This window comes from Eleutherodactylus coqui, chromosome 6 (assembly GCF_035609145.1).
Source record: "Eleutherodactylus coqui strain aEleCoq1 chromosome 6, aEleCoq1.hap1, whole genome shotgun sequence".
Classification (NCBI taxonomy): domain Eukaryota; kingdom Metazoa; phylum Chordata; class Amphibia; order Anura; family Eleutherodactylidae; genus Eleutherodactylus; species Eleutherodactylus coqui.
The window spans coordinates 221,629,957-221,692,334 of NC_089842.1; the positions used below are offsets into that span (position 1 = coordinate 221,629,957).

At 50.1% G+C, this 62,378-nt stretch overlaps 1 long non-coding RNA gene across 1 annotated transcript; it reads left to right on the forward strand.

Moving 5' to 3' along the window:
• Positions 1–12,492: 12,492 nt before the first annotated feature.
• On the forward strand, positions 12,493–36,746 carry LOC136633278 (uncharacterized). Its single transcript, XR_010793252.1, has 3 exons — positions 12,493–12,613; positions 17,834–17,989; positions 36,636–36,746. It is a non-coding gene; the product is annotated as an uncharacterized lncRNA (long non-coding RNA).
• Positions 36,747–62,378: the final 25,632 nt, after the last annotated feature.

Genomic DNA, 62,378 nt, shown 5'->3' on the forward strand with positions numbered 1-62,378 from the left:
GCCACGCCCCTTTTTCGCCTGAGCACCGCGATTTTCGAGTACTTCTGTACTCGGGCGAAAAGATTCGGGGGGCGCCGTGGGTGACTGGGGGGTTGCAGCGGGGAGTGGGGGGAAGAGGGAGAGAGAGAGGGCTCCCCCCTGTTCCCGCTGCTACCCCCCGCTCCGCCACGCCTCCCCCCGCCCCCCGGCGCCCCCCGAATCTTTTCACCCGAGTACGGAAGTACTCGAAAATCGTGGTGCTCAATCGAGAGATTACTCGAAACGAGTAGGTTCGCTCATCTCTATTCATAATGTAACCATCACCCCCTGTATATATAAGGGCTCTTTCACTCGAGCGTCGTTTTGACGCTGAGTAGGTGCGTCAAAAAATAAATACATTCGCATCTAAAAGAGTCCTTGGTTTCCTATTGGTTCCTGCAGAGGAATGATTTTTTGATGCACCAAAAAAAATTGTGCATCAAAAGATTTTTTTTTGATGCAGAGATTTCTCTGTCAAAAGAGAGGACATGTCTTATTTTTTAACAGCGCAGCTCTGGCGATTACCATAGACTCCTATGGAAGCTGGCCAGCACACGGCAGGAAATCGGCATACTTACTAATAGCAGCCGTGACGTGCTCACTCGCAATGCTGCTATTCGTTCACCCGATTTAACACTCAGATAGCCACGGTATCTTAGCACGGTTTAGCGCGGCTATCTGAGCATTAAAATGAAAGAGCCCTAAGTCTGCTAGTGTTATCTTGGTAAGTTATTTCTATCTAAAACTTTTGGCCTCTTTCTCCTCAGATGGTCATGTGATCTCAGTTCTGATCGCCTCAGATCTGCTTGGTTATGATGCCTGAAACTAGTCAGTTTCTTAGTCTGTGTGATGCTGTGGCACTAGTCCTACTGCCTAGAGGGGGACACAAACACTCCTATTACAGCTACTGATAATGATCACACAGGTATAATAGAGGAGATCACAGATCACCCTACTGACTGTACACTTATGGGCTGTAGCTTATTTAGGTGAATATAGATGGTAATAATTAAACTTCCTAATATACGAAGAGTGCAGGTAGTCACACAGGTGGGGTGGAGGTGGCAGTCTGATTGGGCTCTAGCCTCTCTGGATGCCGCTAAGGCATTTGACTCAGTTGAGTGGCCCTATCTACTGGCGGTGCTTCATAGATTCGGATTCGGAGAAATGTTTATTCAATGGATCTCCATGGTATATAGTTCTCCGGTTGCTACGGTCTTGGTAAATAATATGACTTCTACCCTTTTTCAACTAACCAGGGGGACTCGCCAGGGCTGCCCTCTCTCCCCTCTCTTGTTCGCACTGGCCATAGAACCATTGGCAAAGTTGATCTTAACGAAGGCATAGTAATAGGCTCAAGGGAAAACGGCGTTGGATTATATGCCACATGCTATCTTCCTGATTACTAAGTTTGGGCATTTTTCAGGCCTATACATAAATTGGCAAAAATCCACGTTTATGCCGCTGCGAGTGAGAGACTGGACAATGGGGGATAAGATATGTAACCTCCAAGTCACCCCAAATTTTAAATACCTTAGAATCCATATATCTAAAGACTTTGCTTATAGCTTCAATCTGAATGTGGCTCCTCTTTTCCCTTTAAGATTTGGAGTTCCCTGCCCCTATCGGTAGCAGGCTGCATCAATCTTATCAAAATGATCATTCTCCCTAAATTTGTGTACTGCGTGGAACACGCAAATACAATAGTACCACAAAAGTTTTGTAATAAGACTAACTCTCTATTAACCTCCTTCATCTGGGGTAAGGCCAGAGCGAAACTCCGTTTGGAAACCTTACAGCGCCCTAAAGATATGGCAGGCACGGCACTGCCCGACTTTAAACTATATTATCTGGCGGGCCAAATCAGATACATTCACCACCGACTTTCTGATTCAGACCTCCCAAACTTGGAACATCATTTGATGCACTTCCTGTCTGAGACCTCCCTCTGGATTGTACTGGAAAAAACAGATCTACATACTAGACTGCTGCTCCCAATACATAGATTGGCCGCTAGAGTCTGGCAGATGTGTAAACAGATCACTGGGTATGAGGGCATTCCCCTGGAAACCCCCCTATGGGGTAATAGAGCACTCCCACACTTGTTGAATTCTCCAGATACGCAATGCTGGACAGAACTTGGAATCACCTCCTTGGAACACTTGTACATTAACGGTGTTTTGGCCTCCTTCGAGCAGCTGCAGCAGCTTTACCAGATTGTGTCCTGCCGGCTGATATACGGTGTCCCTTTCTGCAGGGAGAGAAGGCGGGTTGGGCCGGGAGCAGTGCACTAAGCTCCTGCCCCATCTCCACCCCTTGTCACTATTTGCAATGGGAAGGGGCAGGATAGGGCAAAACTTAGCTCTGCCTCCTCCCCTGCAGAAAGGCACATGGTATATCGGCTGGGCGTGAAAACCCGGCCGATATACGGACATGTGAATAAGCCCTAAGATTCTAAACGATGAGCGATGAGTGTAAATAGCAGCCGTTCAGAAACCCACCTGCCCTCCCTTGATTTTTTATGTTCTTAGTCTCATGTAAATGTATGTCTAATAAATAGTAAATATTACCCTAAAGATTTCTTTGGACTTTCCTGTGAAAACCTGCATGAGAGAAAAGCCTTATGCTCCAAGTTTGGGGGGGGTCTCCATGGAGGGGATGATTCACAGAAGTAAGTGATTCAACTTTTTATAATTATTCTGGTATCTGGTGATCACCAGTCCATGGTTAGAAGGGAGCGAGGTGTTTGAAAGTTGGAGGGACGTTTAATAAGGTGCAGTTGTCGACTCCTATATGTTGGGTCAGACCATGGGCACCAGGTGAGTCCCAGGGGTGCAGGTTCTCCTGTAGGTAGGATTGCCACCCGGCCGGTAATCCACTGGCCTGGCCGGTATTTTTTCTGTCAGGCCGGTTGCAGTATTTTTTTTTTATTAGCCTGATTACAGGCCTGTATTTTCAGAGCCTGCACTGCCCCCTAGAGCCGGTTAACTCTCTTCTGGCAGGGGAAACACAGACCTGCAGAGCCTACAGCTTCCAGGTCGTCATGTGATACCCTGTGTGGGAGGAGTCAGGGATCACATGACCACAGGGGCTAAGTAAATGTAGGACTCTGCAGCGGTGGTAAGACTCTGCAACTGTGTGTGTGTGTTGTGTGTGTTATGTGTGGGGGTCAGGATGGATATAGTGGAGCCGTGTGTGTGATGTGTGTGGGGGTCAGAATGGATGTAGTGGAGCTGTGTGTGTGATGTGTGGGGGTCAGGATGGATGTCCGGCCGGCGCTGCAGTGACAGTGTAGAGACCCGAGGAGGAGAGCAGAGGAGCAGTACATGCGGTACGAGGTATGCACCATGAACCGCATGTAATCTTGTATGTTTAGGTGGTATATGTTATACCAGCTGTACATATAATTACATACAGGACATATCTACCTTACATCAGCATCACTATATACAGGGGAGGTATGTCTCCTGTATATAGTGATATGGACCATGCTGGGGTAACCTGGGTATCATATGTATATAATTATATATGTGTAGATTGTATGCGATGAGAGTGTCTGCAGCGTGTGCTCGCGAGTAGATGACGTATGAATTACACTAAACGTCATCTACTCGCGAGAACATGCTGGACGGGATCCCGCTCATGCACACAGCCACTGGACGTAATCCAGGAGATAAAGGAGGAAAAAAATGCAGTGATAGGTCACACCCTGACACGCCCCTTTTTTACCATGGCCGGTATTTTTTCGTGAGAAAGGTGGCAGAAATATTTAGATGTCTGCAAATAAAACATTTTATTTCAACCCTCCCGAAAAATACTAACTGCCCATTATCTTTAACTCCCTTTGAGACTTTTTGTCTCAAATGTCCTCATGCTAGAGGTATCATCTCGAAAATGTATTCTAAATTAGTCCACTCCTCCTACCACGCTCAACTAAGTTATGTATCTCGATGGGAGACGGACTTCTTTCTGAAGATGAGTGGTCCCAGATTTGGGAGTCAACAAACAAAAGGGCTTGTAATACCCTTACGCTACAAGGTATTATTCAGATGGTATCTAGTTCCCACCCGAATAGCCCATGTGATTCCGGGCTACCTGTCACATTGATTCCGTGGCTGTCAAGTGCCGTGAGACATAATTCATATTTGGTGGTCAAGAGGCTATGGATCAGATATTACCAATTGATTTTTTCAGTGACCAGCTGTAACATTCGAAAAACTTCGTGGGAAGCCCTTCTAAATAAGTGCGTAGTGGATATCTCTACAAATGCACAGAGGCCAAGCAATTTCTTTTTCCTAGCCACCAAACAGACCATAGCTAAACCCTGGCGAGGGGCTTCTTTGGATTTTTTTGAGGTGAAAAGAAGATTAAATTGGTATGTTATAAATGTAAAGCTAATTTCAATATTGTTAGACTGCCATGAGGCTTTTCGGAGAGTTTGGAACCCATTGGTGAACTTTATTTTTCTCTCACAATACAATAAATCCTTAATTCCCTTATAGACTTTGCTAATGAATTTTTCCACATTACTCTGCACACTATGTTTTGGGTGGTGACTTTGTAAGACCTGGGAATCCCCTCCCTTCCTATTTTTTCTTTCTCTTGCCTCCCTTCCCCACTCCTGGTTCCATTCAAAGATACGAAAGAGGCCCTGGCCAGGCCGCTGCATATTCAGGAATTCCCTAGCACATGCAGAAATATCATTCTGAGCCTTCTTTCCCACAAGTGTATATCGGCCGGCGTTTTCACAGGCGGCTGATATACACTACCATCTGGGGTGTAGAAGCTTGTGAACGGGCACACAAATCTACCATTCGTGCACCCATTCACACAGCATGGGCCCTGGCGCATATACACTGAGGTCACCATGCCGTCGTCCCTTTCCCCTCCCTCCCCCTCGCTCGTTCTTTGCAATAGGAGGGAGCTGGGTGGGGGCGGAGCTAAGTGCCACCATCCCGCCTCCTCCCATTGCTGGCTGCGGACAAGGGCCAGTGAGGAGGCAGAGCCTAGCTCCATCCCGCCCCTCTCATTGCAAAGAACGAGCAGGGAGGCTAGCAGAGGTGAGCCTGTAAGCGGGGAGTGGACGACGTATTCCTGCCCAAAGGATAGTCCCAGGACTATCTTTTGGGCCCGATTTGTAGGTGCTCAAATTGCAGTCTTGCACACCATGTGCTGTACTACTGAAATACCTTTAGCTGGTATGAATCTTCCACACCAGCTGGTATGTTGTAATAGGAAGACAAATAACATGACAGGAGGCCGCTCTGATATACTGGATCATACGTTCAAAGAGCATTTTATTATTTGCTTTTCTCCATGGCTTTGTAGGTAGCATCTGCATCAGCTAATTTATATGGCCCACTCTTCCGCCTTTTTCAATGTAGCGCCACTCCACCTCCCCGGCTCCGCCCAGCAGCCACTTCCTATCTCTCAAGAGGAGCCTGTTTCAGTACCTGAGAGACGCTTAGAGTGACGTCTGCTCCAATCAGAAGCAAGCAAGCGATCATCCTGACCAATCAGCAGTGGAACCCAGGCAAGGTGAGGCAGGTGCTCCCGAACGTCATGGTCTGGGGCTTTATAAATCACTGCAGAATCCAACCAAAACCCAACAGACATGAAGAGCATGAAGAGGAGACTATTGGGGGTCCTCACTTTGTCTCTATGTGAGTACAGAGGGTCCCATGTATGCGGGGGGCATGACCCTGTTCCTGTATGAGTATAGAGGTTCTTATGTATGCGGGGGGTCCTCATGCTGTCCTAGAATGAGCATAGGTGGTACTATGTACATGGGTGGTCCTGACCCTATTCCTGGATCAGTAGAGAGGGTCCCTATGTATTCGGGAGTCCTGTCCTTGTCCTTGGATGAGTATAGAGTGTACTATGTGTGCTGGGGGTCTTCATGCTGTTCTTGAAAGAGCATAGGGGGTTTTACGTATGCGGGGGTCCTGACCTTGTTCCTGGATCAGTGTAGAGAGTCATATGTATGCGGGAGTCCTGTCCCAATCCCTGAATGAGTATAGAAGGTCCTACGTATGTGCGGGTCCTGTCCCTGGATGAGTATAGAGGGTCCTGTGTAAACTGGGGGTCCTAACCCTGTCCCTATAGGGGTATGGAGGGTCCTATGTAAGCTGGTGGTCTTCATCCTGACTTTGTATCTGTATGGAGGGGTCCTATTTATGCCAGGTGTCCTCACACTGTCCCTGTCTTAGAATTTAGGAGTCCTATTTATGGGAAGGGGGGTCTTTACCCAGTCTCTAGATAAGTATAGAGGGTACTATGTATGGGGGATAATCACCCTGTCCTTAAATGAGTATAGGGGGTCCTATGTATGCGGGGGTGCTGACTCTGTCTGTGGATCAGTATACAGAGTCCTACATATGCTGGAGGTCCTGTCCCTGTATGAGTATAGAGGGTCCTATGCATTCTGAGGGTCCTCACCCTGTCCTTGGATAAGTATAGAGGGTCCAATGTTTACTTGAGATTCTCACCCTGTCCCTATGCGAATATAGGGGTTCCCATGTAAGCTGGGGTTCCTCACCCTGTCCCTGATCGTATGAGTATACAGAGGTCCTGTGTATGCTGGGGGTCCTCACCCTGTCCCTGGTCATATGAGTATAGAGAGGTCCTGTGTATGCTGGGGGTCCTCACCCTGTCCTTGTATGAGTATAGTGGGTCTTCTGTATGCTGTGTGTCCTCACCGTGTCCTTGAATGAGTATAGGGGGTCCTATGTATGCGGGGGTCCTAACTCTGTCTGTGGATCAGTATACAGAGTCCTACATATGCTGGAGGTCCTGTCCCTGTATGAGTATAGAGGATCTTATGTATGCTTGGGTCTTGACCCTGTTCCTGCATGAGTATAGAGGGTCCTATGTATTCTGACAGTCCTCACCATGTCCCTGGATAAGTATAGAGGGTCCAATGTTTACTGGAGATTCTCACCCTGTCCCTATGTAAATATAGAGGTTCCCATGTATTATGTGGGTACTCAACCTATCCCTGTATGAGTATAGTTGGCCTATGTAAGCTGGGGGTTCTCACCCTGTCCTGGTGTGCATATAGAGGGTCCTATTAAGCTGGGGGTCTTCACCCTGTCCCTGGATAAGTATAGAGGGTCCAATGTTTACTGGGGGTTCTCACCCAGTCCCTATGTGAATTTAGGGGGTCCTCACCCTGTCCCTGATCGTATGACTATAGAGAGGTCCTGTTTATGCTGTGTGTCCTCACCCTGTCCTTGTATGAGTATAGTGGGTCTTATGTATGCTGTGTGTCCTCACCCTGTCCTTGATCAGTATACAGAGTCCTACATATGCTGGAGGTCCTGTCCCTGTATGAGTATAGAGGGATCCATGTATGCTTGGGTCTTGACCCAGTGCCTGCATGAGTATAGAGGGTCCCATGTATGCTGAGGGTCCTCACCCTGTCCCTGGATAAGTATAGAGGGTCCAATGTTTACTGGATGTTCTTACCCTGTCCCTTTGAGAATATTGGGGGTCCCATGTAAGCTGGGGGGCCTCACTCTGTCCCTGGTCGTATGAGTATAGAGAGGTCCTGTGTATGCTGGGGGTCCTCACCCTGTTCTTGAATGAGTATAGTAGGACTTATGTATGCGGGGGTCTTAACCCTGTCTTTGTATAAGTATAGTGGGCCCTATGTATGCAAGGGTCCTCATCCTGTCCCTGTTTGAGTATAGGGGAGTTCTATGTATGCTGTGTCATCACGTTGTCCCTTGATGAGTATAGAGGGTCCTATGTATGGGGGTCCTCACCCTGTCCCTGTATAAGTATAGAGGAGTTTTATGTATGGGGGGGTCCTCACCTCGTACTTGTATGAGTATAGAGAAGTCCTGTGTATGCTGGGGGTCCTTACCCTGTCCCTGTATGAGTATAGAGGAGTTCTATGTATGCTGTGTGTCATCATGCTGTCTCTTGATGAGTATAGAGGGTCCTATGTATGGGGGTCCTCACCCTGTCCCTGTATAAGTATAGAGGAGTTTTATGTATGGGGGGGGTCCTCACCTCGTACTTGTATGAGTATAGTCAAGTCCTGTGTGTGCTGGGGGTCCTCACCCTGTCCCTGTATGAGTATAGAGTTCTAGGTATGGGGGTTCCTCACGCTGTCCCTTGTCGTATGAGTATAGAGAGGTCCTGTTTATGCTGGGGGTCCTCTCCCTGTCCTTGTATGAGTATAGTGGTTCTTATGTATGTGGGGGTCCTCACCCTGTCGTTGCATGAGTATAGAGGAGTTCTATGTATGCTGGGGTTTCTCACCCTGTCTGTGGATGAATATAGAAGGTCCTAGGTTTATGGGGGTTCTCACCCAGTCCCAGGATGAGTATAGTTGGCCTATGTAAGCTGGGGTTCTAACTCTGCCCAGGTATAAGTATAGAAGAATTCTATGTATGGATGGGGGAGGGGGTCCTCACCCTATCCCTGTATGAGTATAGAGGATCCTATTTTTTTCATGGGTTTCATCACACTGTCTCTGGATGAGTATAGAGGGTACTGACCCTGTCCCTAACTGAATATCAAGGGTCCTATGTATGCTGGGGGGTCCTCACTCTCTATTTCATTATAGAGGGGTCCTACCTGAGATGGGGTCCTAACCCTATTCCTGGATGAGTATAGAGGGTGCTATGTATGCTAGATGTCATCATGCTGTCTTCTGGATGAGTATAGAGCATCCTATGTATGCTGAAATGTCCCCACCTTGTACCTGTATGAATATAGAGAGGTTTTATGAGTATAGAGAGGTCCTGTGTATGCTGGGGGTCCTTACGCGTACTCGGTAAGTACAGATACTCGAGCGAGTATCGTCCTTTTCGAGTACCTGCCTGCTCGCCTGCAAAGATTCGGGTGCTGACGGGGGGTGGGGGGGGGATCTCTCTCCCCCCCCCCTCCCCCACTGGCACCCTCATCTTTGGGGGCGAGCAGGCAGGTACTCGGTAAGGACGATGCTCGCTCGAGTATCTGTCCTTACCGAGTACGTTCGCTCATCTCTAGGCCCTACGTATTCTGTGGGTACTGAATCTGTCCCTGCATGAGTATAGAAGGTCCTACATATGCTGTGGGTACTGACCCTGTCCCTGAATTAATATAAACGGTCCCATGTATGCTTGAGGGGCCCAATGTGGCGCAGTATGTTAAGATGGCGCAGTCCTAATCTCTCCCCAATGGCCTTAAGCTCCAAGGTTGACTCAGAGGTCCCGAGGTCGGAAAAACAGTCTGGTAATGATATTACGTTACCCTAGGAGTCAGTCATGTCGTTGTCAGAGAGGTTGTATGAGTATAGAGGGTCCTATGTATGCTGAAGGTCCTCACTCTGTCGCTATCTCATTATAGACGGGTCCTATCTGAGATGGGGTCCTCACCCTGTTCCTGCATGGAGTTTAGGGGGTCCTATGTATGCGAGTGTCCTAAACCTGTTCCTGTATGAGTATAGAGAGGTCCTGTGTATACTGGGGGTCTTCACCCTGTCCCTGATTAAGTATAAAGGGTCCTACGTATGCTGTGGGTACTAAACCTGTCCCTGTTTGAGTATAGAGGGTCCTATGTATGATGGGTGGCATCATGCTATCTCTGGATAAATATAGAGAGTCCTATGTATGCTCTGATTCCTCACGCTGTCCTTAAATGAGTATAGGGGGTCTTGTGTATGTGGTGGTCCTGTCCCTGGATGAGTATAGAGGATCTTATGTATGCGGGGGTCTTGTCCCTGTCCCTAGATGAATAAAGAGGGTCCTATGTATGTGAGAGTCCTATGTATGCTGGGGGTCCTCATCTTGCACCTGTATAGAGAGTACTATATATGCTGGGGATCATTACCTTGTGCCCTTATGATTGAGAGTGTCCCTGAATGTGTATAGAGGGTCCTATGTATGCTATTGGTCCTGACCCTGTCCCTGTATGAGTATAGAGAGTCCTCTGTATGCTGGGTGTCCTCACCCTGTCCCTATCTGATTATAGAGGGGTCCTATGTGAACGGGGGTCCTGACCCTTTTCCTGAATGGGTATACAGCAGTGATGGCGAACCTTTTAGAGACCAAGTGCCCAAACTGCAACCAAAAAAACCCACTTATTTTTTGCAAATTGCCAACACGGCAGGCAGCTGGGTTATCACGACAGGGAGGAACCCCCTAGCTGGATGTGATTGTTCCCAGCAAGAGAAACCACATCATCTTGTAGATATGATACCTTTTAACCCCTTCCCGCTCCACGGAGTAAGTTTACGTCCTGGCAGTGGGATACTTCCCGCAATAAGGCGTAAACTTATGTCCTGGGGATAACGCGAGATCAGAAGAGATCTCGCGCTATCCGGCAGCAGGAGCCGACTGTCACTGACAGCCGGGCTCCTGCCGCAGCAGCTGGGGTGCATTGCTACTGAACGGCCACTGTTTAAACTGAACGATGAGCTCATCGCTGATCTTTTATGCAGCATAAACGATGAGCTCATCGCTCAGCTTAAACAGCGGCCGTTCAGTAGTGAACAGCCGCTGTGTTATCTTATTGGAGAGGGGCAGAAGAGTAAGAGGAGAGAAATCTCCTGCACTGCCCCACCCCCTGCTGGCCGCTCCATGAGCGAGCCAGCGCCAGTAGCTCCCGTGTGACAGCACGGGAACGTGGAAACAAAGGGACCAGTATCTGGCATCGTTTTCCTGACATTCGTCCCGTGTAAATGGACCCTAGCACGGTACCAAACCTTTGTTTTCATTTCCTAGCTGGAGCACTGGAGTACCATTGTTGCGTATCAGCAACTGATTTCATATTACATGGCGCTCCCCCTCACTTCCTCCGAAGGCATCCCGCTGCCAGTACTCCCTGGCTTCCGGATCTCAGTGGCCTGTAGTGGACTCACCTGACTAGCATTACCTGACCAGCGGCGTCGCACCTGACCAGGCCACTGGGGAGTGCTAACAGCGGGAAGCCTTCAGAGGAGATGAAGGGGAGCGCCGCATAGTATGAAATCAGCTGTGGATATGTGGCTGATCTCCAGTCAAAATCTGCACCAATGGTACCGATTTTGACAGTTTTTTGGATGCGTTAATGCTGCGGAATTTGCCACAAAAATGTCCACTACAGACATTCCGCAGTATTTCCACCATGTGTAAGCATACCCTAAGTCAGCCGGAGGTATGCTGCCACGTGCAGAGTGGCCACAGTAGTAATAGTGTGCCCTATATCAGCCCCAGTATTAAGTGTCCCCCACAGTGGCCTCAGTAGCAATAGTGTCCCTCACAGTAGCCCCAGTAGTAATACTGTCCTCAGTAGTAATAGTGACCCCCACAGTGTCCTCAGTAGTAATAGTGACCCCCCACATTGGCTTCCGTAGTAATCGTCACCCCCAAAGGGGCCTCTGATTGGCTGAGCAACGACGCTCGTGAGGCGGGGTATTCAAAGCCCCGTCACCAGAAACCTTTAGAAGTATAAAGGGGTTCTATGTAAGCTTGTGGTTATCACCCTGTTGCTTTATGAATATAGATAGGTCATATAGAGGGTCCTATGTATGCTGGGCATCCTCACCTTGTACCTGTATGAATATAGAGAAGGTCCTATGTATGATGGGGCCATAACCCTGTTCCTGTATGAGTATAAAGGGTCCTATGAAAGCTGGGGGTCCTCACCCTGTCCCCGTATGAATATAGAGGGTCCTAAGTATGCTGGGTGTCCTCAACTTCTCGCTGTTTGAATATAAAGGGTCCTATGAATGCTGGGGGTCCTGACCCTGTCTCTGAATTAGTATAGAGGGCCTTATGTTTGCAGGGGTTCTGACCCTGTATGCATATAGAAGGTCCTATATATGTGGGAGTACTGACCCTGTACCTGTATATGTATAGAGGGTCCTATGTATGCTGTAGGTTCTCAACCTGTCCGTGAATGAGTATGGAGGGTCTTTTGTATGCGGGGATTCTGATCCCATCTCTGGATGAGTATAGAGGGTTCTCTGTAAGCCGGTTCCTCACTCTGTACCTGTATTAGTATACAGGTGTCCTATGCATGCTGGTGGTCCTCAACCTGTGTCAGTGACTACAGGGGGCAGGTTCTGTTTATACTGGGGTCCCTGTCATCTAGCATTGCGCTGGGACATTAAAGGGCAAGTTCTGTATATCGGTGGCCTTACTACTGCCCACTACCAGCACGCCAGTGGGGTTCATTATGCTACGTTGTGTAGATAGTTGATGCCGTGGCTTTGACAAATGCGACAAGACTGTTCTGAGCTACTCCATCACTTCGTACAGCCACGTGTGATCACAACTATCTGTATCTGTGCCCTTGTAGTGTCCTGGTGCCTTATGGAGGTCCCTGACCCCAGGAGCTCACAATCTAATCTCTCGATCTCTTCCTTTTATGTTCTCATGTCGTCCTGCAGGTTCACTTGTACTAGGTGACATTAAGAGTGTCAAGGAGGGAGATGGTAAGTAGTGGTGCTGTATACTACCTGTGGCCTGGTGACTCGGCTCCTGTATTAATCATGTGATGATTTCTCTAGATGTGGAATTTCCCTGCAATTACCCGTCATCTTATCAGAATCCGCGTATTGAGTGGACATTCAACTCTGGACAAGAAACAACACTAGTCTACTACAATGGAGACCTGACCGGTGCGTGGTCTGACTACATGGTGACACTGTGGAGGGCTGATAGTACTGCGTGGTTTTGACTACATGGGGGGACTGTGTAGGGAGTGATAGTACTGCATGGTCTGACTACATGGGGGCACTGTGGAGGGTTAATAGTACTGTGTGGTCTGAGTACAGGGGGCACTGTGTGTGGCTGATAGTACTGTATGGTCTGATTACATTGGACTACTGTTTGGGGCTGATAGTACTGTGCGGTATTGACTACATGGGGGGACTGTGTAGGAAGTGATAGTACTGCGTGGTCTGACTACATGGGGGCACTGTGGAGGGTTAATAGTACTGTGTGGTCTGAGTACATGGGGCACTGTGTGTGGCTGATAGTACTGCATGGTCTGAGCACATGTGGGCACTTCTGTGGGGTAGCTAGTACTGCGTGGTCTGATTACATGAGCCCACTGTTTGGGGCTGAGAGTACTGTGTGGTTTTGACTACATGGGGGCACTGTGAGGCGAGTGATAGTTCTGCGTGGTCTGAGTACATGGGGACACAGTGGAGGGCTGATAGTACTGCGTGGTCTGACTACATGGGGACACTATGGAGGGCTGATAGTACGGCGTGGTCTGACTACATGGGGACACTGTGGAGGGCTGATAGTACTGCGTGGTCTTACTGCATGGGCCCACTGTGTAGGGCTGATAGTACTGCAAGGTTTTGACTACATGAGGGCACTGTGTGGGGAGTGATATACTGCATGGTTTTGGCTACATGGGTTTACTGTGAGGGGGGTGATAGTATGGCGTGATCTGACAACATGGGGGGCACTGTGTGAGGAGTTATAGTGCTGAGTGGTCTGAGAACATGGGGCCACTGTGTGGGGCTGATAGTTCTGCGTGGTCTGACTACATGGGGGCACTGAGTGGGAGTTATAGTACTAGGTAGTCTGATTATATAGAATCATAGAATGGTAGAGTTGGAAGGGAGCTCCAGGGTTCTCTGGTCCAACCCCCCTGCTCAGTGCAGGATTCACATGGTGCCACTATGTGGGGATGATAGTACTATGTGGTCTGACTACATGTAACCCAGTCAATTTATACATCCGACCTTGCAAAAGATCATGTAGTTTAAATTTTTTTTATATGCTAGAACCTAAGCCAATAGTAAGAAACCAAGTTTGCAGCTTTGAAAGGCCTCTGCGAGCTACATAATACCCCAAAAAAAGGGAAATGTTTGCACTTTTTTCACTTTTTGCTCAATATCTCCTAAAGTATGCGTCTGACAGAAAAAATTATAAATATCTTTTAAAGTAGATTAAATTTGCTAAAATCTGAGCCCTCCCCTAGCTCCGTACGTCTAGTACTTTCTTCAAAAATTGTGCATATGTTCCAATTTTATGTTATCAAATATAGTGAAAAAATACTTATCCAACAAGGACAGTCATAGTTAAAGAATTTGAAATACATTTATCTAGCTTTAATTTAAGCTCCGACGGGCACCCATATGGCCAATGGTTCTCTCAAAAATGGCACATAACCAAAACCCTGGAAAAATTTATTTCGGTAAAAATCAATAAAAAAACTTCACATAGTAATGTAATTTCAAGAAAGGTGTAAAATAGATAATAAATATTTACAGCTAAAAAAACAGTATATATTTTTATAATTTCATCTGTTTTGATGGCGCTGGCTTCAAGAAATCTTGCTCTTGAGCAGGTGAAGGCTCCTCACGTCATTTGGTAAACATAGGGTAGTCTTCTTTGTTGTCGGAATCCTCACGTTGAAGAGATGGCACGTTTTGGCCTGATTTGCCACCACAAAATTTACAAAGGCCTGAGCATTTCAGTCCAGCTTTGCGGCAGCTGCAACCTTTTTTGCCTTTACAGGAAATCATGCGCAGTAGAAGCTCAGGAGCGGGATCCATGGTGGCAGTAACAGGGGTAAACCCCTGATCATCGAGCTTCCACTACCATTCTGTAGGACTTTTGTTAGCCCCCAACCACTTCTGAACTTGGTGGTAAGGCATGGTGGCTTGCTGCATCTTCTGTTGGGGGCAAACGAACAAGATTAATCTTGGTGTTGGCTGCAGATGTAACAAACTGGTAGCGGAAACCTTTTAAAGGTATATTTCTTAAAATCACCCCCGTATAGAGCCACAAAGCACTTCTCCCCAGCTTTTGCTATGGCTTTATAACTTGAATCTGGCTGCAGGAAAACTTCAGCCAGTTCTAAAAGATGGGCATTTTTGTCCAAGATGGTGGCCAAAAGGTGCAGATGTGGTGTCGCACCCACTGAACGCATGTATAGAAAAAAGCACTGCCTATGCTGAGTGTTGAGCGGGTTCATGGGCATAGGAGAAGCCTGAATAATGACAACAGCCGGCTTCACCTCTGCTACTCTTCTGTAGGTAGATGTTTGTTGCACCTGAGCCTAAACCATTGAGGAGCACGAGGAGGTCCACATCTTCTCCTACTAAGATCCCATCACAGTGCCATGTCAATGAAGTCCCAATCAGCGTCTTCTTCGCTATTTTTCACTTCTACGCCCCGCTGCTTGAATGCATCACAAAGAAGTGTGATGAGGCTCTTCTTGTTGTTTTCATTGGCTAATAGTTTTTCCTGAGGTAGTTGGATGATTGTGGATTCTTCAAAATGTATGTCAATGCAGAAGTTAGCAGCACAGCGTCACAGTTGTTCAGCATTTTTGGTGTTTTTCCTGGTGGCCTCCTCAGGGTAACCATAGAAAACAATCGAGACATTGCTGCTAAAGTGTTTTTTACATAGCTGACATAATCTGAGATAATGGCTGTTACAGAATTTTTCCTGTGCCAGACAACCTTGTGTAAAAGTGTATCCACCATCCACAACTACATGCGTATTGGTATTAATTGGTGTGTGACTGGCGAGTGTAGTGAAAGCAGAGTAGAGACTGGACTTGGTTTCCTTTCGCATCCCCTGTTCCTTGAACAAAGACATTAGGAATAGGGCTGATTCGTACATGGAAAATTGTAAGTGGATCGACGACTACTCTCTTGTTTGCCACTTTAACGGAGTTGGTGATGGATGCCACTGCGGCTACTTTGTCCTTACGTTTGAAGGTTGCTTTACCAAATATGTTACACACACTTTTCATCACCCTTTCGGTTTCCAGTTCTTGGGCCATGTGGCAATTTATGTCTTGGCCTGCTACAATTCCATTACTGATAGAAAGCAACTTATCAGTAATGGGAAATGGATGGTGGATAATAAACCAGTTTTTTCGTTTTTCCACATCAGCACTATCTCTAATGATTCGAGAAGGCCTCATGTCAACATGTTTTTGAGCAGTAGGACAGGAGATGTCCAATTCCTCACATATGTTCACCATGAACACCATTCCTACAGTCCACCGTGCAAGCACACTGCTGGAGATTCCCCGCCCCTGTGTCAATCCGCTGTAACTTTTCATTGACCTCATCAGCTTTTGCTCGATAGTCAAATCTGTCCACAGCCAAGACCAAAACTTATCAGATGGGTGAAATGTGAAACCTCCTTTTGTGAACATGTCAAACTCAGTTGGATCCATTCGCTGTTCCAGAGCCATCATATCTTGCAAGTATAGATGTGCATTCTTTGCGTAGAACAAGTGACCGGCTGAATGAAAGAATGGTAGCATTTTATGGACAGTGTCCAGGTGAGGCTTCCCATCACCCATCTGCTCTGCCTGGATGAATAACCTCAGGAGAGTGGACATGCGAAAATATTGAACCTACAGCTTTGATGTGGGACCATTGCCTTCCAGTTGATCCATTGCAGTTTTGAGTTTGGCTCTTGAGATCTGGCAAACCTCATTGTCACAATGAAGCCCAAAAGATTTTTTCAATATTTTATATTTCACACAAGGTAGGCACTAGAGATGAGCGAGTATACTCGCTAAGGCACATTACTCGAGCGAGTAGTGCCTTAGCCGAGTATCTCCCCGCTCATCTCTAAAGATTCGTGGGCCGGCGGGGGGCGGGGAGCGGCAGGGGAGAGCGGGGAGGAACGGAGGGGAGATCTCTCTCTCCCTCTCTCCCCCCCGCTCCCCGCTGCAACTCACCTGTCACCCGCGCCGGTCCCCGAATCTTTAGAGACGAGCGGGGAGATACTCGGCTAAGGCACTACTCGCTCGAGTAATGTGCCTTAGCGAGTATACTCGCTCATCTCTAGTAGGCACCTCATTCAAAGCTAAATAAATGTATTTCAAATTCACTAACTATGACTGTCCTCGTTGCGTGAATATTTTTTTACTATATTTGACAAGAGACTAAAACAAAAATGTTTCACTGTTTTGAACAAATGCCCAATTTTTGAAGAGCTGTGTCTTGGAAAGTACTGAACGTACAGAGCTAGGAGAGGGCTCAAATTTTAGCAAATTTAATCTACTTTAAAAATAACTTTTTTCTGTCAGACACATACTTTTGGAGATATTGAGCAACAAGTGAAAAAATTGTGAAAATTTCGCAGTTTTTTGGGTATAACGTAGATCGCACAGGTCTTTCAAAGCTGGTTTCCTACTATTGGCTTAGGTCCTAACAACATATTAAAAAAAATTTGAATTACTTGACCTTTATGTAAGGTTAAGCCCTTTTTTGTGTCTAATTTGACTGGACTAATGGGGACACTGTGTGTGGCTGATAGTACTGCATGTTCTGATTACATGGGGGCACTGTGTGGGTGTGATAGTACTGCATGGGGGCACTATGGGTGGCTGATAGTACTGTATAGTCTAGCCACATACACATGGGGGCGCTATGTGTGGGATGGTGCTAGTACTACGTGGTCTGACCACTTACATATGGGGGTGCTGTGTGTGGATGATAATAATGTGTGATCTGACTACATACGCATGGGCATGCTATGTGTGGGATGGTGATAGTACTGCATCGTCTGACTACTTGGGAGTTTTATGTGGGGGTGATAGTACTGAGTGCTTTGATTACATGGGGGCACTGTGTGAGGGTGATAGTACTGTGTGGTCTGACCACATACACATAGGTGCGCTATGTGTGGGATGGTGATAGTACTGCATAGTCTTACCATGTACACATGGGGGCGCTGTGTGGGTTGGTGATAGTACTGTGTGGTCTGACCACATACGCATGGGGGCGCTGTGTGTGGGGTGATAGTACTGTGTGGTCTGACCACGTACACATGGGGGCGCTGTGTGTGGTAGTACTGTGTGGTGTCGCCTCCCATGCACCTCTGAGTAATCTTATCACTTCTCTTAGCCTCCTATAAAAACCGCGCTCAATACTACCCACAAGGCTTGCGGCTGAAGGGCGTGACTCGGAAAGATGCAGGCGAGTACGTGTGTGAGGTGAGCGACAACTCCTCAGGAGAAGTGAGCTACATGGAGGTCAAGACGCAGCTAATGGTTGCAATAGGTAATGTAAATTGTATACATTCTATAAGTGCATATGGTAGAATGCTGAGACCAAGATGTACACATGTATAATGGGAGTGTATGTGTATATGAAGATGTATGTGTATAATGGGAGTGTATGTGTGTATATGAAAATGTCCAAGTGTATAATGGCAGTATATGTGTGTATATGAAAATGTCCAAGTGTGTAATGGGAGTGTATGTGTATATAAAGATGTACAAGTGTATAATGGGAGTGTATGTGTGTATACGAAGATGTACAAGTGTATAATGGGAGTGTATGTGTGTATATAAAGATGTACAAGTGTATAATGGGAGTGTATGTGTATATAAAGATGTACAAGTGTATAATGGGAGTGTATGTGTATATAAAGATGTACACGTGTATAATGGGAGTGTATGTGTATATGAAGATGTACAAGTGTATAATGGGAGTGTATGTGTGTATATAAAGATGTACAAGTGTATAATGGGAGTGTATGTGTGTATATGAAGATGTACAAGTGTATAATGGGAGTGTATGTGTGTATATGAAGATGTACAAGTGTATAATGGGAGTGTATGTGTGTATATAAAGATGTACAAGTGTATAATGGGAGTGTATGTGTATATATGAAGATGTACAAGTGTATAATGGGAGTGTATGTATACGAAGATGTACAAGTGTATAATGGGAGTGTATGTGTATATAAAGATGTACAAGTGTATAATGGGAGTGTATGTGTGTATATGAAGATGTACAAGTGTATAATGGGAGTGTATGTGTATATGAAGATGTACAAGTGTATAATGGGAGTGTATGTGTGTATATAAAGATGTACAAGTGTATAATGGGAGTGTATGTGTGTATATGAAGATGTACAAGTGTATAATGGGAGTGTATGTGTGTATATGAAGATGTACAAGTGTATAATGGGAGTGTATGTGTGTATATAAAGATGTACAAGTGTATAATGGGAGTGTATGTGTGTATATAAAGATGTACAAGTGTATAATGGGAGTGTATGTGTATATGAAGATGTACAAGTGTATAATAGGAGTGTATGTGTATATAAAGATGTACAAGTGTATAATGGGAGTGTATGTGTATATATGAAGATGTACAAGTGTATAATGGGAGTGTATGTGTATATAAAGATGTACACCTGTATAATGGGAGTGTATGTGCATATATGAAGATGTACAAGTGTATAATGGGAGTGTATGTATACGAAGATGTACAAGTGTATAATGGGAGTGTATGTGTATATAAAGATGTACACGTGTATAATGGGAGTGTATGTGTATATATAAAGATGTACAAGTGTATAATGGGAGTGTATGTGTGTATACGAAGATGTACAAGTGTATAATGGGAGTGTATGTGTGTATACGAAGATGTACAAATGTATAATAGGAGTGTATGTATGTATACGAAGATGTACAAGTGTATAATGGGAGTGTATGTGTATATAAAGATGTCCAAATGTATAATAGGAGTGTATGTGTATATGAAGATGTACAAGTGTATAATGGGAGTGAATGTATACGAAGATGTACAAGTGTATAATGGGAGTGTATGTGTATATAAAGATGTACACGTGTTTAATGGGAGTGTATGTGTATATATAAAGATGTACAAGTGTATAATGGGAGTGTATGTGTGTATATGAAGATGTACAAGTGTATAATGGGAGTATATGTGTGTATATGAAGATGTACAAGTGTATAATGGGAGTGTATGTGTGTATATAAAGATATATGTGTATAATAGGAGTGTATGTGTGTACATGAAGATGTACAAGTGTATAATGGGAGTGTATGTGTGTATACGAAGATGTACAAGTGTATAATGGGAGTGTATGTGTGTATATAAAGATATATGTGTATAATAGGAGTGTATGTGTGTATGAAGATGTACAAGTGTATAATGGGAGTGTATGTGTATATGAAGATATATGTGTATAATGGGAGTGTATGTGTATATAAAGATATATGTGTATAATAGGAGTGTATGTGTGTATACGAAGATGTACAAGTGTATAATGGGAATGTATGTGTGTATACGAAGATGTACAAGTGTATAATGGGAGTGTATGTGTGTATATGAAGATGTATGTGTATAATGGGAGTGCATGTGTGTATATGAAGATGTACAAGTGTATAATGGGAGTGTATGTGTGTATCTGAAGATCTACACGTGTATTATGGGAGTGTATGTGTATATGAAGATATTTAGGTGTATAATAAGTGTTTTGTGTATATGCAACTCACTGCTGATCGTTCTCCCCTGCACCAGACTCTCCCCCATACAATGCATCCTGAATGCAGCAGCCAGGCTCATCTTCCTGTCCAGCCGCTACTCGGACGTCTCTGCCCTGTGCCGGTCACTGCACTGGCTGCCCGTCATATACAGAATTCAATTTAAACTTATTACCTTCATCCACGAGGCTCTCCATAGCACTGCAGCACTGCACTACCCTACATTGCCTTCCTCATCTCAATTCATCACCCAGTCCGCGCTCTCCGCTCTGCTAATGAAATCAGACTAAGTTCCCCTTTAATTTGAACCCCTCATTCCGCCTCCAGTACTTCTCCAGAGCAGCACCAGTCCTCTGGAACGCGCTACCCAAAACTATCCAGGCAATCCCTGACTCACACAACTTCAGGAATGCCCTAAAAACGCACTTTTTCAGGGAGGCATGCCATATCCCCTAAACCAAACCTCTCTGTACTCCGCCTGATAACATGCTCCCTGTACTACTGACTACAACCCTTGCTAGCTGAAAAAACCAATGAGGCAGAAGTCAATTTTCCCCATTTAAGGGAAACAACTCCTTCCTGACTACAATCTGGCAATCAAAATAATCACCGAATCACCGACCTTTCTGTGTAAACAGTGATATACCATTAATATTGTAACACTCAAGAAAGGTGTCCAGACCCCTCTAATACTTTTATATCGCATCACCATCACCGTGTCCTCAGTAGAGAGTTCCATATTCTCACTGCTCTTACGGAGGACAATGTGCGGCTACAAATGGACCTAGATAAGCTGGGGGCTTGGGCAGAAAAATGGCAAATGAAGTTCAATGTTTATAAATGTAAGGTTATGCACATGGGCAGGAGAAACGGATGTCACCAATATACACTAAATGGGGTACTGCTAGGGAAAAGTGATATGGAAAAGGTTCTGGGGGTATTAGTGGATAGTAGACTAAACTGGAGTAACCAATGCCAGTCAGCTGCTGCAAAGGCAAATAAAGTCTTGGGGTGCATTAAAAGAGGTATAGGGGCGAAGGATGAGAACATTATCCTCCCACTATATAAGGCACTTGTCAGGCCTCACATGGAATACTGCGTACAATTCTGGACACCGGTGCTCAGGAAAGATGTTACAGTGCTTGAGGGAGTTCAAAAAAGGGCAACTAAACTAATACATGGAATGAAGGGACTGGAATACCCAGAGAGGCTATCAAAATTGGGATTATTCACCCTGGAAAAAGGACGGCTAAGAGGTGATCAAATAACCATGTATAAATACATGAGGGGACAATACAAGGATCTCTCCCAAGATCTGTTTACACCCAGGACCGCGACGGTAACAAGAGGACATCCGCTACGATTAGAGGAAAGCAGGTTTCATCACAAACATAGAAGGAAATTCTTTACTGTAAGAGCAGTTAGACTGTGGAACTGCCTGCCGGAGGAAGTGGTGATAGCAAAATCCATAGAGGAGTTTAAAAGGGGACTTGATGTCTATCTGGAGAGGAAAGACATTATAGGATACAAGTCTTAGGTTAATTGTCAATCCGGGTATACAGGCAGGTAGGAACTATTAGGGGTTGATCCAGGGAACAGTCTGATTGCCATTAGGGAGTCGGGAACAAATTTTTTCCCCAGAAGGGCTAAATTGGCTTCTGCCCTTGGGGTTTTTTGCCTTCCTCTGGATCAACACAGGAGGATAGAAAGGCTGGACTAGATGGACATTGTCTTCATTCAGCCTTACATACTATGTTACTATGTAAAGAACCCCCTTTTATATTTTGTAGAAACGTTATTTCCTCTAGAAGTAGAGAGTGCCCCCTTGTTACAGTCCTGGGTATAATAGATGATGGGAGAGATCTCTGTACTGACCCTGATATGTCTATACATAGTTATTAGAGCGCCCTCTTGTTACAGTCCTCGGTATAATAGATGATGGGAGAGATCTCTGTACTGACCCCTGATATATCTATACAAAGTTATTAGAGCACCCCCTTGTTACAGTCCTGGGTATAAATAGATGATGGGAGAGATCTCTGTACTGACGCCTCATATATCTATACATAGTTATTAGAGCACCCCCTTGTTACAGTCCTGGGTATAAATAGATGATGGGAGAGATCTCTGTACTGACCCTTGATATATCTATACATAGTTATTAGAGCACCCTTTTGTCACAGTCCTGGGTATAAATAGATGATGGGAGAGATCTCTGTACTGACCCCTAATACGTCTTTACATAGAAAAAGCTCTACTACATGTCACACACAGTTCTACTGCATCCATCTTGATTCCCACACATTACACACACAGCACATGAAACAAATAGCTCTGCTACATCCTGATTCACACACACACAGCTCTGCTACATGGTACATCCATTATGATTCCCACACATTACACACACAGCTCTACTACATCCATCTTGATTCCCACACATTACACACACAGCCCTTCTACATGGTACATCCATTATGATCCCCACACATCACACACACAGCTCTACTACATTCATCCTGACCCCACACATTACACACACAGCACATGACATGCACAGCTCTGCTACATCCATCCTGATTCACACACAGAACATGACACACACTGTTCTGCTACATCCTGATTCACACATATCACACACAGCTTTGCTACATCCAAATCCATCCTAATTTCCACACATCACCAGACTCCTGGATACAGCGATGAGCCCCCAGTCATGTGATTCCTGACTCCACCCACACAGGTGATCACATGACGGTGATATCACAGGGTCTGGTAGTTGCTCCCGGCTTATCCAGTATACAGTACTTTCTACCAAACTGCACAATGGCTCCTCCCGTAACAGTGACATCACCGCAGGTCCTTCAGCCGACTGGATCTCTATGGTGGCGGTAGGTCGGTGTCTTCTGTCAGGACCACTGAGTTGTGTCTGAGATAATAATGGCTTAGTTGTATTCTCATTTTGTTATTTTTGTCCACCCTTTTTCAAGAGCCCTAACTGTGTTGTTCTTCTGTTGGTCAAGCTCTGTGTTTTATATATGTTGTAGGGCCTTCGATGACATTAGGGGGCGATCTAATAACTATGTATAAATACATTAGGGGACAATACAAGGATCTCTCCCATGATCTGTTTATACCCAGGACTGCGACGGTAACGATAGGGCATCCGCTACGTCTAGAAGAAAGCAGGTTTCACCATCAACACAGAAGGGGGTTCTTTACTGTATGAGCAGTGAGACTGGAACTTTCTGCCGGAGGACGTGGTGATGGCAAAGTGGAGTTTAAAAGGGTACTAGATGTATTTTTAGAGTGCTATGATATTACAGGACATAGACATTAAGTGACCAGCAGGGTTGTTGATCTCAAATGTTGATCCAGGGATTACTCTGACTGCCAATATGGAGTCAGGGAGGAATGTTTTTCCTCCAAATGAGCTAAATTGGCTGTTTTTTGGGTTTTTTTGCCTTCCTTTGGACCAACAAGGGCGGTGGTGGGGGTGTTGAAACATGCTGAACTAAATGGACATTGTTTTTATTCGGCCTAGGCTACTATGTTATAATGTTACCAGAGGGCGGTGCATCAGAAGCACTCACATACTCACTAACAAGTGGTCGTCAGCAGTTTGATGATAGTAGAGATCTCTGTACTGACCGCGGAGATATATATATATATATATAGTTATTAGAGCGCCCCCTTGTTGCAGTTCTAGGTATAAATAGATGATGGTGAGATCATCTGATTTGTATAATTTCCTGATATATTGTCCTGTACTGTCTCCTGATATATCTATACACAGTTATTAAAGCGCCCTCTTGTTACAGTCCTGGGTATAAATAGATGATGGGAGAGATCTCTGCAGTGACCTCTGATATATCTATACATAGTAACATAGTTTGTAAGGCCGAATGAAGACAATGCCCATCTAGTCCAGCCTGTCTATCCTCCTGTGTTTATCCAGAAGAAGGCAAAAAAAAAACCAAGGGCAGAAGCCAATTTAGCCCTTCTGGGGAAAAAATTCGTTCCCGACTCCCTAATGGCAATCAGACTGTTCCCTGGATCAACCCCTAATAGTTCCTACCTGCCTGTATACCCGGATTGACAATTAACCTAAGACTTGTATCCTATAATGTCCTTCCTCTCCAGATAGACATCAAGTCCCCTTTTAAACTCCTCTATGGATTTTGCCATCACTACTTCCTCAGGCAGAGAGTTCCACAGTCTAACTGCTCTTACCGTAAAAAACCCTTTTCTATGTTGGTGATGAAACCTGCTTTCCTCTAAACGTAGCGGATGACCTCTTGTTACAGTCGTAGTCCTGGGTCTAAACAGATCCTGGGAGAGATCCTTGTATTGTCCCCTCATGTATTTATACATAGTTATTTGGTCGCCCCTTAACCTTCTTTTTTCTAGAGTAAATAGTCCCAATTTGGATAGCCTCTCTGGGTATTCCAGTCCCGTCCTTCCATGTATTAGTTTAGTCGCTCTTCTTTGAACCCCCTCCAATACTGTAACATCTTTCCTGAGCACCGGTGACCAGAACTGTACGCAGTATTCTATGTGAGGCCTGACAAGTGCCTTATATAGTGGGAGGATAATGTTCTCGGCCCTCGCCCCTATACCTCTTTTAATGCATCCCAATACTTTATTTGCCTTTGCAGCAGCTGACTGGCATTGGTTACTCCAGTTTAGTCTACAATCCCCTAGTACCCCCAGGTCTTTTTCCATATCACATTTCCCTAGCAGTACCCCATTAATTGAATATTGGTGACATCCGTTTTTGCTGCCCATATGCATAACCTTACATTTGTCCACATTGAACTTCATTTGCCATTTTTCTGTCCAAGCCCCCAGCTTATCCAGGTCCGTTTGTAGCCGTACATTGTCCTCCGTTGCGTTAATTATATTGTATAATTTTATGTCATCTGCAAATATTGATATTTTACTGTGCAGCCCCTCTATCAGGTCGTTGATAAATGTACTGAACAGAATAGGGCCTAATACTGAACCCTGTGGCACCCCACTAGCGACTGTGGCCCAATCAGAGTACAAACCATTTATTACCACCCTCTGCTTTCTATCTTTGAGCCAATTCTTTACCCAGATACACACGTTTTCACCCAATCTGAGCTGTCGCATTTTGAATATTAGCCTATTATGTGGCACGGTGTCAAATGCTTTAGAGAAGTCCAGATATACGAGATCGATAGATTCTCCCAGGTCCAGCCTAGAGCTTACTTCATCATAGAAACTGATCAGATTTGTCTGACAGGAGCGACCCTTCATGAATCCATGCTGGTGAGGAGTTATTCCCTTGTTCTCCTTGAGGTACTCATCGATGGTGTCTCTCAGAATCCCCTCGAAAAATGTTCCCGTTACTGAAGTGAGACTTACTGGCCTGTAGTTACCAGACTCACATTTGGTCCTCTTTTTGTAAATTGGAACCACGTTGGCAATGTGCCAATCCAATGGTACAACACCGGTCTTGATAGTGTCTAAAAATATTAGGTATAGCGGCTTAGCTAACTCATCACTTCGTTCCCTTAGTATCCTTGGGTGTATTCCATCTGGGCCTGGCGATTTATCTATTTTAATCTTTTTTAATCGGTTCCGCACTTTCTCTTGCGTTAGGTATGACATATTTTGTGAGGGGTTCATTTTATTCCCCTGCATCTCGTGTGGCATTTCCTTTTCATTTGTGAATACGCTTGAAAAGAAACTATTTAATAGGTTTGCCTTCCCTCCATCATCTTCAATGATTTCTCCTGCATTATTTGTTAAAGGGCCAGTGCAAATCCTTTTGCTGTTAATATAGTTGAAAAATAGTTTCGGGTTGTTTTTGCTCTCTTTGGCGATCAGTCTTTCTGCCTCCTCCTTGGCAATTTTGATCTTTTCTTTGCATATTTTGTTTTTTTCCCTGTACGATTTTAGTGCTTCTTCGCTGCCTTCTTGCTTTAGTAGTTTGAACGCTTTCTTTTTTTCGTTTATTGTCCCTCTTACCGTCTTGTCGAGCCACAATGGTTTCCTTTTACTTGAAGTTCTTTTATTTTTAAAGGGAATGAACTGCTCACATGAGGTGATTAGGATCCTTTTAAACTTTTACCATTTGTAGAGATGAGCGAACCTACTCGGCCACGCCCCTTTTTCACCCGAGCGCCGCGATTTTCGAGTACTTCCGTACTCGGGTGAAAAGATTCGGGGGGCACCGTGGGTGAGTGGGGGGTTGCAGCGGGGAGTGGGGGGGGAGAGGGGGAGAGAGAGAGGGCTCCCCCCTGTTCCCCGCTGCTAACCCCCGCTCTGCCACGCCTCCCCCGCCCCCCGGCGCCCCCCGAATCTTTTCACTCGAGTACGGAAGTACTCGAAAATCGCGGTGCTCGATCGAGTAATTACTCGAAACGAGTATATTCGCTCATCTCTAGTCATTTGTCCTCTGTACTGATATTTTTGAGGATATTGTCCCAATTAATGTTACCGATAGTAGTTCTAAGCTGATCAAATTTTGCTTTACTATAGTTTAGTTTGTGTGTAGCTCCCTGATAAGGTTTATTATTAAATGACAGCTGGAAGTTGTATTATATTGTGGTCACTGTTCCCCAAGTGCCCCTCAACCTGTACCCCCTTTATTCGGTCCGGTTTGTTAGTTAGTACTAGGTCCAGAATGGTCCTCCCTCTCGTTGGTTCCTGCACAAGTTGGTTCAGGTAATTATTAGAGATGAGCGAGCACCAAAATGCTCGGGTGCTCGTTACTTGGGACGAACTTTTCGCAATGCTCGAGGGTTCGTTTCGAGTAACGAACCCCATTGAAGTCAATGGGCGACCCGAGCATTTTTGTATATCGCCGATGCTCGCTAAGGTTTTCGTTTGTGAAAATCTGGGCAATTCAAGAAAGTGATGGGAACGACACAGCAACGGATAGGGCAGGCAAGGGGCTACATATTGGGCTGCATCTCAAGTTCACAGGTCCCACTATTAAGCCACAATAGCGGCAAGAGTGGGCCCCCCCCCCCCACACTGTCAGCATAAAGATCGTTCTTCTCTGCCATAGCTGTAACAGCTGTGGCAGAGAAGAACGATGTTTGCCCATTGAATTCAATGGAGCCAGCAATACAGCAGGTTCCACTGAAAGCAATGGGCTGCCGGCGATCGCAGGATGAATTGTCGGGAAGGGCTTAAATATATAAGGCCTTCCCTGCAATTCATCCAGAAATGTGTTACAATAAAAAATATATACCGGCGTATAAGGCGACGGGGCGTATAAGACGACCCCCCAACTGTCACCTTATACGCCGGTAATACAGCGGAGCAAAGAATAAAAATCATTACTCACTTCTCCTGGCGTTCTGCGGTGCTGCTGCAGGCTGTCGCTCCCTCCTGGTCCACGGCAGAGCATTGCTTTCTCTACGAAGGGCTTTAAATCCCCGCCTCCAGAAACACACGTGCCTTCAGCCAATCACAGCCATTCAATGACTTCCTTTCCTTGCTTATACCCGGGTCGCTAGCTACACTGACTACCCCCCTATTTCTCTTTTTGCCCTCCCCTCCAGTTCCTAGTTTAAACACTCCTCCAGCCTTCTAGCCATCTTCTCCCCCAGCACAGCTGCACCCTCCCCATTAAGATGCAGCCCGTCCCTACGGTAGAGCCTGTAGCCGACAGCAAAGTCAACCCAGTTCTCCAGGAACCCAAATCCCTCCTTCTTACACCAACTTTGAAGCCACTTGTTTACCTCCCTAAGATCCTGCTGCCTTTCTAGTGTGGCTTTAGGTGCAGGTAGTATTTCCGAGAAAACTACCCTAGAGGTCCTCGCCCCGGGGCTTGGACCCTAGGTCCCTGAAATCATTTTTGAGGGCCCTCTATCGACCTCTAATTTGTTCATTAGTGCCAACGTGCACCATGACCGCTGGATCCTCACCAGCCACTCCCAGTAATCTGTCAATCCGATCCGCGATGTGTCGAACTCGAGCGCCAGGAAGACAACACACCATTCTACGATCCCGGTCTTTATGGCAGATTGCCCTATCTATCCCCCTAATAATTGAGTCCCCCACCACTAGGACCTGTCTAGCCTGTCCTGCGCTTCCCGTCCACATCTTACTGGGGCAGTCACGCCCCTGGCGTTCAGAGGGCATGTCCTGCTGCAGCGGTGCTGGCTCTGTAATGGCATCCCCCTCATCTGCCAGCTTTGCAAACTTGTTGGGTTGTGCCAATTCAGGACTAGCCTCCCTGGTTCTCTTCCCATTACCCCTCCTTCTTTCTGTCACCCAGCTTACTGCCTGGTCCCCCTGCACTTCCATACTACCATCCGCCCCCACCTCTACATAGTTATTAGAGGGCCCACTTGTTACAGTCCTGAGTATAAACATCATGGGAGAGATCTCTGTATTGACTCCTGATATATGTCTTATATTAATGTCCTCCCTCAAAAAAGGCACAGGGTCTTATTTTCGGGGAATGTCTTATTTTACTTACCTAGCAGCTGCAGTCCAGGTCCCTGAAGTTTCATAGCTCGGCCGCACGTCCTGCATTTGTCGGCCACCGACAGAACATCACTTCCTGGTTGCGAGGTTCATAAATCCCACCTCCAGGAAGCGATGGCTCTGGTTGTTTCAGCAAGCGCTGCATTGATTGGCTGAGCTGCAGTGCTCGAGAACCAATCAATGCAGCGCTTTCTGGAGGTGGGATTTATAAACCCTTGACCAAGAAGTCAGATGAAGACTACAAACAAGTGTGCCGAAGCTTCAGGAGAAGAAGTGTGGGGGAGCGGACAGCGCCTGTTAGGTAATGTATTGTTGTTTTTTTTTAAATACAGCTACATTTTCTGTGTAGGGCTTAGTTTCCAGGTAGGGCATGTATTTCAATACCCCCCTCCGCATCCCCCGAAAAATGCTGGCAAAAAAGCGCTACAAAGTCGCGGGAACACTCCATATCCAATGGATAACGGCGATTGTTTAACTTTTTTTTTAACTTTTAAGCAAAGTTAAAGATTCAACAGATCAGATCCGTGAGGAGAGCTGAAACTACTCACCTCTGGTGTCCGCGACGTCCCGCAGCAATCTGTGCACCAGATGTCAAAATGTTGAAGGGCCCAGGAAATTTAACATCTCCCTGCTCCTGGCTGTCATACATAGCCGAGAGCCTGGCGATGTCATGGGGGGCTACAGTATACAGTCCCTGGTCATGTGATCGCCGTTATCCCTTGGATGTTAAAGAAGAATGATGTAAAAAGCAGTGATAGGAATACTGACAATTAAAATTTCAATTGAAAGAGGTAGCAATAATGATTGTCGCCGCTTACTTTGAAGGAAGGGGGTGTGATGTACAGAAACCCCCTCCTAGTTGTAGCAACCGTAAGTCTCAAACACTTATCAATTATTCTCTAGAACTTACAGTATTTCACTACTTACTGTGAAGGAGGGGGATGTGATAAACAGAAGCCCCCAACCACAGGAATTAAAGGGGTTGTCTCGCAGCAGCAAGTGGGGTTATACACTTCTGTATGGCCATATTAATGCACTTTGTAATATACATCGTCCATTAAATATGAGCCATATAGAAGTTATTCACTTACCTGCTCCGTTGCTAGCGTCCCCGTCGCCATGGATCCGTCTAAATTCGCAGTCTTCTGGCGTTTTTAGACGCGCTTGCGCTGTGCGGTCTTCTGCCTGGTGAATGGGGCCGCTCGTGCCGGAGAGCTGGTCCCGCGTCGTCATCGTAGCTCCTCCCCGTCACGTGTGCCGATTTCAGCCAATCAGGAGGCTGGAATCGGCAATGGACCGCACAGAGCCCACGGTGCACCATGGGAGAAGACCCGCGGTGCATCGTGGGTGAAGATCCCGGCGGCCATCTTGGAGAAGGAAGAAAGAAGTCGTCGCAGAGCGGGGATTCGGGTAAGTAATATATATATATTTTTTTTTTTAACCCATCCCCCATTAACCTTTAAATGGTTTGCATCAGGTCCACAGGTTTATTTCCATAAACAGGCAAACATGTAGTACAAGGGAACCACTGCGTCACTGTTGAGGCTCAGTGTGTACAATCCATTAGGGAGCTGTGTGTGGGGATTCCCGCAGTCGGCGGGTGATGTAAACACGTTCTGTTGCGTCACTGATGAGATGCAGGGAACAGTTAGTGGGGATTCCCGTGGCCGGTGGGTGACGTCATCACGTACCGGCGTGACATGTCATCAGGGCCGGTGCGTCGCTCCCCGTGGGGTGCGTGTGCCTCTCAATAACTTCATAGATATTGACAAAAATGGTATAGTGACACTCAATAGGGAAATACATAGAATTGGGGTTTGTTATTACGATTGTTGAAAATATACTATATCTACTTGAATAAGGGATTAGGGAGGATATTTTAAGAGCAAATATAGATATATGAAATAAATATAGATAACACACTTAACCCTTTCCAATCCAATTTTGGATTCAGGCTTTCCTAAAAGGCTTTCTCTTTTTGTTGTTATACGATGGTGCCATCTGCTGGCTAAAGCCAGTGTGTGTGCGCCAGAGAGGCCCTGACAGCGGAGTGCCTCGCAATAGACGGTAAGAACACCCGGCCGGACGTCTTCTGACATTTGAGCTGTACAAGCTTCAGTCAGAATGTACGAAGACGTCAGACAGTGGATTGGAAAGGGTTTAATATAGGATAGGGAGGGAAACTGGAATTAAATATGGATATAAATGTATAAATAATTCTTAAAAGAGGAGAAGGGGGAGGGGAGAGTGGATATCATATATATATATACACAACTACTGAATAAAAAATTCTATATATATAAAAGAGGGGGGAAAAGGAAGATTAGGGGTTATTATCACAAATAACTATCGAAGTAGATTATAGAAAAGTTATAGAGGGAGGGGAAGGGGAATGAAGTTTTAATATAAGCAATAATTTTTCTTAAAAACAACAATTAATAAAATAACATAAAGGCATGTGTAAATAAATAATTAGTTAATATGTATACGCATTCTGAAAGAGTGGTAATTATATATAAAAGTAATTGCAATAATAAAAGTAAAACCCATCAGATTTTCTCAAGAACTTCATTGAGGCCGGTACCAGCGTATTCATTTCAAAAATCCAGAACATTTCTCTACTTTTCAAATGGGAGAAATGGCCCGCTTTTATACTTTCAAGGGGTAATACTCTCAATTTTGATGGGTCTTTATTTTGACAGGTTGAAAAGTGTCTTGAGACACTGTTTTAAAAAAACTTTCAGAATATTGGAGCCATGTTTATTTTGACCCCACAGTTTTTTTTTCAGGAGTTAAAGGGGTTGTCTCGCGGCAGCAAGTGGGGTTATACACTTCTGTATGGCCATATTAATGCACTTTGTAACATACATCGTGCATTAAATATTGGCCATACAGAAGTTATATACTTACCCCCCCGGTGTTGGCGTCCCCGTCTCCATGGCGCCGATCGATGCCTTCTTCTGCCTGGATTAGACGCGCTTGCGCAGTCTGCTTCTTCTGTCCCGCTGAAGGGGCCGCTCCGGCGTGCTCGCGCCGCACAGGTCTTCTGCGCATGCGCAGAAGACCTGTGCGGCGCGAGCACGCCGGAGCCGGACAGAAGAGGGCAGACTGCGCAAGCGCGTCTAATCATGGCGCCGACCGATGCTTTCTTCTGCCTGGATTAGACGCGCTTGCGCAGTCTGCCCTCTTCTGTCCGGCTCCGGCGTGCTCGTGCCGCACAGGTCTTCTGCGCATGTGCAGAAGACGTGTGTGGCGCGAGCACGCCGGAGTGGCCCCTTCAGCGGGACAGAAGAAGCAGACTGCGCAAGCGCGTCTAATCCAGGCAGCAGAAGGCTTCGGTCGGCGCCATGGAGACGGGGACGCCAACACCGGAGGGGGTAAGTGTATAACTTCTGTATGGCCAATATTTAATGCACGATGTATTACAAAGTGCATTAATATGGCCATACAGAAGTGTATACCCCCACTTGCTTCCGTGAGACAACCCCTTTAATGCAATCTAGATGAGAAAAAAAAAATTTCATAGTTTTGCAAATGTCATTTTAAAGACAGCTTTATTTTTCTATAGTACACATGAAAATGAGGATTTGCACCCCAAAAGGGATCCCCCTGTTCGTCCTGTGTTCAGAGACATACCCGTTGTGGCCCTAATCTTATGTCCGTATGCACAACGGCGCCAAAACCGAAAGGAGCAGACGGTGGCTTTCAGAACAGACATTTTGCTAGAAGGTGTTTCAGGCCCCATTGCTCACTTGTAGAGCCCTTGAGCGGCCAAAACGATGGAGAATCCCCACAAATGACCGCATTTTGAAATCTAGACCACTTAGTCCATTTATCTAGGTGTGTACTGAATATTCTGACCCCACAGTTTTTTGCAAACCTTATTATAAAGCAGGTGAAAAATAAATAAAATGTAATTTTTTTCATAAATATCATTCACTTTCATGACAGTTTCCTTTGTTTCAAGCAGGAAAAACTGGGCAGACGCACCCCAAATTTTATAGCACTAGTTCTTCTGTGTTCAGTAATACCCCCACTGTAGCCCCAATCTGCTTACTGGACACATGGCTCGGCCTATAATGGAGGGAACACCGATTGGATTTCAGGGCACAACTGAATAAATTCCAGGCCCCATTGGTCACTTGTGCAGAAAAAGAACTGACTCCCTAAAAATTACCCCCCCACCCCACCCACCCTTTTTGGCATTCCCTAAATCTTAGATAAAAGTAATAATGTAAACTGTGTGGTATGTCCGAAGACAGGGGTAATTACGGTGGCTGGTTGAGATGAGCACATGGGGCAATAAAACCAGGTACCCCTCCTCCTCCCATGCTTTTTTGGGGAGTATTTCTTGACCCCAGCGGCAGGGATGGGGTGTAAAAAGTGGCGCTCTGTGAGTCTCCGTAAGCTTGCTTAGGTGCGGCGGTCTCACACAGAAGGCGCTCAACAAGCTGCTCCTGGAACTGCAGGAAGGCGAGCGTTCCCGGGGCTTCTTGTAAATTACGTATTACAGGTAGCGATCTGCATAATGCCGGGCTCACATGGCCGGATGTGGAATCCACTTGTGGAGGCCCGCAGCGGATCTCATCTGTGAGCCCGGCTGTGACCCTGCGTACGGCCGCGTAACGTACTGCGCATAACTGCCTACTCACACAGGCGGTCATGCACAGTACACAGCGTTTGTCTATATTTCCTGCGCCGTTGCTTAGCGATGATGCGGGTACCAGCAGCCCGTACACAATGCAGTTGCGTATGGACTGCGGGTATATCTGCGACCATGGAGCACAATGGTCTCTACATGGCCGATATCCGCAGTAAAATAAAACATGCTGCGTTAAGTTTTCTGTGAGTGGATTACATAATGCAAACCCACTAATTTGAGCAGAACTGTGTAATCCAATGCATTTGATTGTTCCGCGGATGAATGTAATGCAGTCTGTAGAAACTGTAGGGCAAGTGTCAGAAAAGCTAAAGCTAATAATGAATTGAGGCTTGCAACAGAGGCCAAAAGCAATAAAAAAGGATTTTGGGGGTATATCAAATGCAAAAGAAAAGTCAAAGATGCTATTGGATGCTTACAAGATGAAAATGGTGAATTGGTTAAGAATGATGTTCAGAAGGCCGAAATTCCAGTTTTGTATTTGTTTTCTCTCAGAAATTAGATGGAACATCAACTGATCTTCCCCGTGCTAGTGGGGGAATAAAAGAATGCAGGCTGTCTATAAGCAGAGAGATGGTGAGGGAACACTTAGCTAACTTACATGAATTCAAGTCTCAAGGTCCAGATGAATTACAACCTAGGATACTAAAGGAAGCAGCGGAGGTAATTGCTGAACCACTCGCCATAATCTTTGAAAATTCCTAGAGAAGAGGAGAAGTCCCAGAAGATTGGAAAAGAGTAAATGTTGACCCTATCTTTAAAAAAGGGAAGAAGGTGGATTCAGGAAACTACAGGCCTGTGAGCCTGACTTCTATACTGGGAAACATCTTTGAAAAAAATAATTATACAGGATGTATGCAAGTATTTGGATTAGAATGGAGTAATTAACCAGAGGCAACATGGATTTGTGACAAACAAGTAATGCCAGACGAATCTAATTTCCTTCTATGACAGAACCACCAACTGGGTTGATCAGGGAAATCCGATGGACATGGTATATCTTGACTTTAGTAAAGCATTTGACAAAGTATAAGGCAACTGTTAGGTTGATTCATAACTGGCTGAGTGATCATACTCAAAAAGCGGTCATAAATAGCTGCACATACAAGTGGAAGAATGTATCAAGTGGGGTACCACAAGGCTCGGTCCTAGGCCCAATATTGTTCAACATTTTTATAGATGATCTGGAGGAAGGAATCGATGGGAAACTGATCAAATTTGCCAACGACACAAAGCTAGGAGGGATAGCTAACACTAGGAAGGAGAGATCTAGAAAAGCTTGAACAGTGGGCGGTGACTAACAGAATGGTATTTAACAAGGAGAAATGCAAAGTCCTACATCTGGGCAAGAAAAATGAAAAAAGCACATACAGAATGGGAGGAATTGGGCTAAGCAGCACATGTGAAAAAGACTTGGGTATACAAATAGATCATAGACTGAACATGAGTCAACAATGTGATGCAGCAGCCAAAAAGGCAAACACAATTCTGGAATGTATTAAGAGAAGCATAGAGTCTAGATCACATGAGGTAATTAATTGCTTGGTTGTACTTTTTAATCACAACTTGGCAGCGTTGAACCTTCATCAAGTAGTTACTGGAGGGGAAAACAACAATTTTCTGTACAGATTCTTTCTTCACTTCCACACATTCACTGTTACTAAGAGACACTCTTTCCTCCGAACTCAGAACGTCCCAGTTATCTGATAGACAGTCCGTGAGGTATGCGCTCCTGACTTATTCACTTAAGTTTCTTACTCTTGTTCTCAGACTTCTTAAATGACTTTCCTTCTCTTTCCCTAGCAGGAGGACCGTTACCCCACGCTCAGTTTAGTGCACTTCCTCCAACTACATTTTCTCAGCCTTTTTCTTCTAAATTCCGCTTGACAACTACTTACGTCTCTCAACCACATCACTCATGCAGTTAAAGGGATACACACACAAAATTCACTCATAGCAACCATCCATATACATACACACTACAGCTTCGGGCCATTACATCACCGCTCTCACGCAGTCTGTTTATACAGGCAGATACATCACTAAGAATCGTTCCGTCTTTCACATTCGCTGTAGAAGTTATGAGGACAACTGAACAGTCGTTGTTTGAACCAAACGATAAGTGAACGAGCCAACGAGGACTTTTATGCCTGCGGAAAATAAACAACAAACGAAAAGTGAACGATTATCTTTCGTTGTTGCTTCACATTTAGTCTGAATGATTATTGCTCCATCTGCAGTGATGTGCATTGTGACTGCGAGTGAATACACATATGTAAATAGTCCAGTATATGAGTGACGTGGGTGACTGGAAATGTGTGTATTATATACATTACTGTACAAGAGTTTTAGGCAGGTGTGGAAAATGCTGCACAGTAAGAAGGTTTTCAGAAATAGAAGGACATGCAAAGTGACTGAAGAGAGAAGTGTAACCCGCTAGTATCCAGGTTGATGCGCTTCACCTTCATCAGTTCTTCTAGGCACACAGTCAGGGATTTTGTAGGATTGTGGTTGGGTGTTTGATTATCACCTGTTTGGTATAATTGCTTATTGATCAGCATTTTCATATGGGGGGGTGAAATAGTCATTAACTGAAACAGGAACTGCTGTGTAGGAGACTTGAAAACAGCTGAAGAACCACCAAACTGCTACAAAGGTGAGGTTGTGGAAGACAGTTTCCTGTCACAGGTCACACACCGTGGTAAGAATCGAGGCGTGAGGTAGTTATACTGCATCAGCAAGGTCTCTCGCAGGCAAAGATTTCACAGCACACTTTAGTTCCTGCATGTGTAGAAACCATAGGACCGTAGATGCAGCGGTCGGCCAAGGAAATATCGCAGCAGATGACACATCACGCTTACTTCCCTTCTAAATCGTTAGATGTCCTGCAGTGCCATCAGCCGAGAACTGACAGAACCCAGTGGGACCCCGGTACCCCCATCTACTGTTGGGAGAAGTCTGGCCAGAAGTAGTCTTCATGGAAGAAGTGTGGCAGATGTAGAAACAAGGCCAGGCGACCCAACTATGTATGAAAACATAGGAACCGGTCACTTTGCATTTTGTTAATTGATAAAAATAAACTATTAACTCTTCTATTTCTGAAAGTATTCTTACTGTGCAGCATTTTTTTCAATAACTGCCTAAAACGTTTGCACAGTACTGTATATGAAGGGAAGACTCTTCCTGTTAGTTGGTCTCTGCCAATATTGTGTGCCACTGAATAACATGTTCTGTGAAGCTGTAATCAACTTTTCTGATCCCTGTCATCCTCCAGAGTCCACCACAGACTGCGAGCAGCATCACAATCCATAGACGGACGCTCCAAAGCCAGATGTCATACATCACGTATTCACCTACAGAACGTGTCCTGATGTCATGAAATAAAACCTACAAAATCCCTGAGACGTGTGCAGCCTGATGATATACTAGATCACTGATGGTGAACCTTTTAGTGACCGAGTGCCCAAACTGCAACCCAAAACCCACATATTTATCGCAAAGTGCCAACACATCAGGGAGCGGGCTTATCATGACGTATGATTTTACCCCCGTCGTCCTAAAAAGGACAGGGCTGTTTCAAAATAGACAGGGTGCAGATTTTGACTGCTTTCTGGATCCGAAAATGCTGCAGAATTTGCCGAGGACATTCTGCAGCATTTCCGCCATGTGTAAACATACCCCAGCAGTAATAGTGGCCCCCCCCACGGCGGCCCCCGCGGTAAGTGACCCTCCACAGAGGTAATAGTGACCCCCCACAGCGGCTCCAGAGGTAATAGTGACATCCCACAGCGACCCCCAGTAGTAATAGTGACATCCCACAGCGGCCCCAGTAGTAATAGTGACATCCCACAGCGACCCCCAGTAGTAATAGTGACATCCCACAGCAGCCCCAGTAGTAATAGTGACATCCCACAGCGGCCCCAGTAGTAATAGTGACATTCCACAGCGGCCCTAGTAGTAATAGTGACATCCCTCAGCGGCCCCCAGTAGTAATAGTGACATCCCACAGCAGCCCCAGTAGTAATAGTGACATCCCACAGTGGTCCCCAGTAGTAATATTGACATCCAACAGCGGCCCCCAATAGTAGTAGTGACATCCAACAGTGGCCCCCAGCAGTAATAGTGTCATCCCACAGTGGCTCCAGTAGTAATAGTGGCCCCCTGAGACCCATATACTTACCCCCTCCTGCTCCTCTGCTCGGCACTGCTGCTGGCGCTGATCCCAGATGCACGCTGTGACGTCAATGTGCTGCCGGATGCCTCTTTCCCCTGCTCTCGCGGAACCTAAGAGGAGACGCTTGGGGAGGGGGAGGAGGATTCTGGCTGCACACTGAAGTCACAGTGTGAGCCTGAGATCAGTGCCGCTGAGTGAATACCGGCAGGGGAGCAGCAGCCCCTGCCAGTATTCACTAACGTGGTGAGCGGCTGACGGTGACGCGTGCCAGCAGGGAGGGCTCTGCTGCCGCCTCTGACATGCGTGCCATAGGTTCGCCACCACTGTACTAGATGTTCTACACACATCCCTTGTACCATAAGAAAATAATATGGTAGGCTGAACTGGATGTACATTGTCTTCTTTCAGCCTGTTTCCACCCCCAACCCCCTTGTTGATCCACGGGAAGGCAAAAAAACGCAATGAAGCAGAAGCCAAATTAGCCGATTTGGAAGGGGGGGGGGGAATTCCTTCCTGACTCCCTAATGGCAGTCAAAATAATCCCTGGATCAACATTTAAAAGTTCCTACCTGACTCCAAGACCTGGATCAACAACCCCAATGGTTATTTAATGTTTATATCCTGTAATATCACAGCATTCTATAAAGGCATCTAGTCCCCTCTTAAACTCCTCTATGGATTTTGCCATCACCACGTCCTCAGGCAGAGAGTTCCACAGTCTTACTGCTCTTACAGTAAAGAACCGCCTTCTGTGTTGGTTTTGAAACCTTCATTCCTCTAGACGTAGCGGATGTCCTCTCGTTACCGTGGCAATCTTGGATATAAACAGATCATGGGAGAGATCCTTGTATCGTCCCCTCATGTATTTATACATAGTTATTTGATCGCCCCTTAGACTTTTTTCCAGGGTGAATAATCCCAATTTTGATGCCTCTCTGGGTATTCCAGTCCCTTCATTCCATGTATTAGTTTAGTTGCCCTTCTTTGAATCCCCTCCAGTACTGTAACATCTTTCCTGAGCACCGGTGACCAGAACTGTACGCAGTATTCCATGTGAGGCCTGACAAGTGCCTTATATAGTGGGGAGATAATGTTCTCGTCCTTCGCCCCTATACCTCTTTTAATGCACCCCAAGACTTTATTAGCTTTTGCAGCAGCTGACTGGCATTGGTTACTCCAGTTTAGTCTACAGTCCACTAGTACCCCCAGGTCTTTTTCCATATCACTTTTCCCTAGCAGTACCCCATTTAGTGTGTATTGGTGACATCCGTTTCTCCTGCCCATGTGCATAACCTTACATTTATCAACATTGAACTTCATTTTCCATTTATCTACCTAAGCCTCCAGCTTATCTAGGGCCATTTGTAGCTGCACATTGTCCTCTGTTGTATTTCATATCCTGTATAATTTTGTATCATCTGCAAATATTGATATTTTACTGTGCAGCCCCTCTATCAGGTCATGGATAAATACAGTTAGTCCCCGACTTGCGAACAGGTTCCGTTCCGGGAGCCCGTTCGCAAGTCCGTTTTGTTCGCAAGTCGAACAAATGGTTGTATGGAGGGGATCGCGGGTGGACCCCGCTCCATAGAACGTCGGGTGCCGGCTGTTTCTTACAGCGGGCACCCGGCGGCAGCAGTTCCGACGAGCCGTGGCGCTTGTCGGAACTGTTAACACTTTAAATACCGCTCTGACAGCGGTATTTAAAGTGTTAACAGTTCTGACGAGCGGCGCGGCTCGTCGGAACTGCTGCCGCCGGGTGCCCGCTGTAAGAAACAGCCAGCACCCGACGTTCAGGGGGCCCGTACAGCGTCCCATGATGAGATCGCGGGACGCTGTGTGGTTGCTAGGCAGCTGGGGACCTCCTGAAAGGCCCCAGGGCTGCCTATGCAGAGTGCCCATCAAGCGCACGGCTTGCTAGGCGCTCTGCATAGACAGCCCTAGGGCCTTTCAGAAGGCCCCCAGCTGCCTAGCAACCGCGATGTGACCGGACAGGCTTCTATCAGGCTTGATAGAAGCTTGTCCGGTCCCTGCACAGTATGATGTAATGCCATAGCATTACATCATACTGTGCAGGACAGATAGTTCGTATCTAGCGAAATTCGTAAGTCGAATGTTCGCAAGTCGGGGACTATCTGTATATTGAACAGAAAGGGGCCTAATACTGAACCCTGTGGCCCCCCACTAGCAACGGCGGCCCAATCAGAGTATGAACCATTTATTACCACCCTCTGCTTTCTGTCTCCGAGCCAGTTCTTTACCCAATGATGTTTGTCCCTTACATCATTAAATGGGGCTGAGATCATTATACAGGGGGATGCAGCGCTACAGCTCAATACTGGGGTCCTACAGTGAAATAACGGTAGCATACTTGAATAGGAAGGCGTGGTTGTGCTACACGATATATAGCACAGCGGTCCCTGGAGCCTCGGAACATGGATTTCTATTATATTTTGTGGCCCCTGTAAGAGAGTAAAACCCAACTGCAGAGTTGACGAGTAGCATGTGAGAAGCAGAAGTCCGCTCTCTGCATCTCTTTATGTCCTGTGGGACCGCTGCTATGACTGAAGTAAGGAAAGTGGACTGGAAGTGGCCTCCTTCTGCTACGATAGGGACAGATCATCCAGGGACTCATCCACCATCATCTTTAGCAGATTCAGGGACCAAAACGCATTGACAGTCTCTAGAATGACCACAGTTCCAATGACGGCTCCATGCATATATCAGTGCAGAAGACCACTTCCAGTGACACAACTTGCTGTTCCTTAGCATGGACCGGCTATAACAACAATCAGTTCCAGCGCCATTGTGTCTAAGAGAAACAGAAAGGTGAGACTCCAGCGGGCAAAAGAGCGTAAAACGTGTATTACTGAGCAGCGGAAAAACATCTCGTGGTCAGATGGATGCTGATCTCTGTTGCACCGTGTTGATGGGAGGTCAGAATATGGTGCAAGCATGACCCCTTCAGTACCTCCATCTAACCTGCGGCAACTACTCTACAAGAATCTTCCTGTCCACAGGGGCCGATATTCCTGCAGAATGATGTCATCATCTAGTGCAATCTATGCCATTATGAATTGCTGCAGTTTTGAATGTCAAAGGAGGTCCAACGCACTACTAAATGGGGGGAAGGGGGCTTTTAATAAAGAGGCCATTCAATGTACATACACATTTTTTACTGAATATGGCCCCCTGCACACGGGCGGAAATTCCACGGTGGGATTTCCCACAGAATTTCCGCTCGTGCCCGCCTGCATAGGATTGCATTGCAAAACGCAATCCTATGCAGACGGCCGCGATTTGTCCGCGTGAAAACACACGTGGAAAACAAATCGCGTCATGTTCTATTTCTGTGAGGGTCTCGCAGAGGCCTACACAGAAATGTCACTCCTGGCGCCCCGGCCCTGCTCTGAGAATGGGCAGCAGCCGGCACATCACAGAGAGGAGAAGACGCGGAAGAAGGTGAGCCGCACTGCTCACTGCAGAGACGCGGGTCGGATCCTCGCAGCGGGATCCGACCCGGCTGTCTGCAGGCGACCTATATTAGTTATTTGCAAAGTTATTACAACAAGTATTCAAAATACAAATATAAAATTACGTCATAGTAGTAAAAAGAGTTAAAGAAATTCTGTCATCATGCTGTCTGAACGCCTGTCAGAATGAACCCAGGACAGATGTGCACAGCGCCCCAAGGCTGTTTCATGCTGAAATGCTGTGGCTTTTCAGAATAAACACACTTTGAAATTCGATGTCAAGTCGGCAGACCGCCCCAACCTCTTCCTGTAAAGACTGACAGCTCTCTCCCCTTTTTGTATAGGGAGAGACCTGTCAGTCTATCCTGGTGGAGAGCTGCCCCAATGACTGCTCTTCATTCCCAGAATCCGACAGGTTCGCTATAATCCTCTTTTCACTCTAGAGCCGCGTTGCTTATTAGGGGTTCCTGCAGAGCGTGGGGCACTCACACCTACCTGCCAGCAGCAGTAATATAGCCATACCAGAGTATTACCATGGATCCTCTGGAATTCTAGTATCCGTCATTACCTGACATATGAGGGATAGTAATTCCTTCTAGGAGACCAAAGGCCGACCGGGTTACCTTGGATCTAACAGAGGAAATTATTCTGAGGGCCAACCTTCCTTCTACAAACTCCGGACAGTTGCCTGTCAGATGCTGCATTTGTTGTCCTCCAGGACTGGGACATATATAGAAATATATATACTATATGACAACGTTTACAACCCAACTGCTTAGGTCAGCGATTCCTAACTGGTGTGCCACGAGAACCCGTGAGGGATGAAACTGCTCCCAGGCTGGCTATAAAAAATGTTTTGCTTTTGATTTAACCGGCTCCCCACTACACTGACGGTGCTCCACTCCCGGCCGCACTGACGGCGCTCCACTCCCGGACGCACTGACGGCGCCCCTCTCCCGGCCGCACTGACGGCTCCCCACTCCCGGACGCACTGACGGCGCTCCACTCCCGGCTGCACTGACGGCGCTCCACTCCCGGCTGCACTGACGGCGCCCCACTCCCGGACGCACTGATGGCACCCTTGGAGTTCTAAGCACCACTTATTTGATCAGCACGGCGCTGCTAACGGCATTGTGCGCACCCAGATTTCACCTCCCCTCTTTGGTTCCACGGGAGTAGAGAAGAAGGGAGGAGGAGTCCTGGTGCACACGTGGCTGTCCTCTAAATATTGCAGTCACTATGTAATGGATATCAGCTCTACATTGATAGTGGTTACAGTGTTGTTACCACCTTCTCAGATTGTTGTCACAGGTTTTTTTCTTTATTTAATCACAGATTGACATGACAACTTTTTCCAGCCACAGCTTGTCTATGTATGCTCTTCACATCTTACTGCTACCCCATCCCCTCAGTGCCCCTCGACAGTAAAGGCCCACTTAAACACAAAGATAATCTTTCAAATGCCTGAAAGATTTTGCAATCTATTTGCATAAAGTGTTAATGGCTATAAACACTTTACCATCTTTATTTGCATGTAAAAGGGCCTCCAGGAGCTGTTTGTAGAGCACAGAGTGGGATTACTCACACGCCCGGCTGGGCACACAGCTACATTGTCCTGCTCGCGGTTGCCGGCAAATTACAATGTTTTCTACCACGTCCTGTGGAGATAACATCATGCGGTCTATTGAGAGCCACTTTATCTCTCACTAGCTAAACCATGGATTTTAAGTTCACCTTAAAATCATTGTTCCAACGAAAAGTGCACGATGCCCACATTTACATGTAACGATTATCGCTCACTTTCGGTTGTGTACATGGGCCTTCATATTGCCCCCACTTGGCGATAGTGACCCCAATTAGCATTCCCTTGTGGCAGTACAACTATCATTACTCAGGACGGCCTGACGCCGCACCCACATACTGTGATAGCGGAGATAGGGAAGGAATCATGTAGTGCAGATTATGCGGCGTCAGGCCATTCTGAGTAATGATAGCTGTACTTCTATCCAGCATTTCGGGAGCGGGAATCACGGCACATTACTGTAGACATTCGGCCTGGACAATTCCAGAACCCATGAAACAAAGAGGTTGCTTTCTGCATGTTATCTTATGTAACCTATTTCTCCAAAAGTAAATTATAGCGTGTCGTATGACCCCAAGTCACAGGCGCCATGATCACCCTTGTGTATGCTGCCATCAGTCTAGAACAGACCTGGGCAAAGCACGGCCCGCGGGCCACATCCGGCCCGCTGAATAGCTCGGACCGGCCCGCAAAGAGTGTCCTGGTGACTCACCAATGAGTCCGGTGTCAGCAACGGGAAGCAGCGAAACTTAGGCCTCATGTCCACGGGGAAAATCGGGCCCGCTACGGATTCTACATGTAGAATCTGCAGCGGGTCCCTCCTGCCCCGCGGACATGAGCGCTGAAAATACAAATAAATGACAATAAACTCACCTCCCATCCGCTCCGTTTCTTCTCTTCGCGGCGGCGTCATCTTCTCTCGTCGCGGCCGGATCTTCATTCTTCGGCTCGGCGGATGTGCACGATGACGTCGGTGACGTGCCCCGCGCATGCGCCGGGCCGAAGCAAAATGATCCGGCCGCGGCTGAGAGAGGATGGCGCGGCGCCGAAGAGAAGAACCGGAGCGGGTAAGTAAAATGTGATTTTTGTGTCCCGCGGATCCGGACGGCTTCCATAGGCTTCAATAGAAGCCCGCGGGAGCCGTCCCCGCGGGAGACCCGCATGAAAATGGAGCATGGTCCAGATTTTTTCATGCTCCGTTTTTTTTTAAATCACTTTTATTGACGATCCGCGGGTATTTATCTACCCGTGGGTGGTCAATGCATCCCTATGGGGTGCGGATCCGCGCGCGGGAGAAGAGTTAAAATCCGCTGCGGATTTTAATTCTTCTTTTCCCCGTGGACATGAGCCCTAAGTGATGCCACTGTAACTTCTGAGTGGAGATGGGAGTGCTCCTTACCGCTCCCCTCTCCATTGGCAGACACGGGGGCCGCGCCGTAAAACGGGGTGAAACACCGGGTGTTCACCGCGCCGTATTACAGCGCCATTCATTTTCAATGGCGGCCGTATTCTGGCCGCAAATCGGGCGGCTGGAATACGGCCCCATTAAGGCAATGTGCATGGAGCCTTCGTATGTTGGTCTGGCCCTCTAAAACCATTCCAATTTCTCATGTGGCCCCATGGGAAAATTAATTGCCCACCCCTGGTCTAGAAGATAGCCCCCCACAAACTGATCCAAAATAAATACTTCCCTCCATTTACTGGCCAATGCAAGATACTTGAGGTACTTAATATGACTACAAGAATCAACTCTGTCCTGAGCTTGACTGCAGATGGCTGATAGTGTATCACAAGCTGATTTATTGGATAGTGTGAATCAAGCCATAGAGTGGTAATGAAAAAGACAGACGTAAGATAAGACGTACTGTCTTAGGCTGCATTCCCACGAACGTATATCGGCTCGGTTTTCACGCCGAGCCGATATACGTTGTCCTCGTGTGCAGGGGGGGGAGGATGGAAGAGCCAGGAGCAGGAACTGAGCTCCCGCCCCTCTCTGCCTCCTCTCCGCCCCTCTGCACTATTTGCAATGAAAGGAGGCGGGACTAAGTTGTGAGAATTAGCCCCGTCCCACCTCTCCCCATTGCAAATAGTGCAGAGGGGCGGAGAGGGGGTGGGAGCTCAGTTCCTGCTCCTGTCTCTTCCATCCTCCTCCCCTGCACACGAGGACAACGTATATCGGCTCGGCGTGAAAACCGACTGTCATGTCACGTGGTGTGCATGAATCTATAGGTAGAAGTGATTGGGTTCCAGAGGGAAGTTCAGAGATCCATCTTCCCGGCTGAGGCGCATGAGGGCACCATCAGGCCTTGTGTCGCTGAAGGTGGAGGAGACGGAGAGACCGCCGGACTGTATGTGAAGCGCATGCGAGTGAGTGAGCCTAAATGTTTTCCCCAAAAAGTCCCACCACAAAAGAGAGCCATAGTGAGTAACTACCGCTTCAAGTGCTTATGCGTTTATACAGCTAATAGCAGTACAGAAGTCTACTGAACCTCTGAAGGTAATATTGAGATTTATTAATGATTCCTATGCGGCCGTGTGAAGTCTGGATCACCGTATAGAGGTACACCAGTAACTGACACCCACGCATGCTGAAGTCTATGAGAGCGGGGTGATCATTATTGCCATTCTGTGGCCATTGACTTTCACGTCAAGTATTGCTGAATATGTACTAAGTTTTCCTGCACTGTCAACTCTGCATTCTGAAGTCTGCTGTATTGTATGGAAAAGTCTCTAGTAAAGTTTTAACGGGCCTTTACCGTTCCAGAGGACCCAAGGTACTATGCACTTGTCCAGTGTCATTAATGCGCAGTGTGTGAATGCCGGTGTATGGAACGGTGGTGTCATCAACTGACAACTACTGTATTTCCCAGAAAATAAGACAGTGTCTTATATTAATTTTTGTTTACATGTATAGCTGCCTGGACACTATTTAAATTGACTTTTGTAATTAACTGTTAGCAGGGCTTAATTTTGGAGTAGGTCTTATATTTCAAGCATCCTCAAAAAGCCTGAAAAATCCTTTTGCATCCTCAAAAATTCTGGAAAATCATGCTTTGTCTTATTTTCAGGGTATGTCTTATTTTCAGGGAAACAGGGTATTACCCCCATCATTTCCTGCCATTACAGGTAACAAGAAAATTTGTATATAGTTTATCCCTCGGCCCCGTGTACAATTTTTGGCGTTCCCCCACAGGATATATTTATTTGTAACTTGCCCGTTACAAATGTCAATCGTTATATCCCCCAACCATGCATCTCCCATCCTGAGTCCAGTAGACAACCCAAACCTTGTGGCATTGAGAACGAATACTACTATTAACCCCTTCACGACCAAGGACGTACCGGTACGTCCTGTGGCCGCGGGGTATGTATGAAAAGAGGTTGCGATGCAACCTCTCTTCATACAGTGCGGGCGTCAGCTGTTTATAACCGCTGACACCCGCGGGCAATAGCCGCGAGCGGCCGCGCGGTCGATTGCGGCTATTAACCATTTAAATACCGCTGTCAACTCTGACAGCGGCATTTAAATCCCCCGAACGATGTTCGGGGGTCCCGCACGGTCCCCCCGCGGTGAGATTGGGGGAGCCGTGCAGGTGTTATGGCAGCCGGGGGCCTAATGAAAGGCCCCAGGGCTGCCTTAACAGACTGCCTATCAAGCCATCCACACAGGGTGGCTTGATAGATTGCCTGTCAAAAAGCAGTATGACGTAATGCTATAGCATTACGTCATACTGCAGGAGTGATCAAAGCATCGCATCTTAAAATCCCCCCAGGGGGACTTCAAAGTACTGTAAAAAAAAAAAGATCAATAAAGTTTTTTTTAATTGAAAAAAAAAAGTTGTAAAAGTTTAAATCACCCCCCTTTTGCCATATCTATTATTAAAAAAACTAAATAATAAATTAAAAATATGTATTTGGTATCGCCGCGTCCGTAAAAGTCCGAACTATCAAAGTAGCGCATTATTTTTCCCGCACGGTGAACATCGTCCGGAAAAAAAAATGAAGAACGCCAGAAATGCACTTTTTTAGTTACCCTGTCTCCCAGAAAAAACGCAATAAAAAGCGATCAAAAAGTCGTATGTATTCCACATTGGTACTATCAGAAACTACAGGACATCCCGCAAAATATGAGACCTTCCTCAACTACGTCGACGGAAAAATAAAAAAGGTATTGCGCGCACAAAATGACGGCACAAAATAATTGAAAAACATTTAATGTCTTTGAAAAAAAAAAGAGGAGTATAGTAAAAAAAAAAACTATACAAGTTTGGTATCGTAGTAATCGTACCGACCCCTAGAATAAAGTTATCATGTCGTTTTTGTTGCCGTTTGTGCGCCGTAGAAGCAAGACGCACTGAAAGATGGAGGAATGTCGTTTTTTTTTTCATTTTACTCCACTTAGAATTTTTTAAAAGTTTTTCAGTACATTATATGGTACATTAAATAGCACCAATGAAAAATACAACTCGTCCCGCAAAAAACAAGCCCTCATACAGCGACGGCGATGGATAAATAAAGGAGTTACGATTTTTTTAAAGGGGGGAGGAAAAAATGAAAATGGAAAAAGAAAACTAGCCGCGTCATTAAGGGGTTAATGACCGGAGGAATTAGTAACAGGGATTATGGGTCATCTGAAGGCCCCAACCCAACAGCGGTTATATTTTTGGAACAGCGAATGTACCACGGACCCGATGCATTCAGTGCCACTGCCGTGCAACCCCCGGGACCGACAGAATCGCATATCCGTGAAGCTAATCATCTGTGGCATCTCATGTTTGGTATCAACGAGTAGGTAAATTCCTGATATGACGCGTGGCGGCCATAGCTTCCCTATTGGAGGACCTCCTGGGGAAATACGGACAAAATGGTATATTGGGTTTCCAGCCAGAAAATCTTTGTATATAAAAAGAAGCCCGATGGAGGTGTGACTTAAAACTAAGCGGGTTCCGACCCCAAATGGTCAGGCCCAGCACTCCTCGCTCCAGGAGTCAACTCCGGTGGCGAATAGTTGTCAGCACCCCAACCCCCGGCGGCGACTAGTTGTCAGCACCACAACCCCCGGCAGCGACTAGTTGTCAGCACCCCGACCCCCGGCAGCGACTAGTTGTCAGCACCCCGACCCCTAGCGGGGACTAGTTGTCAGCACCCCCGCGACGACTAGTTGTCAGCACCCCCGTCCTCGACGGCAACTAGATGTCAGCACCCCGACTACCAGTGGCGACTAGCCGTCAGCACCCCGACCACTGGTGGCGACTAGTTGTCAGCACCCTAACTATTCAAAATAGTCACAGCTCACCTCCTTCCCTCCCTCCACAGGCAGTATTAGGCCGCCTGCACACGAGCGGAAATCCCGCCGCAGGATTTCCCGCGGGATTTCCGCCGCTGAAAGTTTGCATAGGAGTGCATTAAAATACGCACTCCTATGCAGACGGCCGTGGTTTGGCCACGCGAAATCTCGCGCGGCAAACAAAACGCGGCATGTCCTAATTTTCTGCGGGGCACGCACTCACCTGGCCACCGGCTCCGGTCTGCGCATGCGCCGGCTGCACGGCAGCCGGCACATGAAAGAGCCGGGGCCGCCAGGCGCGGGTGAGTACGCGCTCGTCCCTGCAGGCGCTCGGGTCGGATCGCGCGGCGAGAATTCTCGCTGCCGGATCCGACCCGCTCGTCTGCAGGCGGCCTTACAGTGAGAAGAGACATCTATTTACAGATAACACAGCAACCACCATTCAGAATGGTTACAGCTCACCTCCTCCCCTCCCTGTACAGACAGGATTACACTGAGAGAATACACCTACCGTATATGTAGAGAACAGAGGAAACTATAGGGGGGGGTCACTATTACTACTAGGAATACTACGACGGCACCATTATTACTGGGGTCACTATGGCAGCACTATTACTGCTGGAGACACTATGGCAGCACTATTACTACTGGGGTCACTATGGCGGCACTATTACTACTGGGGTCACTATGGCGAGGTTGGGGGGGGGGGTGTCACTATTACAGGTCAGGCCGGCTGTACATGGCTGGGTCGTCCATACGTGGGATTCTGATCTGAATCTGACCCTGTGCCCAATCAGTGACCCCGCGTACCAGTCATTTCTCTTCTTCTGTACTGCGGATGGTCCAGCCAGCGAGCCGCCGCACATGTGCAGTACAGATTTTCCTGCGCCGTCGCAAGGTGAAAACGTGGGTCCCGCTGCCTTTTCACAATGTTAATTGTGAATGAGCCGCGGGTCGGACGGCTGCCATTGACTTCAATGGAAGCAGTCCATGGGGACACTGCAGTAAAATAGAACATGCCGCGATCTTTCCTCCGCGAGCGCAAAATCGCAATTAATTTCCACTTGCGTGCAGGTAAAAGGGATTGCATGCTATGGCAGAAGGCGGGCGGATGCCACTCCGGATTACACAATTCAAATCGGGGCATGTGCATTGGGCTTCATGGTTTGCACACCGGCACACATTTGTCAGGCTTTTAATATTTTAGAAACTAATTCTCCGCGGCTCTTGCAGCGGACGCCACACGGATGTCATCTAGCTGACGTCATACAGCCACGCCGTGACGTCACCCGCTACACGCGTCCATTCCTTATCACTTGCGGAGCCGCCCTCTTACATACTTTCTGCTAGTCCCGCCTCACTCCAGCAGAGGTCACGCCCACGGCCGATACCTAAAGTGACGCTCCGCCCAGCATCTACTTCCGGTCCTTTCCAGACGAGCCTGTTTCTGTACCTGGGGGACGCTCAGAGTGACGTCTGCTCCAACCAATCAAAGGCAAGGAGGCGATCGTCCGGCCCAATCAGCACCGGGAACCAGGCAAGGTGAGGCAGGTGCACCCGCACGTCACGGGGCTGGGGCCGTAGACTTGTTTGTCCGCGGAGTTAACCGAAACCGAACAGACATGCCGAGCGCGAAGTGGAGGCCGCTTGGAGTCCTCGTCCTATCCCTGTGTAAGTATAGGGGGCGCCATGTACTCGGACGGAACCTCACACTGTATGACTATAGGGGTGCTATACATATCAGGGGGATCCTCCATACAGCTCTGACATACCCCACAGGTAATGTATACAAATCATGTCCCCTCCATACATGTCTGCCCCCATACCCCACATGTAATCTGTACACAACATGTCCCCCCTGTATACAACTCTGTCCTCATACCCCACATGTAATCTGTACACAACGTGTCCCCCCTGTATACAACTCTGTCCGCATACCCCACATGTAATCTGTACACAACGTGTCCCCCCTGTATACAACTCTGTCCTCATACCCCACATGTAATCTGTACACAACATGTCCCCCCCCTGTATACAACTCTGTCCTCATACCCCACATGTAATCTGTACACAACGTGTCCCCCCTGTATACAACTCTGTCCGCATACCCCACATGTAATCTGTACACAACGTGTCCCCCCGTATACAACTCTGTCCGCATACCCCACATGTAATCTGTACACAACATGTCCCCCCTGTATACAACTCTGTCCGCATACCCTACATGTAACCTGTATACAACTCTGTCCTCACACCCCACATGTAATCTGTACACAACGTGTCCCCCCGTATACAACTCTGTCCGCACACCCCACATGTAATCTGTACACAACGTGTCCCCCCTGTATACAACTGTCTGCATACCCCACACATAATCTGTACACATGTCCCCCCTTTATACAACTCTGCCCCCATACCCCACATGTAATCTGTACACAACATGTCCCCCCTTTATACAACTCTGCCCCCATACCCCACATGTAATCTGTACACAACATGTCCCCCCCGTATACAACTCTGTCCCCATACCCCACACATAATCTGTACACATGTCCCCCCTGTATACAACTCTGTCCCCATACCCCACATATAATCTGTACACAACATGTCCCCCCCTGTATACAACTCTGTCCGCATACCCCACACATAATCTGTACACATGTCCCCCCTTTATACAACTCTGTCCCCATACCCCACATATAATCTGTACACAACATGTCCCCCCCTGTATACAACTCTGTCCGCTACCCCACATGTAATCTGTACACGACATGTCCCCCCCTGTATACAACTCTGTCCGCTACCCCACATGTAATCTGTACACGACATGTCCCCCCTGTATACAACTCTGTCCGCTACCCCACATGTAATCTGTACACGACATGTCCCCCCCTGTATACAACTCTGTCCGCTACCCCACATGTAATCTGTACACGACATGTCCCCCCTGTATACAACTCTGTCCGCTACCCCACATGTAATCTGTACACGACATGTCCCCCTGTATACAACTCTGTCCGCTACCCCACATGTAATCTGTACACGACATGTCCCCCTGTATACAACTCTGTCCGCTACCCCACATGTAATCTGTACACGACATGTCCCCCCTGTATACAACTCTGTCCGCTACCCCACATGTAATCTGTACACGACATGTCCCCCCTGTATACAACTCTGTCCCCATACCCCACATGTAATCTGTACACGACATGTCCCCCCTGTATACAACTCTGTCCCCATACCCCACATGTAATCTGTACACATGTCCCCCCTGTATACAACTCTGTCCCCATACCCCACATGTAATCTGTACACATGTCCCCCCTGTATACAACTCTGTCCTCATACCCCACATGTAATCTGTACACAACGTGTCCCCCCGTATACAACTCTGTCCGCATACCCCACATGTAATCTGTACACAACGTGTCCCCCCGTATACAACTCTGTCCGCATACCCCACATGTAATCTGTACACAACGTGTCCCCCCTGTATACAACTGTCCGCATACCCCACATGTAATCTGTACACAACGTGTCCCCCCGTATACAACTCTGTCCGCATACCCCACATGTAATCTGTACACAACGTGTCCCCCCTGTATACAACTGTCCGCATACCCCACATGTAATCTGTACACAACATGTCCCCCCTGTATACAACTCTGTCCTCATACACCACATGTCCCCCCCCCCCCCTCCCGTATACATCTGTCCTCATACCCCACATGTCCCCCCTCCCTATACATCTGTCCTCATAACCCCTCATGTGCCCCCCTCCCCCATACATCTGCCCTTATACGCAACGTGTCCCCCCCTGTATACATCTGCCCTTATACGCAACGTGTCCCCCCCTGTATACATCTGCCCTTATACGCAACGTGTCCCCCCCCTGTATACATCTGCCCTTATACGCAACGTGTCCCCCCCCTGTATACATCTGCCCTTATACGCAACGTGTCCCCCCCCTGTATACATCTGCCCTTATACGCAACGTGTCCCCCCCTGTATACATCTGCCCTTATACGCAACGTGTCCCCCCCTGTATACATCTGCCCTTATACGCAACGTGTCCCCCCCTGTATACATCTGCCCTTATACGCAACGTGTCCCCCCCTGTATACATCTGCCCTTATACGCAGCGTGTGTCCCCCCCTGTATACATCTGCCCTTATACGCAGCGTGTGTCCCCCCCTGTATACATCTGCCCTTATACGCAACGTGTCCCCCCCGTATACATCTGCCCTTATACGCAACGCGTGTCCCCCCCGTGTACATCTGCCCTTATACGCAACGCGTGTCCCCCCCCGTGTACATCTGCCCTTAGGCGCAACGCGTGTCCCCCCCGTGTACATCTGCCCTTAGGCGCAACGCGTGTCCCCCCCGTGTACATCTGCCCTTAGGCGCAACGCGTGTCCCCCCCGTGTACATCTGCCCTTAGGCGCAACGCGTGTCCCCCCCGTGTACATCTGCCCTTAGGCGCAACGCGTGTCCCCCCCGTGTACATCTGCCCTTAGGCGCAACGCGTGTCCCCCCCGTGTACATCTGCCCTTAGGCGCAACGCGTGTCCCCCCCGTGTACATCTGCCCTTAGGCGCAACGCGTGTCCCCCCCGTGTACATCTGCCCTTAGGCGCAACGCGTGTCCCCCCCGTGTACATCTGCCCTTAGGCGCAACGCGTGTCCCCCCCGTGTACATCTGCCCTTAGGCGCAACGCGTGTCCCCCCCGTGTACATCTGCCCTTAGGCGCAACGCGTGTCCCCCCCGTGTACATCTGCCCTTAGGCGCAACGCGTGTCCCCCCCGTGTACATCTGCCCTTAGGCGCAACGCGTGTCCCCCCCGTGTACATCTGCCCTTAGGCGCAACGCGTGTCCCCCCCGTGTACATCTGCCCTTAGGCGCAACGCGTGTCCCCCCCGTGTACATCTGCCCTTAGGCGCAACGCGTGTCCCCCCCGTGTACATCTGCCCTTAGGCGCAACGCGTGTCCCCCCCGTGTACATCTGCCCTTAGGCGCAACGCGTGTCCCCCCCGTGTACATCTGCCCTTAGGCGCAACGCGTGTCCCCCCCGTGTACATCTGCCCTTAGGCGCAACGCGTGTCCCCCCCGTGTACATCTGCCCTTAGGCGCAACGCGTGTCCCCCCCGTGTACATCTGCCCTTAGGCGCAACGCGTGTCCCCCCCGTGTACATCTGCCCTTAGGCGCAACGCGTGTCCCCCCCGTGTACATCTGCCCTTAGGCGCAACGCGTGTCCCCCCCGTGTACATCTGCCCTTAGGCGCAACGCGTGTCCCCCCCGTGTACATCTGCCCTTAGGCGCAACGCGTGTCCCCCCCGTGTACATCTGCCCTTAGGCGCAACGCGTGTCCCCCCCGTGTACATCTGCCCTTAGGCGCAACGCGTGTCCCCCCCCGTGTACATCTGCCCTTAGGCGCAACGCGTGTCCCCCCCGTGTACATCTGCCCTTAGGCGCAACGCGTGTCCCCCCCGTGTACATCTGCCCTTAGGCGCAACGCGTGTCCCCCCCGTGTACATCTGCCCTTAGGCGCAACGCGTGTCCCCCCCCGTGTACATCTGCCCTTAGGCGCAACGCGTGTCCCCCCCGTGTACATCTGCCCTTAGGCGCAACGCGTGTCCCCCCCGTGTACATCTGCCCTTAGGCGCAACGCGTGTCCCCCCCGTGTACATCTGCCCTTAGGCGCAACGCGTGTCCCCCCCGTGTACATCTGCCCTTAGGCGCAACGCGTGTCCCCCCCGTGTACATCTGCCCTTAGGCGCAACGCGTGTCCCCCCCGTGTACATCTGCCCTTAGGCGCAACGCGTGTCCCCCCCGTGTACATCTGCCCTTAGGCGCAACGCGTGTCCCCCCCGTGTACATCTGCCCTTAGGCGCAACGCGTGTCCCCCCCGTGTACATCTGCCCTTAGGCGCAACGCGTGTCCCCCCCGTGTACATCTGCCCTTAGGCGCAACGCGTGTCCCCCCCGTGTACATCTGCCCTTAGGCGCAACGCGTGTCCCCCCCGTGTACATCTGCCCTTAGGCGCAACGCGTGTCCCCCCCGTGTACATCTGCCCTTAGGCGCAACGCGTGTCCCCCCCGTGTACATCTGCCCTTAGGCGCAACGCGTGTCCCCCCCGTGTACATCTGCCCTTAGGCGCAACGCGTGTCCCCCCCGTGTACATCTGCCCTTAGGCGCAACGCGTGTCCCCCCCGTGTACATCTGCCCTTAGGCGCAACGCGTGTCCCCCCCGTGTACATCTGCCCTTAGGCGCAACGCGTGTCCCCCCCGTGTACATCTGCCCTTAGGCGCAACGCGTGTCCCCCCCGTGTACATCTGCCCTTAGGCGCAACGCGTGTCCCCCCCGTGTACATCTGCCCTTAGGCGCAACGCGTGTCCCCCCCGTGTACATCTGCCCTTAGGCGCAACGCGTGTCCCCCCCGTGTACATCTGCCCTTAGGCGCAACGCGTGTCCCCCCCGTGTACATCTGCCCTTAGGCGCAACGCGTGTCCCCCCCGTGTACATCTGCCCTTAGGCGCAACGCGTGTCCCCCCCGTGTACATCTGCCCTTAGGCGCAACGCGTGTCCCCCCCGTGTACATCTGCCCTTAGGCGCAACGCGTGTCCCCCCCGTGTACATCTGCCCTTAGGCGCAACGCGTGTCCCCCCCCGTGTACATCTGCCCTTAGGCGCAACGCGTGTCCCCCCCGTGTACATCTGCCCTTAGGCGCAACGCGTGTCCCCCCCGTGTACATCTGCCCTTAGGCGCAACGCGTGTCCCCCCCGTGTACATCTGCCCTTAGGCGCAACGCGTGTCCCCCCCGTGTACATCTGCCCTTAGGCGCAACGCGTGTCCCCCCCGTGTACATCTGCCCTTAGGCGCAACGCGTGTCCCCCCCGTGTACATCTGCCCTTAGGCGCAACGCGTGTCCCCCCCGTGTACATCTGCCCTTAGGCGCAACGCGTGTCCCCCCCGTGTACATCTGCCCTTAGGCGCAACGCGTGTCCCCCCCGTGTACATCTGCCCTTAGGCGCAACGCGTGTCCCCCCCGTGTACATCTGCCCTTAGGCGCAACGCGTGTCCCCCCCGTGTACATCTGCCCTTAGGCGCAACGCGTGTCCCCCCCGTGTACATCTGCCCTTAGGCGCAACGCGTGTCCCCCCCGTGTACATCTGCCCTTAGGCGCAACGCGTGTCCCCCCCGTGTACATCTGCCCTTAGGCGCAACGCGTGTCCCCCCCGTGTACATCTGCCCTTAGGCGCAACGCGTGTCCCCCCCGTGTACATCTGCCCTTAGGCGCAACGCGTGTCCCCCCCGTGTACATCTGCCCTTAGGCGCAACGCGTGTCCCCCCCCCGTGTACATCTGCCCTTAGGCGCAACGCGTGTCCCCCCCCCCGTGTACATCTGCCCTTAGGCGCAACGCGTGTCCCCCCCCCCGTGTACATCTGCCCTTAGGCGCAACGCGTGTCCCCCCCCCCGTGTACATCTGCCCTTAGGCGCAACGCGTGTCCCCCCCCCCGTGTACATCTGCCCTTAGGCGCAACGCGTGTCCCCCCCCCGTGTACATCTGCCCTTAGGCGCAACGCGTGTCCCCCCCCCGTGTACATCTGCCCTTAGGCGCAACGCGTGTCCCCCCCCCGTGTACATCTGCCCTTAGGCGCAACGCGTGTCCCCCCCCCGTGTACATCTGCCCTTAGGCGCAACGCGTGTCCCCCCCCCGTGTACATCTGCCCTTAGGCGCAACGCGTGTCCCCCCCCCGTGTACATCTGCCCTTAGGCGCAACGCGTGTCCCCCCCCCCCGTGTACATCTGCCCTTAGGCGCAACGCGTGTCCCCCCCCCGTGTACATCTGCCCTTAGGCGCAACGCGTGTCCCCCCCCCGTGTACATCTGCCCTTAGGCGCAACGCGTGTCCCCCCCCCCGTGTACATCTGCCCTTAGGCGCAACGCGTGTCCCCCCCCCCGTGTACATCTGCCCTTAGGCGCAACGCGTGTCCCCCCCCCCCGTGTACATCTGCCCTTAGGCGCAACGCGTGTCCCCCCCCCCGTGTACATCTGCCCTTAGGCGCAACGCGTGTCCCCCCCCCCGTGTACATCTGCCCTTAGGCGCAACGCGTGTCCCCCCCCCGTGTACATCTGCCCTTAGGCGCAACGCGTGTCCCCCCCCCCCGTGTACATCTGCCCTTAGGCGCAACGCGTGTCCCCCCCCCCCCGTGTACATCTGCCCTTAGGCGCAACGCGTGTCCCCCCCCCGTGTACATCTGCCCTTAGGCGCAACGCGTGTCCCCCCCCCCCGTGTACATCTGCCCTTAGGCGCAACGCGTGTCCCCCCCCCCGTGTACATCTGCCCTTAGGCGCAACGCGTGTCCCCCCCCCCCCGTGTACATCTGCCCTTAGGCGCAACGCGTGTCCCCCCCCCCCGTGTACATCTGCCCTTAGGCGCAACGCGTGTCCCCCCCCCCGTGTACATCTGCCCTTAGGCGCAACGCGTGTCCCCCCCCCCGTGTACATCTGCCCTTAGGCGCAACGCGTGTCCCCCCCCCCGTGTACATCTGCCCTTAGGCGCAACGCGTGTCCCCCCCCCCGTGTACATCTGCCCTTAGGCGCAACGCGTGTCCCCCCCCCCGTGTACATCTGCCCTTAGGCGCAACGCGTGTCCCCCCCCCCGTGTACATCTGCCCTTAGGCGCAACGCGTGTCCCCCCCCCCGTGTACATCTGCCCTTAGGCGCAACGCGTGTCCCCCCCCCCGTGTACATCTGCCCTTAGGCGCAACGCGTGTCCCCCCCCCCGTGTACATCTGCCCTTAGGCGCAACGCGTGTCCCCCCCCCCGTGTACATCTGCCCTTAGGCGCAACGCGTGTCCCCCCCCCCGTGTACATCTGCCCTTAGGCGCAACGCGTGTCCCCCCCCCCGTGTACATCTGCCCTTAGGCGCAACGCGTGTCCCCCCCCCCCCGTGTACATCTGCCCTTAGGCGCAACGCGTGTCCCCCCCCCCCCGTGTACATCTGCCCTTAGGCGCAACGCGTGTCCCCCCCCCCGTGTACATCTGCCCTTAGGCGCAACGCGTGTCCCCCCCCCCCCGTGTACATCTGCCCTTAGGCGCAACGCGTGTCCCCCCCCCCCCCGTGTACATCTGCCCTTAGGCGCAACGCGTGTCCCCCCCCCCCCGTGTACATCTGCCCTTAGGCGCAACGCGTGTCCCCCCCCCCCCGTGTACATCTGCCCTTAGGCGCAACGCGTGTCCCCCCCCCCCCCCCCCCCCGTGTACATCTGCCCTTAGGCGCAACGCGTGTCCCCCCCCCCCCCCCCCCGTGTACATCTGCCCTTAGGCGCAACGCGTGTCTCCCCCCCCCCCCCCCCCGTGTACATCTGCCCTTAGGCGCAACGCGTGTCCCCCCCCCCCCCGTGTACATCTGCCCTTAGGCGCAACGCGTGTCCCCCCCCCCCCCCCCGTGTACATCTGCCCTTAGGCGCAACGCGTGTCCCCCCCCCCCCCCCCGTGTACATCTGCCCTTAGGCGCAACGCGTGTCCCCCCCCCCCCCCCCCCGTGTACATCTGCCCTTAGGCGCAACGCGTGTCCCCCCCCGTGTACATCTGCCCTTAGGCGCAACGCGTGCCCCCCCCCCGTGTACATCTGCCCTTAGACGCAACGCGTGCCCCCCCCTCCCCCCCCCCGTGTACATCTGCCCTTAGACGCAACGCGTGCCCCCCCCCCCCCCCCGTGTACATCTGCCCTTAGACGCAACGCGTGCCCCCCCCTCCCCGTGTACATCTGCCCTTAGACGCAACGCGTGCCCCCCCCCCTCCCCGTGTACATCTGCCCTTAGACGCAACGCGTGCCCCCCCCCCCCCTCCCCGTGTATATCTGCCCTTAGACGCAACGCGTGCCCCCCCCGTGTACATCTGCCCTTAGACGCAACGCGTGCCCCCCCCCGTATACATCTGCCCTTAGACGCAACGCGTGCCCCCCCCCCCCCCGTGTACATCTGCCTTTAGACGCAACGCGTGCCCCCCCCCCCCCCGTGTACATCTGCCCTTAGACGCAACGCGTGCCCCCCTGTATACATCTGCCCTTAGACGCAACGCGTGCCCCCCCCCCCCGTGTACATCTGCCCTTAGACGCAACGCGTGCCCCCCCCCCCCGTGTACATCTGCCCTTAGACGCAACGCGTGCCCCCCCCCTCCCCGTGTACATCTGCCCTTAGACGCAACGCGTGCCCCCCCCCCCCCCGTGTACATCTGCCCTTAGACGCAACGCGTGCCCCCCCGTGTACATCTGCCCTTAGACGCAACGCGTGCCCCCCCGTGTACATCTGCCCTTAGACGCAACGCGTGCCCCCCCCCCGTGTACATCTGCCTTTAGACGCAACGCGTGCCCCCCCCCCCCCCCCCGTGTACATCTGCCCTTAGGCGCAACGCGTGTCCCCCCCCCGTGTACATCTGCCCTTAGGCGCAACGCGTGTCCCACCCCCGTGTACATCTGCCCTTAGGCGCAACGCGTGTCCCCCCCCCGTGTACATCTGCCCTTAGGCGCAACGCGTGTCCCCCCCGTGTACATCTGCCCTTAGGCGCAACGCGTGTCCCCCCCGTGTACATCTGCCCTTAGGCGCAACGCGTGTCCCCCCCCCCGTGTACATCTGCCCTTAGGCGCAACGCGTGTCCCCCCCGTGTACATCTGCCCTTAGGCGCAACGCGTGTCCCCCCCCCGTGTACATCTGCCCTTAGGCGCAACGCGTGTCCCCCCCCCGTGTACATCTGCCCTTAGGCGCAACGCGTGTCCCCCCCCCCGTGTACATCTGCCCTTAGGCGCAACGCGTGTCCCCCCCCCCCGTGTACATCTGCCCTTAGGCGCAACGCGTGTCCCCCCCCTCGTGTACATCTGCCCTTAGGCGCAACGCGTGTCCCCCCCCCCCCCGTGTACATCTGCCCTTAGGCGCAACGCGTGTCCCCCCCCCCCCCCCCCCCCCGTGTACATCTGCCCTTAGGCGCAACGCGTGTCCCCCCCCCCCCCCCCCCCCCGTGTACATCTGCCCTTAGGCGCAACGCGTGTCCCCCCCCCCCCCCCCCCCCCCCGTGTACATCTGCCCTTAGGCGCAACGCGTGTCTCCCCCCCCCCCCCCCCCGTGTACATCTGCCCTTAGGCGCAACGCGTGTCCCCCCCCCCCGTGTACATCTGCCCTTAGGCGCAACGCGTGTCCCCCCCCCCGTGTACATCTGCCCTTAGGCGCAACGCGTGTGCCCCCCCCCCCCCCCCCCCCCCCCGTGTACATCTGCCCTTAGGCGCAACGCGTGTCCCCCCCCCCCCCCCCCCCCCGTGTACATCTGCCCTTAGGCGCAACGCGTGTCCCCCCCGTGTACATCTGCCCTTAGGCGCAACGCGTGCCCCCCCCCCCCCCGTGTACATCTGCCCTTAGACGAAACGCGTGCCCCCCCCCTCCCCCCCCCGTGTACATCTGCCCTTAGACGCAACGCGTGCCCCCCCCCTCCCCCCCCCCGTGTACATCTGCCCTTAGACGCAACGCGTGCCCCCCCCTCCCCGTGTACATCTGCCCTTAGACGCAACGCGTGCCCCCCCCCTCCCCGTGTACATCTGCCCTTAGACGCAACGCGTGCCCCCCCCCTCCCCGTGTACATCTGCCCTTAGACGCAACGCGTGCCCCCCCCCCCCTCCCCGTGTATATCTGCCCTTAGACGCAACGCGTGCCCCCCCCCGTGTACATCTGCCCTTAGACGCAACGCGTGCCCCCCCCGTGTACATCTGCCCTTAGACGCAACGCGTGCCCCCCCCGTATACATCTGCCCTTAGACGCAACGCGTGCCCCCCCCCCCGTGTACATCTGCCTTTAGACGCAACGCGTGCCCCCCCCCCCCCCCCCGTGTACATCTGCCCTTAGACGCAACGCGTGCCCCCCTGTATACATCTGCCCTTAGACGCAACGCGTGCCCCCCCCCCCCCGTATACATCTGCCCTTAGACGCAACGCGTGCCCCCCCCCCCCCGTGTACATCTGCCCTTAGACGCAACGCGTGCCCCCCCCCCCCGTGTACATCTGCCCTTAGACGCAACGCGTGCCCCCCCCCCTCCCCGTGTACATCTGCCCTTAGACGCAACGCGTGCCCCCCCCCCCCCGTGTACATCTGCCCTTAGACGCAACGCGTGCCCCCCCGTGTACATCTGCCCTTAGACGCAACGCGTGCCCCCCCGTGTACATCTGCCCTTAGACGCAACGCGTGCCCCCCCCCCGTGTACATCTGCCTTTAGACGCAACGCGTGTCCCCCCCGTGTACATCTGCCCTTAGGCGCAACGCGTGTCCCCCCCGTGTACATCTGCCCTTAGGCGCAACGCGTGTCCCCCCCCCCGTGTACATCTGCCCTTAGGCGCAACGCGTGTCCCCCCCCCGTGTACATCTGCCCTTAGGCGCAACGCGTGTCCCCCCCCCCCCGTGTACATCTGCCCTTAGGCGCAACGCGTGTCCCCCCCCCCCCCCCGTGTACATCTGCCCTTAGGCGCAACGCGTGTCCCCCCCCCCCCCGTGTACATCTGCCCTTAGGCGCAACGCGTGTCCCCCCCCCCCGTGTACATCTGCCCTTAGGCGCAACGCGTGTCCCCCCCCCCCCCCCCGTGTACATCTGCCCTTAGGCGCAACGCGTGTCTCCCCCCCCCCCCCGTGTACATCTGCCCTTAGGCGCAACGCGTGTCCCCCCCCCCCCCCGTGTACATCTGCCCTTAGGCGCAACGCGTGTCCCCCCCGTGTACATCTGCCCTTAGGCGCAACGCGTGTCCCCCCCGTGTACATCTGCCCTTAGACGCAACGCGTGCCCCCCCCCCTCCCCCCCCGTGTACATCTGCCCTTAGACGCAACGCGTGCCCCCCCCCCCCCCCCGTGTACATCTGCCCTTAGACGCAACGCGTGCCCCCCCCCTCCCCGTGTACATCTGCCCTTAGACGCAACGCGTGCCCCCCCCCTCCCCGTGTACATCTGCCCTTAGACGCAACGCGTGCCCCCCCCCTCCCCGTGTACATCTGCCCTTAGACGCAACGCGTGCCCCCCCCTCCCCGTGTACATCTGCCCTTAGACGCAACGCGTGCCCCCCCCCCCCTCCCCGTGTACATCTGCCCTTAGACGCAACGCGTGCCCCCCCCCCCCTCCCCGTGTATATCTGCCCTTAGACGCAACGCGTGCCCCCCCCGTGTACATCTGCCCTTAGATGCAACGCGTGCCCCCCCCCGTATACATCTGCCTTTAGACGCAACGCGTGCCCCCCCCCCCGTGTACATCTGCCTTTAGACGCAACGCGTGCCCCCCCCCCGTGTACATCTGCCCTTAGACGCAACGCGTGCCCCCCTGTATACATCTGCCCTTAGACGCAACGCGTGCCCCCCCCCCCCCCCCGTATACATCTGCCCTTATACGCAACGCGTGCCCCCCCCCCCCCCCCGTGTACATCTGCCCTTAGACGCAACGCGTGCCCCCCCCCCCCGTGTACATCTGCCCTTAGACGCAACGCGTGCCCCCCCCCTCCCCGTGTACATCTGCCCTTAGACGCAACGCGTGCCCCCCCCCCCCGTGTACATCTGCCCTTAGACGCAACGCGTGCCCCCCCGTGTACATCTGCCCTTAGACGCAACGCGTGCCCCCCCCGTGTACATCTGCCCTTAGACGCAACGCGTGCCCCCCCCCCCGTGTACATCTGCCCTTAGACGCAACGCGTGCCCCCCTGTATACATCTGCCCTTAGACGCAACGCGTGCGCCCCCCCCCCCCCGTATACATCTGCCCTTAGACGCAACGCGTGTCCCCCCCGTATACATCTGCCCTTATACGCAACGCGTGTCCCCCCCCCCCCGTATACATCTGCCCTTATACGCAACGAGTGCCCCGCCCCCCTGTGTATAAGAGCAGATGTATACAATATGTGCCCCCCCCCCCCCCCTTCCCCTGTATACATCTGCCCTTATACCCCTCATCTAAACTATGTACAGCATGCTCTCCTTACCCCATGGAGGGGGACACACGTCCCCCTCCATACGTCTCTCCTCATACCCAAAATGTGTATAGATTACATGTCCCCCATCCCTATCCCATACATCTGTCCTAATATCCTGCTACCCCATGTATAATCTATATACAACCTGTCCCTCCCCCAATACAGTGCATGAGTTACATTACATAGGGGGTCACTTACCTGCTGCACTGTGGATGATGGGCGGTACAGCTGTTACAGACAACCTCCAAATCTGAGGACCTTTATAACCATTGCCCTCTGACCCATAAAAAGGGACTTATCCCTGTAATGTAAGGAGCTGTAAGACCTGCGGACAGGATACAAGTCCCCAACACACAGCAGGACTATAAGATCCCCGGGACATTCACATGTTCCACTTCCCATGTTGTGTACCTGATCCTGTGCAGTAAATGTCCTGTTGGGGGGCTTTATATTGGGGAAACAGGAAAAAACTGAGAGCGAAGATGAGATCTCATCGCTACACAATTAGA